Source organism: Phoenix dactylifera, chromosome 2 (assembly GCF_051530095.1).
Source record: "Phoenix dactylifera cultivar Ajwa chromosome 2, Ajwa_hap1_PhDact_Kaust_v1.1, whole genome shotgun sequence".
NCBI lineage: Eukaryota > Viridiplantae > Streptophyta > Magnoliopsida > Arecales > Arecaceae > Phoenix > Phoenix dactylifera.
Genome location: NC_143191.1, coordinates 20467197 through 20539285, shown reverse-complemented (window position 1 = coordinate 20539285; position 72089 = coordinate 20467197). Strand labels below are relative to the sequence as shown.

Genomic DNA, 72089 nt, shown 5'->3' with positions numbered 1-72089 from the left:
TTTATCTTTTCTAAATCAACTTTGGAGTATGATTAAAAAATTTGCATTCCATATTCAATATCCATGTCTACTCCCCCTTTCAATATACAATATCTAATTTCTACTCCCCCTTTCAATAAACAAATATCTACTGTTTAAAAAATTTGCATTCCATATTCAATATCCATGTCTACTCCCCCTTTCAATATACAAATATCTACTCCCCCTTTTTGTCATCAACATGAAGGGGACAAATTATCCTTTTTAGTAAAATTCAGCATATTCAAGGTGTGCTCCCCCTGTTTTATGTGCATTGTTTCTTTGTATCAAATTTGAATACTCAAGGTATGTGGTAGGATTTTTATGGCATATCACACAATCACATGCACAATCACAGAAACACATACACAGAATTGGCAATGTACACAAGGTTTTCAAAAGAAATTGTATTCATTCATATGTCATTGTAGATCTTTGAAGTCAGTACATAGTCAAAAGAAGAAATCATTACAAGTATTGATTTCTAATACAAAAGTGTTTCAAAATGGCCTAGGATTTACAAAAAGAAGATCCTACAGGATATCCATCATCGGCGTCGTTGCTCATGGGGCCTACCAGTTGTACTTTGTGCATAAGCCTTACAGGCTGCATCTATGAAACCATTGATAGAATCCATGAGGGTCTTAAAGTGATCTCCCTGTGACTTGTGGAAACCTGCCACAAGTGCTTCAAACTCTAAGGTTGCCATCTCAATTCTGCCTCTAAGTTGGGCAACTAAGGTGCCCACATTGCCATCTGGCTTTGTCAACTCTTTGAGGCTCTTGGAAATGGCCTTCAAGCTGTCCTTGAGCTCTAATGATCTGCAGGTTTGGGTGGCACCCACCTCAACTATTTGTTGCTCTTGGGCTTCAATTTGAGCCTTAATTTCCTGCAGCTCTTGTCTGATGGGGGCCAGCTCTGCAGACATCATGGATCTCATCTCCTCCCTCATCTGCTGACAAATAACAGATGCTAAGGTGTGCATCTGCTCCTCTGATAGGAAGGAGGGCCCACTGACTGGAGGAGGTGGTGGCATGGATGTGGAAGGTCCAGCTGAGCTGGAGGAAATATCAGGGATGTCCATATTGCTAGGTGGAGGAGAGTGATGGTCAGACTCATGATGTGGGGTCTCAGCCTCTATGGTTTGTGCTTTTCTTTTTGGAACCTTGACCCAAGACCCATCTATCTTGTGAAATTCCATTCTTCTCATTGAGCCCTCATTGTAATAGTCGGTGTTTCTTAAGGGCTTTGCAGGTTCATTTGATGGAATGGAAACCTTGAAGTGTTTGAAGATTAAGGTAAAGATCATGCCATAGGGTATACTAAATCTAGAATACCTATGACATAGGGCAATGTAATTTAGCATGAGTCTAGGAAGGTTTAGAGGGATCCCTAGTAGGATGTGATGCATTATAACTAAGTCTCGCTCCGAAACAAAATCGAAGCGACCGGTTTTAGGAAATAGGACCCGGTTGACAATGCTTAAAAGGAGTCTCATCTCTGCATTTAGGTCCTGGGAGTTGACAACATCAAGAGGGCCGCAGTCCTCTCTTCCTAAAATTAAGTTTAGAGCTACTTCCCTTTGGGGATGTGAGGTTGGAGCCTCGCCGTCCCTAGGGATTTGCAAAACAGTGGATAAGATGTCCTCATTAATTTCTACTAATGTCCCTCGGACATGTGCGGTGAACCCTAAGTCCCCTAAAGCCATATCACTAAACATTTCTCTAACAAGGCCGGGGTAGGTCGAGGTATTGAGGGTGCAAAGATGCTCCCACCCTTGGGCTCGGAGTCTCTCTCCAATAGAGAACCCCTCATGATCTAAAAATGCAAAATCTATGTACCTACCGGTTGTGACTGTGCGATTTGCACAGGAAATCGTTGTGGTTGGCGGAGCAACTGGAGGAGAAGGTGCGGAGGGTTCTTCCCGCCGTTCCTCACCGTCGCCCGCTACTCTAGGTCGCTTCCCACGGGTCGTCCTAGCTTTCTTTGGTGCCATGGATGCTAGGGTTTGTGATTTAGGGCAAATGGAGGCTAGGGTTTGTGATTTAGGGCAAATAGAGGCTAGGATTTGAGGTGGAGAGCAAATGGAGGCTAGGGCTTTCCGTTTTGGTCGGGAATGAGGGAGAAAGCTCGAGTCGGCTCGAGCGATTTCGACCTATTTAAAAAGGCCTCATTCGGTCCCCGAGACGTCTCCGCGACTAAGGTGAGACGTCTCCGCTTGGGGGGACGTCTCTGCAATTTGCCAGAGACGTCTCCGGCACTGAAAAATTTCAGACTGTATTCTATCTTCTCCCCTTTTTTTGTTTAATCACCCCAATCAATATGATCTCTTTTGATAAACTTAGAGTGAATTTGTTTGTGATCCTCCCCCTCAATGATACATCCTATAATAATTTGATAATGATTTTTGAATTATTAATATTGAAATAAGGAACGTTTGACCAAATTTCGAATACCTATGAAATAGGCTCTGAAAATATCTCCATGAAGAGTCCAAGGGAGGGTAACCATCCTCCGGAAAGTCAACCAGTTCGTCATTTAGTTTAGATGAATTCATGCTTTCACTTATGTTTGCCTTGAGGTGGATTACTAGTTCGAGTAGCAAAGCAATGCAATACAAGTTCAATTCATTTGCTAGGATCATACAAGCTCAAAGCATTCCTTAAGAAATTGAATCTGTCTTTACAAAGGGGCTTTGTAAAGATATCAGCTAATTGATTTTCAGTACATACATATTCAATCATCACATCATTTTTCAGCACATGATCCCTAATAAAATGATGCCTAATCTCTATATGCTTTGACTTAGAGTGTTGGACAGGATTTTTTGTTAAGTTGATTGCACTTGTATTATCACACTTAATTGGTATATTGTCCATTTTAATACCGAAGTCTTCAAGTTGTTGCTTAATCCAAAGAACTTGGGCACAACAGCTTCCAGCTGCAATGTACTCAGCCTCAGCTGTGGACAAGGCAACTGAATTTTGTTTCTTGCTAAACCAAGAAACCAAATTGGCACCCAAGAATTGACAAGTGCCACTTGTGCTTTTTCTGTCGAGTTTGCACCCAGCAAAATCAGCATCAGAATAAGCAGTTAAATTATATCAGATTGTTTAGAATACCATAAGCCTACATTAGATGTCCCTACTAGATATCTAAAAATTCTTTTAACAGCTTGCAAGTGTGATTCCTTAGGACATGCTTGGTATCTAGCACACATACAAACACTGAATAATATATCTGGTCTACTAGCAGTAAGGTAAAGTAGAGAGCCTATCATACCTCTGTACAATTTGCAGTCTATACTTTTACCTTTTTCATCTTTGTCAAGCTTGCAACTTGAGCCCATGGGTGTGCTGATTTCCTTTGCATCCTTCATCTTGAATTTTTCCAGCATTTCCTTGATGTATTTGGACTGACTGATGAAGATGCCTTCCTCTGATTGTTTTATTTGTAGCCCAAGGAAGAAGTTGAGCTCACCCATCATGCTCATTTCAAATTCTCCCTGCATAAGCTTGGCAAACTCTTGACAGAGACTATCATTAGTAGCACCAAAAATTATATCATCCACATAAATTTGTACAAGCAATAAGTCATTTCCTTTTCTTTTAATAAAGAGGGTTTTGTCTACATTTCCTCTCTTAAATTTGTTCTCAATTAGGAAATTACTTAATCTTTCATACCATGCCCTAGGAGCTTGCTTAAGTCCATACAATGCTTTATGCAATTTATACACATAATCTGGATGTAAGTGATTTTCGAAACCTGGAGGTTGTCCTACATAAACTTCCTCCATTATATAGCCATTTAAGAATGCACTTTTTACATCCATTTGATAGAGTTTAAAATCCATGAAGCATGCATATGCTAAAAGCAGTCTAATAGCCTCTAACCTAGCAACAGGAGCAAAAGTTTCATCAAAATCTATTCCTTCCTCCTGATTATATCCTTTGGCCACTAGCCTAGCTTTGTTTCTTATTACTATCACATCTTCATCTAGTTTATTTCTATATACCCATTTGGTGCCTATAATTGAAACATTAGGGGGTCTTTTCATTAGAGTCCAAACTTCATTTCTTTCGAATTGGTTTAATTCCTCTTGCATAGCATTCATCCAATTATCATCTTTTTCAGCTTCTTCTAGTGATTTAGGCTCTATTTGTGAAACGAAAGCAAGATAATTACTAGTGTTTCTTAAAGAGGATCTAGTTCTTATACCTTGTGAAGGATCACCAAGGATTAGATCCTTTGGATGACCATGTGCATACCTCCATTCTTTAGGAAGATCTTAATTTCTTGATGGAGGTTGATCTTCTTCATCTTGCTGATTTGTATCCTCTTTGATCTCATCCTCATGTTGTTTGTCTTGTATGGAGAATTCCTTGATCCCGTCTTCAAGTATACCTGCATCACCATCTTCTTCTTTTCTAGAAGAATCTCCATTAGTTTCATCAAAAACAACATGAATGGATTCTTCAACAACGAGAGTTCTCTTGTTGAAGACCCTGTATGCTCTACTAGATGAGGAATAACCTAAGAAGATCCCCTCATCTGATTTAGCACTAAATTTACTGAGATTGTCCTTTCCATTATTCAAAATAAAGCATCGACAACCGAAAACATGAAAATAACTTATATTTGGTTTCTTACCTTTCATCAATTCATACGGTGTTTTCTTTAAGATGGATCTAACTAAAGCACGATTTAAAATATAACATGAGGTATTTATTGCTTCAGCCCAAAAATACTTTGGTAGATCCGATTCGCACAACATGGTACGAGCCATATCTGCTAGTGTGCGATTCTTCCTTTCTACCACCCCATTTTGTTGGGGTGTCCTAGGTGCCGAGAAGTTATGATTGATACCATTTTCTTCACAAAATTTTTCAAAATACTGATTTTCAAACTCGGTACCATGATCACTCCTAATTGCTTTTAGTTTAAGATTGAGTTCATTCGAAACTCTATTATGAAACTTAATAAAAGCGGGAAAGGACTCATCTTTATGTGCAAGAAATGAAACCCATGTAAAACGTGAAAAATCATCAACAATTACAAGACCAAATTTCTTACCCCCTATACTAGCAGTTCTAGTGGGTCCAAACAAATCCATGTGAATTAGTTCTAAGGGTTTTGATGTTGAAACTATGTTCTTAGACTTAAAGGAACTTCTTGTTTGTTTCCCTAATTGACATGCAGCACAGATTTTATTCTTTTCAAAGTCTATTTTTGGTAGCCCTTTGACTAGATCCTTTGTAATTAATTTAGAGATTAAATCCATGCTAGCATGCCCTAACCTACGATGCCATAACCAACTAGTCTCATTGACTTTGGGATTCATGGCTACAAGACATTGACCATCCTTCATGGTGAGATCATCAAGATCTACCATGTAAACATTTCCATGCCTATGTCCTGTGAGTATGATCTCATTATCAATTGGACTACTAATTATGCATAGTGACGATTCAAATGACACTTTAAAGCCCTTGTCACAAAATTGACTTATACTTAATAAATTATGTTTTAGTCCATTAACTAACAATACATTATCAATAAATGAGGAGGGTGATATGGAGATTTTACCAATACCAATGATTCGGCCTTTAGCATTGTCTCCAAATGTGACTGCTCCTCCTTCTTTTGATTCCAAGGTGACGAAGAGACTCTTGTCACCGGTCATATGCCTTGAGCAACCGCTATCAAGATACCACATTCTCTTTTTATTTCCGGCTGCAAGGCATACCTGCAAAATGATCATGTGAAGCTTTCAGGTACCCAAGTTTTCTTGGGTCCTTCGTGGTTAGTGTGGTTGGTTCCCTTAGGCACCCATACTTTAGTTATGTTTTTGGCTTTCACAAATGTACTCTTGTTAGTTTGGATTTTTCTTTCAATACAAGAGTAGGCTTTATGTCCATTCTTTCCACAATGAAAGCATGTAGGTTTTTCAGTTTTTACATCTTTTGCTTTTACAAAGAAATTCTTTAGATACTTTTGTTGTTTATTAGTTTTATATCCTAATCCGGCTTTATTGAAAACAGCTCTTTGATTTGAAAGAATGAGATTTAATTTTTCAGAGCTTTGTGTGAATTTTTCAACAATTGGTTTGTACTTATGTACCTCATTCTTAAGATTCAAATTTTCTTTAACTAGTTCTTCCTTATCTTTTCTAAGAGATTCAATGTTTTGTGCAAGTGAGGTATTATTATCGAGTAGGGATTTTACTTTCAGATTTAATTCCTTAATTAGTGTTTTTGCCTTTTCATTTTCAATGCTAAGTTTTGAATTTTTGATTTCTAGGTTAGTAGTGTTAATATTTTTAACGCTCTCCTTTTCAATTAATAGGTTTTCGATATTTTCCTTCAGTTTTTGATTGGAGGCTTTTAATTCTTTATTCTTTGCTCCTAACATACTACAATCACCCATAAGTTCTTGAAAAGCTTCATACAATTCTTCTAAAGTAAAATTTATGGTTGGGTTTTGACATACCTCGTCATCTTCGAACGCCATGAAGCATAGATTGGCGGTCTCTTCCTTCTCTTCCTCGGAGGATGATGTGTCACTATCATCCCATGTTGCCTTCAATGCCTTCTTCTTCTTCTTTCCAAAATACTTCTTTTGTTGAGGGCATTTGGAACGAATATGTCCCGGTCTCTTGCAATTATAGCATACAATTGGGTCTCTTTCTTTTTCTTTTTCTTTTTCCCAGTCATTTCTCCCTCCAAATTTCTTTCTTGGGAAGGGTTTCTTTCTTCTCATGAACTTTTTAAACTTCCTTACTATCAAACCCAAGTCCTCATCTTGACTTTCTTCTTCACTCTCACAGCTCTCTTCTTCACATACACTTGAGGTAGCCTTGAGTGCGATTGTCCTTTTCTTTGGCAACTCTTCTTCATGCTGCTTCATCGTGAGCTCATGCGTCATCAATGAGCCCAAAAGTTGTTCTAGCCCCAAGGTGTTAAGATCTTTAGCTTCTATGATCGCCGTGACTTTTGCTTCCCAAGCTTTTGGCAAAGACCTGAGAATTTTACTCACAAGTTCCGGGTTAGTATAAGATTTACCCAAACTCTTTAGACCATTAATTATATCAGTAAAGCGTGTAAACATGCATGTGATGGTTTCATTGGGTTCCATCTTAAACAACTCATATTTGTGAACTAGAATGTTCACTTTGGACTCTTTAACTTGATTTGTACCCTCGTGGGTAACTTCAAGTCTATCCCATATTTTCTTAGCGGAAGTACATGTGGAGACTCTATTGAACTCATTTGCATCTAAAGAACAAAATAATGAGTTCATGGCTCTAGAATTGAGTTGAGCCATCCTATCATCATTCTCATCCCAATCCTCTTCAGGTTTGGGAACTCGAATGCCATTGACCATGTGTGATGGTTCTTGTGGTCCCTTGACTATGACCCTCCACAAGGCATAGTCTTGTGCTTGAATGAAGATTTTCATTCTAGTCTTCCAATAGGTATAATTTGTCCCATTGAAGAGTGGAGGTCTATTGGTTGCTTGCCCCTCGGCAGGAACATTGTTAAAGGGTGTTCCCATCTAGATCTTTGGTTAAGACGGTTAGGTCTTTCAAGAAATACACAGAGCACCTGCTCTGATACCACTTGTTGCCCAGAGATGGTCACCCAAGAGGGGGGTGAATTGGGTGTTTTAAAACTTTTTAGCTAATTTAAAAATAAAACACACAAATATATGAACTAAAGCAAAGATAAAGCGATAAGAAGAGACAACCACAAACACACGGTTTTATAGTGGTTCGGAGCCTTCACCGCTCCTACATCCACTCCCCAAAGCGCCTTTGGGAATTTCCACTATAATCCAAGATTACAGTACGGTAGTTTTGCGAGTTCACTACCCAACTCGTTGTTTTACACCGGGCTCACAACAAACCCAAAACCCCCAATTTCTCTTAGGCTTGGGACGCCCTTTCCCTTGTTCCAAGTCCCTTGACTGGAACAAGCACCACAATAAAAGAGTGTACAAAAGGATATAAAAGCTCTAGAAAGCAAATATAGCACTTATGAACAATGAAACCCGGAAGAATCTTTTTGCCGTTGGAAGCGTGGGAGTTGTTGATTCTTCCGATGTGGGACGCGTAGGGTTGGGTGTGAGCTTTGAATCCCGAGCACACGAGAGTGGTTGAGCTTGAAATCGCTTGGGAGACTTGAAAGCACTTGATTTCCTTTCTTGAATGCACTCACTCCCTTGAGTTTTTCTTTCTAACTTCTCTCTTGAATGATTTTGCTTTTGGTTGGTAAAGAGTTGTTGAGAAGCACTTAAGAGCTCCCTTTTATAGCCCAAAAAACAAATATAGCCGTTAGAGATAAAGTAGAGAAGATTTGAAATTCAAATCAAACCTGAAAAGCTGTCAGTCGCGTCCCAGGCGCTCCGGGGACGTCTCCACTACAACGAGAGACGTCTCGCCTATAGGATTTTACTTTTTACTTTATCTGGGGTCGACTCGGCACTTTACGGGGACGTCTCGGCGTGTTAGCGCTTTTTGAGTGGGGACGACTCCGCTGCTTTGGGGACGACTCCGCTTCTTTATCTCCGAAAATCATGTCCTCTGGAATTCCCTGAGAGAGTCGACTCCGCTCTTTCAGGGGACGTCTCCGCTTGTCTACACTTTATGCGTGGGGACGACTCCGCTTTCTCAGGGTCGACTCCGCTTCCTTATCACCGAAAAAACCATTCTCTGGAAAACCCTGAGAGAGCCGTCTCCGCCATCTTGGGGACGACTCGGGAAGTCTCCTTTTTGCTTGCGGGGACGACTCCGCGTACAGCGGGGACGTCTCGCGCATATCCCTTGAAAAGCGTCTTTCTGCCGCCACTGAGAGAGTCGACTCCGCTACTGAGAGAGTCGACTCCGCTAACGCGGGGACGACTCGACAGGAGCCGGGGACGTCTCCAAGTGTGCCAGTTCTTCCTGTTTGTGCCAGAGACGTCTCTGAAACTATCAGGAGACGTCTCGGCTGTCCCTGAACTTTTTCTTTAGCTCAAAATATTCTTCAATAAATTCATAAAAATTATGAGAACTTGCCTAGACATTTCTTAACAATATTCTAAATAAAACACATGAATTTCTCAATTGAATTGTTAAGATATAATGGAATTTTACTCTAGTGTTTTGTATTCATCAAAATCCATTAGGGGGTTAACAATATTCGACACATTTGAAAGGGATAAAATCCGTAATTAATTACACTTAAACAGGGAGAGTTTGAAGTAAATATTTTAACATTTCTATATATTGCTCATCATAGGGATGGTGCCAATGGGGAGGCTAGTGGTAGTACCCGGCACTATTTGACCCAACTATTCGGTATAGGGCATATTAGGGACGGCACAAGAGGGAGGCTAGTGGTAGTACCTCGTGCCCCTTCCCAACTCCACCGGATAGGGAGCAAATAGAGTATAGAGCATAAGAAAGTAAAAATGAAAGACAAAGTTAATGAAAGTATATAAGAAGAATCAAATCATTTGTTTTAAAATCACTTGAAAACACAATTTAAGGATGAAATCAATGCAAGATTATATTTAAATAAGGGGAGTTTATTTGAAAAGAATTGATTTTGATCCTTGACATGCTTGTTCTTATTATTTTGCATGACTTAACACATAATATATTTTGCATGTGGCATGATGTTTTGAATTATGAGTTTTCAATATTTTGTAATGCCCCATGCTTGGATAAGTTGATTGAAATAGGCCTTAACTTGGAATATGTCTTAACATTGCTCACAAATCTTTGCTTCACCCTTGCCTCAAACTAACTTGTGTTCCAATGCTTGAATGTTTAAAATACTACATAAAGTTTTTTTTTTAGTAATATTAAAAAGAAATTTCAGTTTTATCATTCACGATTAACTTTGAAAGTTAAATAGATTTACAAAAAGAAGAAGAGAAGGATATTTCTATTTAGGCAAAATGAATTGATCTTGATCTATCTTTCTACTTGCCTAACTTTGATACATTATGTCCTAATACTTGTTAAAATATCCTTTATTTTATATCGAAACTCAATATTAAATACAAAGATTCTGAAAGTGCTTTAATGTTATTGAAATATGTATTTTTTTTCAATCTTAGTGATTTAAGATGAGCTACAATGTAGAAGATACATATCTCAAATTATAATTTTGAGAGCCTTCTTGGAAATTCTTATGAAAATTCAGAATCTGATTTGTGTAAAAGCTTAAACTTAACTTAAAAATGCTTATATCATTACATCTTTGTAACCTTAGTTATATGCTTCAATGATCGTGTCATTTAGGAGAATAACTCAATATGATTTCTAAATGAAAACTTTAACACAAGAAAAACAGAATTAATTTTGACGCCTTGGTTGATTGTCTCGATACACATCCGAAACATATCTTTTCTTATCGTTAAAATGTACTAATATTGGTCTAAATGATGTGTCTTTCAATGATCTTAATTGCAAATAAATATTTTTAAACATATGATTTTATTTTGATATTAAATAGATTTATTGTGCTTCATGTATACATTGCTAAAAAAAAACTATGATTAAGAAATTGAGTTCTATAAATATATATACTTCAATGATCATGTTTATCTCTCCTACATAATTAAAGACTTCCATCAAATTCGTGAATGATCTTTAGTCTAGAAACATTTCAGCTCACTCAAATGATTCTTAAAAGAAAGAAAATGTAAATGCTTTTGAAAGAATTTGAGCTTCAAATAAATCATTTTTGATTAATAATTCTATACATTTTCTCTAAGATTAGGAGAAAGCATAACTTGTTCTTAAAGGATTAGGAAGAGTGATTACTATAAATTTTGAATAATTCTAGATCACTCTCGATATCAAAAGAAAAGAATGATTAAAGAGGAATGCATCTTTTGAGGGGGAGCTTTAGATATTCAGTATCTTATCCTAAAGATACTTTAATTTGATGCATACCTTGAATTTTATGGATTGATTTTGATGAACCTCCTTATATTGCAAGACATGCTTTAATTACCTTGAGATGAGTTCTATAAAGGTTGTCTTATCTCAAACCTTGAATCTTATGAAAATAAGCTGAAACTTATAGAAAATATATTTTTGAGATTGACAATTTTATTGAACATTATCTTCAAATTCTAAACTCTTAAATGGAATGACCAATTGAGGGGGAGAAAAAAAATTTCAGAAGGAGAGGTCTTATGGAACTTAATCGCATAAATCTATAACTAAAGGAGAGAGGAAGAATACTAAATGAAAAGTGATCCTAATGCTCTCCAATATTTATCATCTGAAATTTAAATCTGAAAATTTTTACGATACACCTTGAGGCTTGTTATTTGGTTAGTATATCCTATGCATCAATCATGAACCAAATTACAATTCAAATAGTTGATCTTAAGAGCCTCTAACTTAATGAAAAAGGGGGAGAATAATGTGTTGAATTTTCTTGAGTATCTCATAGAAAATCTATTTTGGAATTCACTAATGAGTCCTAATTGGCTTGCTCTTTAGAACTTCAATCTTGTGCCAATTCATATCTCTATATATGAATCAAATTGTGCTTATTTTCTAAAAGAATAAAAGAAAGTTTGTAAAAGAGCTTTAAAAGAACCTTCAAAGCTTTGAACTTTATGTATTCTCTAAGATATATCAAAATTGTATGAATCCATATATTGGTATTTGTGCCCCAATGCTCTTATTATCATAAAAGAACTTTGAAGTCATTAAGAGTTAATGATCCAACTTGATGATATGTTTTTCGAGTATATAAGTTTTGATCTTATACTCTGAAAATTAATTAAATTGCTCTCATGTTGATAAAATACTTAATATATTGGGCAAAAGATCTTAAATGAACAAGCTTTCATACTTATTATTGAAGAGATGTTAGATTTCCATTCGTGCTTTCCTTGAATATCATTTGTGGTACTTCTTGAATTAACCTAAGAAAGATTCCACCCACACTTAATTAGAAAACTATCTGTGGTATCAAATTAGAAAACTTCTTGAAATCACATTCGATGTGTTCTGCTCTGAAATTATCTTAATTGGCTCTGATCTATGCTTCTTAATCTGATTCTAACATTATTCCCTTGAGTTATATGATTCATATTCTTGCAATACCTTAACATGCATTAACTAAAAATCAGAGCACCATAAGGAAAAGAAATATTTGAGTACCATTATCTTTGTGCTTAATGTTTCATTATTTTACAACCTTTTTGATGTTGTCAAAAAGGGGGAGAAATATCTAAGTATATGCTCATAATGCTTTATGTTTTGAATTGAATACAAATCAGCTTAAATTGAAATATGTTGATTGTGTTAAGCTGATTAAATCTAAAGCATTATCATGAAGTATGTTTTTAAATATATATGTTTTCTACTTCATGCAACTTAGCTATGCATTAGTTCTAGAACACAACATATTTTATATTGCATATACTCCAAGTTTTGTCATCATCAAAAAGGGGGAGACTGATGACCCAAAGAGTGACTTAAAGATTGATTTTGATGATCACAAAACCTTGAAGTATAAATACTAATGTTTGTGTTGCAAGAAGAAAGATATTTATTTTGCAAGGAACATAGCAAGGTGGAAGAATACAAGAAGGCCTCCAAAACTCTCAAGAAAAGGTAGAAGAAAGCTACAATTCATTGGCCCAAGTTTCAAGTTCAAAGAATTCAAGTTGAAGGAGCAAATTCAAAGAAAAATTCAAAAGAATAGTCCTCGAGTCGACTCCTGGAAGTTTAGAGTCGACTCTGGCACTCTAGAGTTTCAAGAAACAGTTCTCGAGTCGACTCCGATGCTCTACGAGTCGACTCCGACTGAGAACAAACAAAAAAAACAGAGAGTTGTTTTTCAGCGCTACAGTGATCTCGAGTCGACTCCCAACTTCAGGAGTCGACTCCCAACTTCAGGAGTCGACTCCCAGCTACAGTGCCGGCAGACTACTATTCACAGATCGACTCCTGTTTCAGCCGAGTCGACTCCTACTTCAGCCGAGTCGACTTGAGCACGCTGGGAGGCATAACGGCTAGTTTTTTCTTGATTCCAACGGCTCTATTTTTGTCTCTAACGGCTAGATTTTTGTTTCCACTCCTTCTAAAACTATAAAATCAAGAGGAGAGCTAGGAGAGAAGGTATGGAAGTGGGAGAAAACATTTAGGGAAGAGATTTGAAAGAGATTACAAAGAAAATCTCCCATAAGCACAAAAGGGCCATTCAAAGTAAAATAGAGAGAAGAAGAGCATCCAAGTGAATCCCAAAGCTTTCTCTCCATCCGTGTGCTGCCTCGGAGATCCTCTACTTCGTGCAAAATTAGAAGAGGGGCAAGTGAAGAAGAAGCCGAGTTCCTCCATCTACAAATTAGTTTGAGGGCTTCTTCTCTTTTCTTTACTTATTTACATTTGCTATATTTGCTTATTTGAGAAGCTTGTATTTGATATAAACTCTTGTTCTAGTATCTTGTAACTTGATTCAATCAAGGGATTGAATCAAGGGGTTAAGGTTTGTTGGTAAGCCAAAGGAAAAACCAACCGGGTTGATTGTGAACCCGAAAAACAATCATTGTAAGGTTGTGGTTGGTGAGCCTTTGGGGAAAACCAACCGGGTTGATTGTGAACCCGAAAAACAATCATTGTAAGGTTGTGGTTGGTGAGCCTTTGGAAAAACCAACTGGGTTGGATTGTGAGCCCGTGAAAACAATCGGTTGGTTCTAGTCGGTGAGCCTGTGAAAACCGACCGAGTTCGTTGTGATCTCGCAAAACAACAAGTTGGGTTGTGAGCTTGTAAAACAACCGACTGTAATCTAAGGGATTATAGTGAAATTCCCAAGAGGTCTTGGGGAGTGGATGTAGGTGCTGGGGTGCACCGAACCACTATACATCTTTGTGTTTGTGATGCCTTATCTCTTGTATTTCATGCCTTCCATTCATGCTTGATTGTATAATATCTCTAGCTTTGTTTTCTATAGAGTTATAAGTGATTTGCTTAGCTTCCACTCCATTCTTACCATACACATAGATTAAAATTGATTATACAACTATAAGTTAGTTTTAGATCAATTGCACCCTAAAGCCATAGTATAATTGCTCTAGCTTAATCTTCCACTGCTTTACTTGTAATTGCCTAGAGCTTAAGTAAATAACATCTTATTACTCCGCTGCATTCTATTCAAAGTAAAAATTAGGGAACATAATTTTTAGAAAACCCAATTCACCCTCCCTCTTGGGTTGTCACCTTGGGCAACAGTTTCTCCTATATTCCTTATGTTTCCTGTTCTTGCCCTTTTTCTGAGTGAGGTTCGGTTCATGCTTTTCTTCTTTTTCTTGTATAGAAAGTTGGACCTTGTTATCCACTTGATTGCCAGACCGTAAAGTGGTAATTGCCTAAACTTCATGGGTTAAGTTTTCATTCGAATCAATCTGAAACTCGCCTCTCGACCCTGGATTCTGTTGCCTACTAGGGTTAGGCACTGGCTGACTGGGTAATTCATCTTTCTTCCTATCCCCTATAGAGTTAGCTATTTGGCTCAGACTAACCTCAAGTTTTGTAATTGCTTGTGCATGGAATTGGTTAGTAATATTGGTCTATTGTTGCTGTTGGATGAAGTTTTGTTGTTGCTTCATCATGTTAGCCATCATAGCTTCCAATGATGTAGATTGCTGAGGGATAGGGGCACTATAAGGAGGAATAGGTGAAGCCAATGATTGGTTCATCTGTGATGGACTTATTATGAAAAATTTTTTCTGAAAACCTGGTGGACCACCCTGATACTGAATAGATTCAGTCTGCCTGTATGAGAAGTTCGGGTGAAACCTATTATCAGGATGATAAATTGGGTTGAATGAGTTGGGAGTGGGTTTCTTAAAGGCACTATATGAATTTAGAGTATTTGCCTGCTCGGCCTAAAAGTGTGTCCTAGGGTTCTAGCAATGATTAACATGCTGAATTTTAGATTAAAACATGGATGAACCTGATCACATTGCCTACATACCCCTTCGAAAGAGGGATCAAGCCAAACGTAGTTCTTTAAGAGTTTTAAAATCGCAGCGGAAAATTCGATTTAATTCATGCATGCTAACAAGATCAAATCTAGAAATCAACACTGTAAGAACTCATAGGATCATGCCGGAATCGTTTAAACAATTATGCTAAAAACTATTGATTGATTAATATCAGATCTGAAATGAAAAACTCTAATCCAATTAATCTCTGAATATCCATCGAATGGACTCTGGAGATAACTCCGTGAGGAGCCCTAATGGAAACCTTGGGAAACTGGACCTAGATTGTAACACTAGAATAAAGGTTTTAACTCAAGACAAAAATTATGCCTTTATGATGATTGAAGCTTGTGGATCTGATGCTCGACTTCGCAACCACACAAGTGTATGGTCTCTACAGGTGATCCACACGAAGCTCCGGATGGATCGAAGTCCTGCAATAGTGCTAGCAAGCACAGAACTTGTTGGTTGAATATTTTTTTTCTCGTTCTTGAAGTCACCAACACTTGGTGATCGAGGAAGGAAGAAGAGGGAGGATCTGAAGGAGAGGAAGAAGACTTCACCACGATGGATCAGCAAGGATACACCACATAAAACTTCTTTTTTGAAGGAACTCAAGGCGTGTGAACCATGAAAACAATTCTGCACTATCTCATTCTACATTTTGAAAATGAAGACTCCCTTAAGTAGAGATTTAGAATGGTTGCCCCTTGCTGATTTTCCTCCAAATCTCATGCCCCAATCAAGGAGAGGATCTGATCATTTTGTTAGGAATTTTGAATTCAAAAAATAACCAAAAAAAAATTTGAATTCAGAATTCAAACATCAATGTTGCGGGTGGGTGGGACTTTCTTCATATGTCATGACACCATGAAGTGTGATGGCTTGATCTCATCAAAGCCATTCATCACTTCATGTCATGGCATCATAAGAAGCCCCATTCGCCATCAGATCCAATACAAAAATTTGAATTCAAAATTCAAACAAAAAGAAGTGGGCGTGAGGGATAAAAAAAGACATGTGTCATGGCGCCTCCATGGAAAGTGTCATGCAATAAAGGGAAAGAATGAGTTGACCCATTAAAACAAATCATAAGATCAAATCTGATGATTCCCCTTTTCAGATGGTTTCCACTTGTCCCATGGTGCCATTAATCAAGTATTAATAATCCTAATCAAATTAGGATGGCGCCAAGCATTAGATGAAGGACAAGTGTCCCATGCTCCATCACATGTTCATGTAGACTTTAAGATCCGCATGATTCGGATCAAATCCAATCCAATTGGATCAAGTCCTATCAATTAGGGAAGCCTAACCTCCTTACGTCGAACCTAATCCAATTAGGTCAAACCCTGATTAAAGAACAATCTTCTTACGTCGAACCTAATCCAATTAGGTCAAACCCCAATGAAGCCCAAATTGAATCCAATTCAATTTTGGCTCATTCTTAGTCCAATAACTCAATCAAATTGAGTTCATTAGCAATCTAGTTGCTAATAAATCCTTCAATAATTCATTAATTATTTTTCAGCAATATTTATTTAAGGTAATTTGTCAATCGAATTGACCAAATTACCTCTGAATGATTCTTAATCATCCATCAGCCAAAATGATCAACCCAGAAACTTCTATGCGTGTGACCCTATAGGTTCAACCCTAAGTCGGTAGTATAGGAACGACTTTTTATACTAATCGATGTGACCATCTAGCAATGGTACCCAACGTCCGGATAGGCCGAATATGTGCGAAGCAAATATCCTGCAACCCTGGACTATGGTTACCGTATAATTCATCCCTTTGACTCCTAATGTCAGGATGACTTTAGAGTTTTGTCAACTTTGTAATCAGTACATCCATTCTGTGATCAATTTTAGGAATCCTGTGACTCCTCACAAGGATAACCCAGGCCTAGGTTTTGCTAAATTGAACACAAGGCATTATCTCCTATTTCTAGAAGGGATCAATTCCATCTTGACCCACGCACTGACTTTGCAAGTACTTGACTGCACCCAGTGACCTTCCATCCCAGAATTAGAAATTTTGCTAGTCCGGTACCAAAGTATAGTGAGTTGCTTACTAATCACTGTGGTCATCTCAAGTCTGAGGGATACTTATACCCATATCTACTCGGAACTTCTCTTGACAGTAGAGTGTTCCGGAATTGATCACGTTCAGTGAAATGTACTCCTACACTTCACCTGTGTAACAGTGTCTCTACACTCCTTGGTTAAGAGGACAACCAACATATATGTCACACAACGACCTAAACTCGATAATGCTGTCGTCCTATTAACAGCATATCATTTGGTCGTGAACTGGTTTAAGGACTCACAGATAAATCCTCCTTTATCATAAAAGAATCCTATAGACTTCATCATATATAAGAGTTCATTTCAAGATGTAAAATGATGAATAATGCCAAATAATACTTTATTAATTTATCAATTCATTTACAAAATTCAATCATCAACATGCTGACGATTGACATTTAGGATACAATTTCCAACAACTTCCACTTAGCCTAAAGCCAATCGACACAATATCTAATATCCATCATCGACTTGTATTCGTTGAACTCTTTGATGCCGAGAACTTTGATAAATGGGTCAGCCAGATTTTCTTTTGCGTTAATCTTCTGAAGATCAATATCACCTTGTTCAACGATCTCTCGAACCAGGTGGTAGCGACGTAGAATATGCTTGGTCCGCTCATGTGCTTTGGGTTCTCTTGCTTGAGCTATAGCTCCAGTGTTGTCACAAAATACAGGCACTGGACCATCAATGGAGGGTATCACTCCAAGCTCGGTGATGAACTTTCGCAACCATACAGCTTCCTTGGTGGCATCAGATGCTGCGATGTATTCTGCTTCACATTTAGAATCTGCCACTGTTTGCTGCTTGGAACTCTTCCAGCAGATGGCCCCACCCTTAAGAGTAAAGATATAACCCGACACGCTCTTGCTATCATCTCGATCTAACTGGAAACTGGAATCAGTATATCCCTCAAGTTTCAAGTCAGAATCACTATATACAAGCTACCGGTCCTTAGTATTTCTTAAATACTTAAGGATATATTTTATAACTTTCCAGTGGTTGCTACTTGGATCAGATTGGTATCTACTTACTACTCCCAATGAGTATGCCACGTCTGGTCTAGTACATGTTATGGCATACATTATAAATCCCACTGCCGAAGCATATGGAATTCTATCCATACTCTCTCTTTCATAGATTATAGTGAAATTCTCAAAAAGAAAGTTTTGAGAAGTGGATGTAGATGTAGGGTTGGTACCAAACCACTATAATTTTTTTATATTTGTTTTGTTTGTTTTTCTTACTTTAATTCCTTGCATATTTACTTAGTGCTTGTTTGCTGATGTTAATATTCATCTATTAGCTAAAGTTTTAAAAAAATCTAGTTTATCCTGCCTCTTGGGCTGTATAGATTATAAGATTGCCGTGGATGTTCCCAAAAAAAAAAATAATAGATAGCACGGTAAAAAAAAAAAGAAAATCTTATTAAAAGAGATTTGCAAGAATTTCAAGAGTTCCAATTTTACCACAAATGATTTGCCTCAAAGACAGCTTTCGGCCGCGTTTGGTGGCATCCTCCATAGGGGTGGCAATCGGGTCGGATTAGGCATAAACAGGTCGGGTCAAATACAGGTCGGGTCAGAAAACTATAAATCTGAACCCAACCTGTTTATTAAACGGGTCAGGAATTACAAACCTGAACCGGACCTGTTTATTAAACAGGTAACCCGACCCGACCCGTTTAACCTGTTTAATAAACAGGTAACCTGTTTATCCAACCCGACCCGACCTGTTTAACCTGTTTGCCCAACCTGACCCGTTTAACCTGTTTAGACCTGTTTAATCTGTCCAACCCAACCTGTTTAACCTGCCCAACCCGACCTGTTTAGACCTGTTTAGACCCGTTTAATCTGTTTAGACCTGTTTAACCCGTTTAACCTATCTAACCCGTTTAACCTGTTTAGACCTGTTTAACCTGCCCAACAGTTAAACGGGTTAAACAGTTTAAACGGGTCAGACATCTAAAACCCGTATCCGACTCAATTAATAAACAGGTTAAACGGGTCGACCTGTTTACGACCTGAACCTGTTTAGGCCAAACCCAAACCTGTTTATGGCGGGTCGAACATGGATCGGGTTGGCGGGTCGGGTCATATTTTGCCATCCCTAATCCTCCGTCGCAGTGCTGATTATGAAAAAAAAAGAGAACATATTAAATAGATCCGGCACGAAGCCTAATTAAAAATAAATAGAATCCGTTATACTAGCTATATAATCGCAAGATAAGTGGCGTTTGTTCCTCGCGTGGAAGCCTTCGTAAATAAGGAGGATGCTAGGTGGCACTTGCTATATGTAAACCCCCTCTCGGTTCTTCTGAGATCTAGTCTCCGGAATCGGAGATGGGGAACGCCGCTGGGAAGGATTTGGAGAACGGTGACGATGGTCCCTCCGTGAGATCGGACGGTGATGGGGGCTTCCCGCCCCACTCCAATCACGTCCGGCGTGCCCACTCCGTGGACTCCGTGGGGAGTACGCCGCCGGAGAGCCCCGGCAGGTCCCGGCCCCCTCTAATGTTCGCTCCTCAGGTGACAATTTCTCCCTGTCAATCGCTCTCTTCTTTGATTTCTTATTGTGCAATGGCTGCTCTGTTCTGGTTTAATTTGTTAGGTAGTGGTGGTTTTGTGAAGGATGCAGGTGGTGTGATCTGGGCGGGAGCAATGGATTTAGTTGAATTGTTGTTTTTTCCTGTCTTCAATCACTTTTTTTCCTTGGCGGCGGAGTAACTTACTAGTTCGGTTAATTTGAGGATTTTCATTGGAAAGGAAAAAAATTATTTCGTTGGGTAGGCTTTGCACTTCATATGGATTATGCGAATACAAAGAAATATAAAATGTTCAGATATTGTCTTTGATAACTTGAATAGGGGCATAGACAGGCACGTGGGATGGAGGATTTGGCATCTTTTTCTTTGCTGGTAAATTATACTTAATTTTGCTTTCGAAATGGATTTGTATGTTAGATAATATCTGACTTGAATGATTATCTGGTTGCATTCTTGGGCAACCTTTTGTTGGCCTTTAACTTGGGTTGTTTCAACGAGCAACCAATTTCCACATAAAAGCATGTTGAAGAAATGAAAGTGGCTTGGGTTCTAGAGGAGCATGTAATTCATTCATTGAGCTGATTAGCTCATGAGTTCTGGTGTGCTAGATATTATGACTGTTGCCCAAGAATGCACCATAAAGTGGACGAGTGAAGTGAGAATGCAAGAATATGAAGCAGGAAATATAAAGAGCAAGAAGCAAGACACAAATTTTATTGTGTTTCGGCGCCAAACTCAGCACCTATGCCCACTCTTCAAGATTCACTTCTTGAAAATTTCACTATAATCTACTCAAAGATTATAGCTGGATTGTTTTACACGGGCTCACAATCAACCCAGTTGATTTTCTTAGGTAATCAACCAAAATCACTCCTTATCCAAGCCTTTTCTAGGCTTGATAAGAAATATAACACACAATCCCAAGTTTCAATCCTTGAAATTTGTTAAAATCAACAAAAAGAGAATACAAGAGATTGACTCTCTTAAGAGCAGTAAATCAGTTGTTGGAGCTCATGAGGAAGCACTTGTTGATCTTGATGTGGGCTTTAAGGCTCTTCAATTAATTTCTTAGGTGTGGTGGATATAATCTTTAATGCTCACTTTAAATGCTTTGCCTCTTTTCTTGTTTCTTATTTCTTCTCTTTCTACTTTGTTCTTTTGTTGTCTTTCTTGGGTGCTTCCATGCATTTATATCTTCAAAAAGATAGTTGGACGATGTTTCTAGCCATTACTGTTGGAAGAGGCTGAAAATTGTTGTTGGGAGTGAAAACAATTATTCTGTCTTCGCAGAAAAACTAGTTGTTACTATTGTCAGGCGCAGACCGATCGACTCGACTTCTTCAGAGGTCGACTCGAGAAACTGCTCATTTTTTTTGCGCTTTGTCTTCTATTTGCGGCCATTCTGAGGCCGACTCGACATGTGCTAGGTCGACTCTTGTTCTACAGGAGTTGACTATAACACTTTAGGGTAAACTCGTAAAGTACAGATTTTTATCCCCTTTCTGTCTTTTGCCTGAGATTATTCTAGGTCGACTCGGATTATCCAGAGGTCGGCGTGCCGGTCTCTTTTATTGTGGTGGGGTCGACTCGTGTTTGCTTGGGGTTGACTCCAGAAACCGTCCAAAACTGAGGTCTTCTATTTAATCATGTGGACCTTCAGGGGTCGGCTCTTTGTGTTCTTAGGGTCGACTCCTGTTGTATAGAGCTTCATAAATTTAAGTTATGTTCTTTCCACTTTGAGTGCTTTGGGTTGATAATATCTTGGATTCTTGTGATTATTCTTGTACACTCCAAACATATGATTAGTGAACTTTTTACTCAAATATGTATCAAAATCAAACCTTTTGGGTTAACAATCTCCCTCTTTTTTATGATGACCAAACTTTTGAGTATCAATAGAAAATAGTGTTGTTTAAAGATAACACATTTTTCACTATTATCCTTTTTGATATTATAATTGAATAATGTGTAAATTTATCCTTTTTCATACTATAATTGAATCATGCATAAATAGTGCTTCAATTTAAATTGATATGTGTTTTCTTAATATTTTGCATTTCATTGATTCTTTGATTGTGTTCATATGATCTCTCATAAACTCGTATTTATGTCTTCCGTACTTTCTTGTACATTGTTGCTCTTTCTTATTTAGTTCTCCCTCTTTTTGTCATTATCAATAATATGAGATGATGAAAAGTAAGTTTTTGAAAGTAAATAGCAAGCAAAGTGGTATAACAAAAGCAAATAGCTTCATTGCATTTCAAAAGCAAAGATACATATAGCAAGTCATACATCTGATGCTCTTAGGATGAGAGTTTATATAAGATGATTTCCTAGGTGACTTTTTAGAAGATCAAGATGAACTTCGATGGGGACAAGAAATAGTAGAGTGCCTAGATTTGGGGATTGAGGATCTAGAGGGGCCAGGCTGAGTCGGTGGGGGATAGAATGATCGAGAGGCTCTAAGCTCTTGAGTGAAGAGACCAATCGGAGCAAGAGCGGAAGCAGATGAAGAGACTCGGTCAGTCTCGTCGACTCGTCCTGATCCTCGAATATTTTCTGAATATCTGCTCCAATCCTCTATGCTTGAGAGGTAAAATGCTTGACGTCCTTCTGTACAGAGGTCTACAAGGCCCTCATCTCCCTCTTAATGTACCCGGTCCTCTTGAGTTGGCTAGTTACCAAGAAGCTGTTAATGTCCGAGATGTCGTGCCTCAACTCTGCTACCATTTGAGATAGTGACGACACATGAGGCTCCAATTTTTGATCCTTAGGCAATGTAGCATGTGGTGACTCAGGGGCTAATTGCTCCTTCTGTCTAAATGCACCAGATGTAGTCAGCTCTGCAATCACCTACTCAACAATGGTCCTCATTTGCTCCTTATCTAGTCTGATGGTTTGACCTGTACTGCTCTCTGGATGCGGATGCTGAAAGTCAAAGGAAGCAATGAAGTCTCCTCCATGCTCCAAATGAGTCTCAGGCTCAGCTCAAGGCTCTAGTATCTCCATGGAGGCAGGTGGCTTGGTATCCTGATCTGTAGGAACTGTGGGCTCAATAGGTCTGACCTCAGGCTTTTTGTGCTCATCCCGTCTTGGCTCATCTTGTCTTCTGCCAGCTCTTTTCATCCAATGAAAATCTATTTCGGTATATCCCATCCGAGGTAGTGAGCGGTCATTGTAGATGTCGGTGTGCATCAGTGCTCTCGAGGTCTTCTCTTTAAGCTCGAAAGATATTTTCGAAACACCAAGGTCAGGACCATGCCGTAGGGTAAAAATACATTCGACCTGCTCGCTGCCTCATGCATCTGCTGGAATATAAGCATGGGCATGTTTAGGGGATATTCCCTGAGCATATGAAACATCATAACAATGTCTCTCTCTAAGATAAAATCAAACATTCTCGTCTTGAGGAAGAAAATTCTACTGATCATGTGGTGGAGCTTCATTTCCATGGACAACTGGTTGGTACTCACTTCTTTCAACTCGTTGACATCGTTGCGTCCTAATATGTGCTAGAGGCCCATCCTTCATTTGTCCAGCCTATCCGCCGAGGGTCCATCAGTTGGCATACGAAGGAGTCTCCCTAAGCTCAATATATTGAACATAATCCGAGTTTCCTTGATCGTCGAACCCAAAATTCCCACCCCGAACTTCACATTTATGTAAAACTCTCTAACCAAGTTGGGTGGGATATTCAATGGGCACACAAATTTCCAACATCTTTTCTTCAATTTCCTTCCAATGGCAAACCCTGTCTAGTCCAAGAACTCAAAATCGACGTTCCTTTCGGTTGTGACAATCCGTGAAGAGAGAGGAACCTTACCTGGAGAGGGTTGTGAAGGAATGGAAGCTAGCTCTTCATAAGGTGGAGAGAGGGGGTCGGATCGAGCTTCCGTGCAATGTTCCATCCTCTTTAGGATTTTGGTCTGCTTCAATTGCTGGGCGAGTTGCTTCCGAGGAGCCATTGAGACCAAATCGACCCAAAAGAAAAAGGGATTTAGGGAATGGAGGGAGCAATTTTGAGAGAGAAGACGGTAGGAGAGAGTTTCGAGCGACAAAAGAGAAGAAATGAAAAGAACTTGGGACGACTTGGTATAAAACTCATCTCCCGACAAAGGGGTCGATTTGAACTAATTCTCAAGTCTACTCCTGAGTGGGGGGGGGGCTTTCTTTTCTTACGAGTTGACTTCTTCATAGCCTACACGAGCTTAAGTTGACTCTTATTCATCTGGAGTCGACTCATAGCTCCCCCTCAATCTAAGAGGTCAGCTCTTCATAACCAAGGGTCGACTCCTTGATGGGGAGTTGGCTCTTAAAAAAAAAGATTCAATGCAAAGAGGATCAAGCTTGAGTCAATGAAGTGTGAAATTTGTTTGATCAAGAGAGGTTTACTGAAAATCAGAGGCTTTTGAGATGGGGTTTTAATAGAAACGATCACAAACTCTTAACCATGGTATGCCGTATCGTATCGTACCGGATGGTACTAGAAGTATCGTACCATATCGATTCAATATCGGTACCAGTATGAATGGCGTATCGATTTTTGGTAAACCAAAAAAATTTCGTACCATACTGTACCGACATTATGTTAGTGTGGCACCAGTACGGGATCCGGTACTAGTATGGCGAACCTTGCTCCTAACTCACCCCTACTCATGCTGAATCTATCCTCGCTTAGGGGTTTAGTAAAAATATTTGCTAGTTGCCTATCAATGTTAACAAAATCAAGCACTACATTATTGCAAGGTTTGTTGAACTGGTCGGAACCGACCTGTTCAGCCTATACCGTACCGGTACCGGCCTCCACCGGTAGGTACAGCGGTGGAATTTGGTTTCGACCCCAAAGAGTTCAGAACCGAATGGTTCCTTGCTCGTACCGGTATGGTTCGCACCAGTACAAGCCCGGTATCAGTCGAACTGCACCGGTGCAAACCGCACCGGTTTGCACTAGTACTTGCGGAGAAGAAGGGAGGAAGAGAGGAGAAGAGAGAAGAGGGGAAGAAGACCTGTCACACTACCAGGCCTCTTTCTTCCTTCTGAGCACCTCGCGGGAAGAAGAGCTCCTTTGCTTGCAGGAGAAGGGGAAAAGAGAGGAGAAAAGAGGAGAGAGAGGAGAAGAGAGGAGGAGCTCAGGAAGAGGAGGAAGAAAAAGAAAAGAAAAAAAGAGAGGCTGTGGGGAGCGCGCGGGGGCGCGTGTGCGCGGAGACGCGGGCGCGAGTGGGGAACACGTCCCCGACTTGTGCCCGTGTGTGTTCCACGCAGTGGGAATCGCGATCGATGAGCGGAGAACCGTGCGCGCGCGATTTCCCGCGCAAGCTCGCTGTGTGGGGTAGCTGCCCCGCGTGGCCACTTTTAATGCAGCAGACGTGCAGCATAACGCCGACGTGCGCATCTGCGCATTTTTTTGTTTTTTTCTCGGAACCGGTACCAGTCTTCACTGGTACGTCGGTTCGGTCGGTTCGTCTAACCTTGCATTATTGTTTTGAACATGATCTCTTTAAAAATGATATTTTATCTCATTGTGCTTAGTTCTTGAATGTTGAATTGGATTTTTAGTTAGGTTTATTGCACTAGTGTTATCATATCTAATAAGTGTCCTATTATATTTTATGCCAAAATTTTCAAGTTGTTGTTTGATCTACAAGATTTGAGCACAACTTCCAACGGCAATGTATTCGTCTTCAACAGTGGACAATGCTACCAAATTTTATTTTTTACTAAACCATGAGATCAAGTTTACATCTAAAAATTGACATGTCCATTAGTGCTCTTTCTATCTAGTTTGCATCTAGCAAATCAACATCTAAATATCCTATTAGATTTAATGATGATTATTTAGAGTACCAAAATTCTATATTTTGAGTTCCAATTAAGTATCTTAAGATTTTTTTACGGCAGGTAAGTATGATTCTTCAGGATTAAATTGGAATCTAGAACATATACATACACTAAACATAATATCAGGTCTACTAGCAGTAATGTAGAGTAATGATCCTATCATGCCTCTATAAAGTTTTAAGTCAACATTCTTACCTTGCTCATCTGAATCGAGTTTGCAAGACAGACTCATTGGGGTGTCTATTGCCTTGGCATTCTCCATCTCAAACTTTTTCAATAGCTCTTTTGTGTATTTGCTTTGATTGATGAAGATCCCCTTAGCTGTTTGCTTGATTTAGAGTTTGAGGAAGAACTTTGGCCTCCCATCATGCTCATCTTAAACTCTCTTTGCATTATCTTGGCAAAATCTTGACATAAAACCTCGTTAGTGGCACCAAAGATAATATCATCTATATATATTTGTACGATTAACAGGTCATTTGTTTTTTTTTTTGATAAAGAAAGTAGCGTCTATGTTTCCTCTTATAAAGTTATTTTTAGTTAAAAATTTTCTTAATCGTTCATACCAAGCATGAGATGCTTGTTTTAAACAATACAAGGCTTTGTTTAGTTTGAAAATGTGATTAGGATACTTATCATTTTCAAAGCCAGGTGGCTGTTTTACATACACTTCTTCAATAATATAACCATTCGGAAATGCACTTTTAACATCCGTTTGGAATAATTTAAAGTTCATAAAACATGCAAAGGCAAGTAAGAACCTAATTGCCTCTAATCTAGCTATAGGTGCAAAAGTTTCATTATAGTCAATTCCTTCTTCTTGATTATATATCCTTGTGCAACTAATCTTGCCTTATTTCTTATGATATTGTCATTTTCATCAGTTTGTTTCTAAATACCCACTTAGTTCCAATTGCAGGATGATCCAATTGTCTCTTAGCTAAATTCCATACTTTGTTTTTTTCAATTGATTTAGTTCCTCTTGCATAACATTTATCCAATTATAATCTTGTTCAACATCTTTTATGGTTTTAGGTTCAAGTTGAAATACAAAGGCTAAATGATTGCAAATGTCCTTAAGAGATGACCTGGTTCTAACACCATGAGATGGATTACCAATAATCAATTCTTTATGATGATTGTAGAAGTAATCATAAATACAAAGGCCAAGGGGGCGGTGCGACTTCGTAGAAGTCAGAAGATAGAAAGAAGTCCGAAAGAGAGAAGGCAGGGTCACGTCATGTGGCTCTAAGAGCATCCATATTTATGTCGTTCTGCCTGGATAAAGTTTGCTTGCAATGAAAATGTAACACCACTAGAAGTCACATATTAAATGGAAAAGCAGTCTTTTTCTTCCCAATAATCATATCATCATCTAGCCTTTTCCGAACAATTTGGGGTCGGCTTTTCCAATAATCATATGAAGATGAATTATGCCAGAAGGAAACAACATACAATAACTAAGTAGTGATGTGATTCTAGAAAACAAAAGAAGCAAGAGAATTTGCTGAACATATCAATTTAAACTTGGAAACAGAAAATAGTAACATGAAACATGAGAACAAGGTCAATAACATCTCAAAATGATGAACGGTTTCCTTAGGCATATCATTATTTCCATGACCTTCAATTGGTGGACTTTGCCTATGTTCTTCTTAGACCTTACGGATGTCCTCCATGGCGGAGGGTTCCATAACAGACTGGGACTGAGTGCTAGAGGCCACACGCCCACTGCGTAGGTTCATGCAAATGTGGCTACACCACGTAAAATGTAACTAACTAATGCAAGTGGTGCAATAAGATGCCAGAGATCAGTAATGAATCAGAACTAGTAATCTTCGGTATACATTACAGGCTGATTCACATAAACATGCTAAGGAATTTCATGTTGGCGACTATGTTATGATTCGTGTCAGGCCCGAACGATTTCCATTTGGAACCATGAGAAAATTGCAGGCTTGTAGTGCAGGACCTTTTCAAATCTTGAAACGGGTAGGCCCAAATGCATGTCATTGATATCCCTCCTGATTACAGCATTAGTTCCACTTTTAATATTGAGGACTTAGTTGCTTACATACCTTCTTTGCCTATCCCCGATGACCCATTTGACACGCCTACTCCGACTCTATTGGATATGCCTGTCTTTGACCCTCATACTTCTTTTCAACCCACATGGAAGGACAAGATAGATGCTATTTTGGATGAACAGATAATATCTACTACTGACGGCGACACTCAGTGTTTCCTAGTTCGATGGAGAGACCGTCCAGAGTCTGATAGCATGTGGATTACTCATGAGGAGCTATAACATCTTGATCTAGATCTTTTGGAGCATTACCAGAGCCGCCCGCTGTCCCACTTGACAGAGTCAAGTTTTTTCCACCTCGGAAGTGTTGGTGCGGAGCCAGTCCTCGATCTTTGATCCGGCACGTGTATAGCTGCAGACGCAGGAGAGCAGCCCACTCGGTGACACTTTGGTTGGGTGATACATTATGAGAGAGAGCTGATTTGTGGGGTATTTGGGCCTTTTCGTCTGTAGGGGTATTTTAGGAATTTGCTCTTGTTGTGTTGCCCATATAAAGGTTAGCAGGGCTTGTTAACATTTTGGTTGTTGAATGAAAGAAATTCTCTCTTATATTGTCTTTGTTGGTGGATTCCAACACCTTGTTGGTGGATTCCGCAAGTTAGTTCTATTTGAATATTGTACTGCATCACCTTATGTCTGTCGTCAGTTTAAAAATTACCAATAATCTATTCCTTAGGCATATCATTATTTCCTTGACCTTCAATTGGTGGACTTTGCCTATGTTCTTCGACCTTATGTCCGTCGTCTTTGCTTTTATCTTCAGCTGGGGTCTCCTTTAAGGTAAGCTCCTCCATCTCTTTTTCTATTGCATCTGCATCATCACAAACGTCTTTCTTCCATGATGGAAGATTGTTAGTTTCATCAAACATAACAAGTATGGATTCCTCCACCACTAGAGTTCTTTTGTTAAAGATTCTATATGCTTTACTAGTGGAAGAGTATCTAAAGAAAATAGCTTCATCTAATTAGCACCAAATTTACCTAATCTATTTTTTTCATTGTTAAACACAAAACATTTACATCAAAAAAATGAAAATATCCTATGTTAGGTTTTCTTCTCTTCCATAGTTCATAAGGTGTTTTCTTTAAAATAGATCTTATTAATGCACGATTTAGGATGTAACATGCTGTGTTAATTGTTGCTACCTAAAAATATTTTGGAAGATTGCTTTTATACAACATGGTTCGTGCCATTTCTTCTAATGTTCTATTTTTTCTTTCTAGTACCCTAATTTGTTGGAGAGTCCTAGGTGCAGAAAAGTTGTGTTCTATGCCATTTTTTTTAACAAAATTTTTCAAAATTTTGATTCTCAAATTAGTTCCATGATCACTTTTAATATAGGGTTTTATGCATGGATACCCTTCTAAATATCGAATTTTGCGTGAATATCCTTTCAAAATTGATATTTGCATGTATACCCTCGTAAAACTCTGTTATTGTACAAATACCCCTAATATAACAGTTGTTCTAACGGTGTTAAAAAAATCATATTTATATTAATTAAAAATAAAATAAAAATTTGAAATGACGTTATTATCCTTACTCTTTCCTCCCCACCCCCACTCCCACCCCCAACCCCCCTCCCCGGTGCCCGGCTTTAGCACCCCCTGCCTTACTCTTCCCTCCCCTCCCCTCCCCTCCCCACCCACCCCCTCCTCGGTGCCTGACTTTTCCCTCCCCTCCCCACCCCACCGCCCCCCTCCTCGGTGCCCGGCTTCAGCACCCCCCCGGTGCCTTACTCTTCCCTACCCACCCCCCAGTGCCCGGCTTCGGCACCCCCCCTGTGCCTTACTTTTTCCTCCCCTCCTCTCCCCTTCCCACCCCCGCCCCCCCTCCCCCCGGTGCCCGGCTTCAGCACCCCCCCGGTGCCCGGCTTCCCCCCCCGCATATCGGGATCCCGATCGCGGGCGTTCCACATAACTGTTCTTGTGCCAGAAGAAGAAGAAGAAGAAGACAGGAGCTCCGCACAGCTGTGCTTTGCTTCAGAATCTCTTGGGCCCAGAAGAGAGAGAGAGAGAGAGAGGACTGCCGGTTTGAGTTGGAAAGAAGGTGGCTTGTCTAAGGACCAGAAATGATGCTAAGTAGGTGGCTTTAACAGCACTGAGTTGGTGGTAATGGAAATAGAAAAAGAGAAACAAAATCAGAATAAAGGCTGCACAAAGCCACCTAAAATCCAGCAAAAGCTCAGAGAAATGAGTTTGCTTTGTGATAACAAGCAAGAGAGTCTCTTCTTTTTTTTATGTGTGGGTGGTGGTACTATTGGTCGTTTTTAAGTGAATTTATGGCGGGTTTTCAAGGCAGACAGGAAGGAGATATGGGTTTCTTAGGAGCTTGTTAGCTTGCTCCCATGGCCTTATTATTCTCTAAAGGGATGGGAAATGCCAGCCAATGAGGAGGAAAAGCCTTAAGGGGAGTAGGGTTCAAGTGTGGAAGGATAGCAACAAGCATAGGTTCACAGAATCCAAAGGAACCTCGGCCCGTTAGGATGCTCTCTCGATCTATTACACTGTTGATACCTCTGGTGTCTCGGTAGCTGGTTTTTTTTTTTTCTTTTTCTGTTTTTTTATTTTTGTTTCTTTTAACTTTTGAAGGGAGAAAGTGAGGGAACACTCAACTAAATATGGGTCACCTATTCTGACTGGAGGTCAATTGCAAGTCTTTCAAGTCATGGGTCGCCCAGCACCTCATAATGATGATATGACTAATTAGATTTGCCCAAATTCTTATCCAAAAGCATGGTAAAGTTTCTATTTACTTGTATATTCTTATAAAAATTTCTATTTACACGCCTACCCATTAAGGATATTTTAGTCATTTTAATTTAAAACCGTTAATTTTTTAACGGCGTTAGATGGTATGGGTACATGTGCAAAAATAAGAATAAAAAAGGATAAAATAGCAAAACAAATATTTTACGAGGGTATGCATGCAAATATCAATTTTGGAAGGGTATTCACGCAAAATCCTATATTTAGGAGGGTATTTATGCAAAAAACCCTTTAATATATAAAGTTTTTAAATTTTTTTTATTTGTAATTTTTCTGCATAATTTTGAAAATGCAGAAAATATTTCATCTTTATGTGCTAAAAATAAAACACAAGTAAATTTTGAAAAATTATCGATAATAATAGAGCCAAAACATTTGCCATCTAAACTTGTGGCTCTAGTTGGTCCAAACAAATCCATATGCAGAAGTTCTAATGGATTAGAAGTTGAAACTATATTTTTTGATTTGAATGAAACCCTTGTTTGTTTTCCCAGTTGACATGCATCATAAATCTTATCTTTTTGAAAATTTGTTTAAGGCAATTCTACAACTAAGTCTTTTCAAACTAATTCTGAGATTAAGTCCATGCTATTGTCTTATTGACTTTGGCATTCATTGCTACTAGATACTTTATGTTTTGCATGGGGAGATCATCAAGATCAACCATGCAAACATTTCTATGTCGATGTCCAATGATTTGTATGCCATTGTCAATGGGACTAGACGTAATACAGATAGATACTTCAAAAGTAACCTTAAAACCAAGGTATGCTGAACCGACCAGAACCGGTCGATTCAGCCTGTACTGAACCGGTGCCGATGGACACCGGTATGGTACAGCGTATAAAAACGGTTCCGACCCAAACTGGGTCGGAATCGATTGATTCCGTACTTATACCGATGCGAACTGGGCCGGTTCGCACCGGTTCCAACCACATTTTAACCGTGCGTGGGCGCGCGGGGCAGTGAGCCCCATGTGCGGGGAAGAGCGCCTGGAGCCCGCGTGGGCCTCTTAATGCCACAGAGTGGCATTTAAAGCCACTTTGTGGCATTTAACGCGTTTGCGCGGACGCGGCGATTTTTTTTTTTAAGAATCACGTGCGGACGCGCGAGCGGAGAACGCGCTCCCGCGTGCCATTCCCCGCGCAGGAACCGCGCCCGCGCGGGGCAGCATGCCCCTGCGAGCTGCCAACCTGCGTGGGTGTTTTTTTTTTGCTTTTTTTCTTATGTCCGCGCACGCGGCTCCGGTTCGGTACCGGTTCCAAGCCGGTACCGAACCGGAACCGTGCCGGTACCAGTGCTCACTGGTATGCCGGAACGGTCAGTCCGACGAACCTTGCTTAAAACCTTTATCACAAAGCTGACTGATATTAAGTAAATTATGTTTTAAGCCATCTACTAATAGTATATTTTCAATATGGCTGGAGTGATTCCAATACTATCTATACCGATGATCTTCATTTTGCCGTTGTCACCAAAGGTGACCCCCCCTCCATTCTTTGCCTTTAAGGTGATGAATTGTGATCCATCTCCTATAATGTATCAAGAGCAGCCACTGTCCAAGTACTATTTTTTATTTGTGCCATGGGTTGCTAGGCATACCTACACCACAAAAAATCAAGTCTTTAATTTAGGTACCTAAGCTTTCTTAGGTCCTTGCAGATTAGTGATTACAGTTCCTTTAGAAACCCACACCTTTTTAACAGTTGATTTACCTAATTTTCTAGAGTTGCAGGTGAAAGATTTATGACCTATCCTAGTATAGGTGAAACATGTTACATTAGTAGAATAGTTACTTAATGATTTAACAAAAATATTTTTCAAAAGTTTTTATTTTTGTAGTGAATTATTGCCTAGATAAACCTTATTATAAATAGCATGTTGGCTGTATAAAATCATTTGCAATTTTTTGAGCTTAAAGAAAATTTATCTACAAGGGTTTAAATCTGTCTACTTCTTTCTTTAGATTGTCATTTTCATAAGCCAGAAGTTTCTTTTCTTGGAGAATGTCCTCTTTTTCTTTGGTTAAATTCTGATTTATCTTTTTGAATTCTTTGTTTTTTGTTCTATTTTTTTAATTCATCTATAAGATCTTGCATTGCATCTTGAAGTTCTTCTATAGTAAAATCAGTTAGCGTTTTAGAAAATACCTCCTTATTTGCCATGAGGCATATGTTTTGTAGTCTCTTGTGCTTCTTCCTCGGAGCCCAACTCGTTGCTGTTGCTCCAAGTTGCTATCATGGTCTTCTTGAATCTTTTAGGGCCCTTTTTAAGAAAAGAATAGTCTGCTTTGAAGTGTTTAGGTCTTTTGCACTCGTAGTAGACCACCTGATCATTCTCTTTCCCCTTGTTGGTTTCTCCCTTGTGGGTGTGCTTCTTTTGGAAACTGTCTTTTCTTCCTCATGAATCTCTTGAACTTTCTTGTAATCAGGGCTATCTCCTCATCATCCTCAGACTCTTCACTTCCCTCTATTGACTTGAGGATGACTATCTTCTTCTTCAATATCTCCTCATTGTTTTGCTTCATTGTGAGCTTGCATGTCGTTAGGGATCCGAGCAGCTCTTCTAGTGGTAGACTGTTGAGATCTTTTGCTTTTTGTATGATCCTCCCTTTTGCTTCCCACGCCATTGGTAGTGACTTGAGAATTTTCATCACAAGATCACTATTAGTATGATTTTCCAAGGCTTTTCAGGCCATTTATAATATCTGTAAATCTAGCGAACATTTTTTTAGTAGTGGATTTACTAGGTTCCATTTAAATAATTCATATTTATGAACGAGCATTTTTATCTTAGACTCCTTAGCTCGGTTTGTTCCTTCATGAGTGATTTCTAATCTTTTTTATATTTTTTTTGCTGATATACAGGTAGAGATCTTATTAAATTCATTAGCATCAAGAGAACAATAAAGAACATTCATGGCTTTAGCACTGAGTTGAGTCATTTTCGTATCATATTCATCCCACTCCCTTTTAGGCTTGGGAAGGGATACTCTATCTACAATCTTTGTGGGCGTGTGAGGTCCATGGCTTATGACGCCCCACATGTCATAATCTAAAGCTTGGACCAAAATATGCATGCGTGATTTCCAATATGTGTAATTTGTGCCGTTAAATAGTGGGGGCCGGTTGGTTGATTGACTCTCAGCAAGAGAAGCTTGGACCAAAATATGCATGCGTGATTTCCAATATGTGTAATTTGTGCCGTTAAATAGTGGGGGCCGGTTGGTTGATTGACTCTCAGCAAGAGAAGATCTGAATTGGGTTTCCATTGATCCTTTCCTCTTTGACGGTTAAGTCAATGGAGGGCAAGAGTACATGCTGTGATACCACTTGTTGCCTAGATAGCAACCTAAAAGGGGGATGAATTGGGTTATAAAATTTTACAACTAAGGTGCAATTGAATTTTAAAGTGCGTGAGTGAAGTGAGAATGCAAGAATATGAAGCAAGAAATATAGAGAGCAAGAAGCAAGCAAGACAAATTTTATAGTGGTTCGGTTCCAAACTCAGCTCTTACGTCCACTCCTCAAGATTCACTCCTTAGGAATTTCACTCTAATCTACTCAAACATTACAGCTGGATTGTTTTACATGGGCCCACAATCAGCCCAGTTGATTTTCTTAGGTAATCAACCAAAGCCATCCCTTATTCAAGCCTTCCTTAGGCTTATGGTATGCTGAACCGGCCCGTACTGGCCCGGTTCAACACGTATCGTACTGGTCTGGTCCCTGACCGGTACGGTACGGGGGTGGAAAAAGGTACACGGCTTGTACTGAGAGAATCCAGTTGGAGCCGGGGAAGAAGAGGAAAGAGCGAGTAGGGAGGGAAAAGTGGAGGCCTCCACCGCCTACGGAGGGCTGCGGGGGCGTGGCTGCGGCCACGCCCCCGCAAGCTTGTTGCAGACCCAAGCCCACCACATCGTCAAGAAGCCAACCGTGGAAGACTTCGGGCCTTGACGGTGCCAAAGGAGGGCCAAACCATGGCCAAAGTCTTGCACTCGCCCGCGCATGACCATGTGATGAGGACCCTCCATGAACACCGCCGTTGGGGCCTGCGCCTAAGGGAGATTTAAGGCCTAGACAAGGCCAAAGGAGAGTTTCGCCAAGCACAAGGCTCCGACCAACCTCTTGGCTTGGAGGAGTGGCCAAGCCTTGGCCAAGCATCCCCAAGGTCGGCCAAGACAAGGCCTAGCAGCCCCCAGCGCCCCCAGCCGCACCCTGCCGCGCCCAGGCGCCCTGCCAGTGCCCTGCCACAGCGCCCAGCGCCCTGTCCAGCCCCCTGCCGACCAGCCAGCTGCCCCAGCCGTGCCCAGGCCCTGCCAGCCGCCTGCCTGCCCCCTGCAAAGGCCATAGCCGGGCCAGCCAAGGGCCTGCCCAGCTGCCAGCCTATGCCTAAGGCTTGGCCATGCCTTGGCCAAGCCTTTGGCCCTACATGTGCCATGAAGCCCCCTATGCCTTAGCCACTCTTGTGCCACTTGGAGACACTATAAACAGGAGGGAATGAGGATCTTTTGAGCTATCTTAGTCTTTTGTCATCTTGAGAGTCTTGTATTTTCGGCCTAAAGGTTTGGGAGGGCTTTGCCTTATTGAATTTGGTCCTAGAGTGTCTCTAAGGACTTGGGCCAGTGAGAACCCATCATAGTTTCACTAGATTATGCTTGTAAGCTTCATTTTAGGAGTTGAAACAATCCTCTAAGCTTTCCTCTACATCTTTCAACTTGTGTGATTGTGTCTTTCAAGCCAAGGGACGGGCCAAGCTGCAACCAGTAGACCCGTCCGTTGTCTTGATTTCCACGACCATTCAAAGGAGTGCGTCCATCATTCGCAACAAGTTAAGGGTCGGGCCAAGCTGCAGCCAGTAGGCCTGCCCCTTGTCTTGTATCCGTGACCATCCAAAGGAGAGGATATCAACCGGCGTTATCCGCATCGGCCCATTTCAACAACTTAACGAGGTGCGCGCAAGAACCACGAGGCACAGATTTGGTGTGGCGACTTGGGGCCGAAAGCCGCCCTCCATCAATGGTGCTTTCATTGAAGATTGTTGGAGGGCGGCTTTCGGCCCCAAGTCGCCACACCAAGCCTTGCACGTTTGCTCCTTGCGGATGCCTTAGAATGTTAGGAAAGTGGGCCGATCGGGTAACGCCGTGGTAGTTCAAGCTTGTGCCGCAGTGTGCCAAGCTCTTTAAGTGATCGTGGGAACCAAGGCAAGAGGAGGGCCTATTGGCTGCAGCTTGACCCGACCCTTGACTTGAGAAGAATACAATCAAATGCAAGAAGATATTTGTAGAGGAATGCTTGATTGGTTTTGTTGCTGGAAGTTGGACCCGGGGGTGACCGCGGACTGAGGAGGAGCTCCGGCAGGTGGTGCGGCGGCGGACGTTTTTCTCCGGGGGACCTGTATGAAGCCGGTGGCCGGAGGTTCCGGCGCCGGCCCTCCGATGCTTAAGTCAGAGGGGGGTTTGCTTGTGGAGAAAAATAATAAAGAGTGGGAGTACCTAAGGAACTCTAGAGGAGGGAGAGGAAGAAGCCCCCCTGCCTTGAGATCTTCCCCCCTTTTTATAGTAGGGGGTGTAGGGTTACCTGTGACTGGACGTATCCATGCGAATTAATGAGTTACCATAGTGATTGGACGTGATCGTGCGAATTAATGAGTTACCGTATACGGCCCGAGATTTTGGGCTGGCTGGCGACCCATTGAGATCGTGTGCATTTAAACGTTGACAGTCGTTGAGGTGGAGATCGCGGGATTTGACCTCGGATGAGGAGGGGGACTTGATTTTTGGTGGAGCGGGGAGGCCTGCTTCTCTCTTTGACTGGGTCTTCCTTGGCCTTGAGGTCGGTTGAGCTTAACTTAGCCGAGATCGAGGTTGTGAGCTCTGGGGTTATTGGCATTGGGATCGAGTGTTTTGAGGTCGGGCGCTCTGAGATCGGGCGCCTTAAGATCGGACGTGCCTCGAGGTTGGGCGTGCCTTAAGGTCGGGCGTGCCTTAAGGTCGGGCGCCCTAAGGTTGGCCGCCAGAAGAGTATGCTCACTGTCGTACGTTCGTCATCAAGTGCCGGCGATTTATCCACGTGCTTTGAGCGATCCATTTTTTTCCCAACACCACCCCCGACTTCCGAGTTTGAGCTGTTTGCGAGCTCGGGCGAAGGAAGTAGTTATCTTCATCACGCCGGTGGAATCAGACGGCTTTAATTTGCTTCGCCGTTTCGAGCGCTTCAGGGGCGTCTTTAATGAGAGCACGAGGCGGCGGCTTTTTGCTTTTCGAGGCAGTTTCGAGCCGCGGGTTCATGATGAGGCTCCAGTATCCGACGAGACGCCGCTTCGATTCTGCTTTTAAAGCATCGATCTAAGTTGATACACTGCTTCAGTTTCCGAGGCCGACACGTGGTGCGATCTAGATGGGAGGCGCGGTTTGGCTTTGTCGATCTGAGCCGTCAGGAGGGTCTATATAAACCCTGGCCTGGCCCTAAAAGCTCCCATTTGGCCGCCGTAGCTCTTGCTTTCTTCTTCCACTTTTTTTTTCCCGATCGTTGTTTAGCTTTCTCCAGGGGGTGTTCAAGGTGCTCTTTGGGTGATTCCCCTTGGTTCTTCGCCTTTGTCTGCTAGCCTTTTCGGTGAGGACCACGGTAGGTTGCTCTCCTCACGTTCGCTCGGAGGGCCGTCAGTCTTTCCTGTTTCTCCTTTTTTCTTCTTTTTCTTTCTCCTCTTGGTGAGCACGGCAATGTCGGGTGGTGCTTCATCTTCCGGTAGGGACCTTTCCCGTAGGAAGGGGGTCGTACCGAAAATGGGCCATGGCCCAGATAGGATCGGGTCAAACTTGGCCGAGGAGGAATTGGACCTGATCCGAGCTCGATTTTTCCCTTAGCGCGGGTTTGGCCTGGACCTTGTGAGGTCGGAAGACCGGGTTACGAGACCTCCGGGTCGGATCGAAGTGTACGTAGAGACACTCTGGGCCGGCCTGCGATTTCCTCTGCATGGGTTCGTGAACGAGCTCTTGGTGGCGTACCAGCTTGTCCCAGCGCAGCTCGCTCCGAACTCGTGGAGGACCATCATCGGCGTTTTATCTCTTTGCCTCGCACACGGGATACCGGTCTCGGTAAACGTTTTCCGTTGGTGTTTCATGTTGAAATCCAACCCCACGGATGGAGAATGGCTTTACCTTGCCCTTCGGGGCGGTAGGCCGTTTTTCCGAGGTGCTCCTTCCTCCATTCGTGGGTGGAAGGAGAAATTTTTCTTCCTCTCCTCCGAGCGCATGTGGGAGTTCGACCCATCATGGGGGCTGCCCCGGCTCAAGGCCATCAACACGGCCCCTAAGCTTTCGGTGAGCGAGCGGAAGATTCTCGATGCTCTTCGCAGCCTCGAGGGGGACATTTTTCTGAACGACCTCCTGAGCGAGGAGGCTCTAGTGAACGTTGGCCTGAGCGCCCGAGGGTAAGGGCGGTTGCACAGTTCCTTGTTTCGTCGTCCTTTGTCTTACTCGTTTTTTCTAATTACATTTTTTTTCTTTTGGTGCCGGTCTGACACTTGAGTTCTTTCTCCTTTTCCATTGCAGAGATGGTGACCAGCAACGCGGCCCTCCTCGTCAGGTACAAGAAGAGGGCGGCCGAGGCCGGCGGGGCTCACCCTATGCCCAGAAAGAAGGCTAAGCCGGCCTCGACCTCTGCTCCCACCGAGGTGGGGGACCTCGAGGCTGGGACTTCCGAGCTCATCTGGAAGAACAGCCAGAAAAAGAGCGGGGAGCGTAGACCGGAGGAAGCTCCCCTTGTCGAGCGCGCGACCTCTTCCGGGGCCGCGAGAGATCCAGCAGCTCCAGCTTGCCCGACCTCTATTTCTCAGCGACCCCGCCAGGTCGTTCGCTTGCGGCGCTCGGGTTTCGAGCCGGGCAGCGGTCTCGGGGTCTCGAGCTCTTCTCACCATTCTCTGCCGAGCTCTGCAAGGCCTAGCCTCCTGAGCTCTTCAAGGGCCAATGTCCCGAGCTCATTGAGGGCCGGGGGCCGCTTTGAGAGAAGGCCTTTCTGCCCGGAATGGTCGGTCTTGCAGGACGACTCGGCCCTCCTCGATAGCAACGTCGCACGTAAGGTAGTCCGCTGTGCGCTGCTCCCAGCCAACCGAGCTGAGCTCGAAGCTGCCGATATCGGCAGCTTTGTCGATCAGGCCTACCGCTCCGCTCGAAGCTGCCGATATCGGCAGCTTTGTCGATCAGGCAGCTTTGTCCATCCGAGTGAGTTATCTTCTTGCTTTAATTTTCATATCCTTTTGAATTTTCGACCTCTACTCACTTCCATTTTCTTTCTTTATAGCACCTTCATGAAATCGACATGTTGGTCGTCGTGGCGTCCGAGTGTCAGAACAAGGCTCAGAGGAGCCAAAAGGGGCAGGAGGATGCCGGGAGGAAGCTCGGCGAAGCCGAGGCTGCGCGGAGGGAGGCCACCACGAGGATGGAGGCTGCCGAGGCCGAACTTCGATCCAAGGCCGAGCGCCTTGATGAAGAGAAGGCCTCGCATGCTCTAGCCAGGTCGGAGCTCCGCGCCTCTGAGGCACGCCTGGCCGATGCCCGTTCTGAGATCGCCGGCCATAAGTACGAGGCGGGGGTCCTTTGGCTGAAAATTGAGCAACTCGAAGCTCGAGAAAGAAGGGCGTTGGAGCAAGCCCAAAACGCGGTGCAGATCTTCCGCGAGTCGGACGAGTTCCGAGAGCTGATGGAGGAAGAAGCGGTTGATGGGCTTATCAGCGGTTTTGAGGATTTTCGGAGGCAGATGCTGAGGATCTTCCCCAAGCTTGACCTTCACGGACTTCAGCCTCGTTGGGGATCATTGAGGACGATGGCGAACCCGGAAGCCCAGAAGATGATGGCGTGCCCAGCAGCGCGCCCGAGAGCCCTGAGGCCGAGCGAGGGGCCGTCGAGGCCGAGACTGAGGCGGCTGAGCAGACTGCTCCAGAGGCTCCATCTGGAGAAGCCGTTGAATGCGTTCTTGGGGAAGCTTTCGAGGCTGCTCCCGAGGTCGCTCGTGAAGCTTCAACCGAGGCCACCATGGATGCTCGTGGAGAGGGGCTAGCAGAGGACCCCGGGGCTGCTTCTGCGAGGGACCCCGAGGTGGTTCTTGTGGATGATTCTGAGGTCGATGCCGAGACCACCGCTGCTCCGTAAATACCTTAGGGCTTAATTTTGTTTCTTCTTTCTTTTTGTAAACGAGGTCGGCCATTGTAGCCATTGTACGGCCAAGTGGGTCGGCCTCGAGACCAAACTTTATACTCAGCCTTGGGGCTCCCTATTAAATAAATACATGCTTTCTTAAATCTGATTGTGTCTTCGGATTCGCTTTCTCTTGTGCATTCAACGAACTCTTATCTCTGACCGCTTGAGTTGAACTCCGCGTATCATTCGTTTTCACAGGTGATTCCAATATCTTTTGGCGAATTCCACTAAGTCTCTGGGCTCAGCCTTTAGGAGAATTCCGCTAAGTCTTTAGACTCAGCTTTCGGAAGAATTCTGCTAAGTCTTTAGGCTCAGCTTTCGGAAGAATTCCGCTAAGTCTTTGGGCTCAGCTTTTAGAAGAATTCCGCTAAGTCTTTAGGCTCAGCTTTCGAAAGAATTCCACTAAGTCCTTAGGCTCGGATTTAACTGCAGTGTGGATCAAAGCTGGGTTGCTGTTCGACCGTCGGAACTTGCGTGTCTCTTGACCTCGAACTTGGTCGAGATGCTGTTAGGCAGAACCCGAGGTCGAAGGAGACTAAGGTCGCCGCCGATGCAGCTGGGCGCCCCCGAGCTTGGTCGAGGCGTCATTAGGTGGGATTCGAGATTGTTGCAGCAAGCCATCTCGAACTTGGTTGAGGCATCCTGAGCCCAATCGAGGCATCCAAACTTGGCCGGGCATCCAAAACTTGGTCAGGGCATCCGAACTTGGCCGGGCATCCCGAACTTGGCCCGGGCATCCGAACTTGGTTGGACATCCGAACTTGGCCGGATATCCCGAACTTGGTCGGGGCATCCGAACTTGGCCGGGCATCCCGAACTTGGTCGAGGCATCCGAACTTGGTCGGGCATTCCGAACTTGATCGAGGCATCCGAACTTGGTCGGGCATAGTGTTGGGGGAAAAATGTATCGCTCAAAGTGTTGGGAACCCGCCCACGCCGCTGATATTTCAAAAATTTTTCAGATGGCAGCGGAATCGGCATGCACGGGATCTACGTTCATCGCATGAACGTTGTTTCGAGACCTTTCGTAATTAGGTAAGAATTAAAACTTTTAAAACTATTAGGAAGATCAGATCTTCACCTTGCGCGGGTAGATGATCACCGCAAATCTGAATTCGTGGTTTTTGGAAGAGGGTTCGCTTGAAGCCGTTCAAACGTCCGGCCTCTACGGGTATCCACACGAAGCAGGATCCGATCCAAGCTTTCTATCTCACCGGGGTGCTAGCTCCCTTGCAGAGATAACTTTTGATGGCTGATCTCCTCTCTTTCTTTCAACTCATGAATGTACTTGAGAGGAGGAAGAAGAAGGAAGAAGAAGAGGAAGAAGCAAGGCCCCTGCAGCCTACTTTCTTTTTCCTGCGTTGGAAGGAGGAAAGGAGGAAGAGGAGGGCGCCATGGCTTCTTTTTCCCTTCTTCTTGCTGGCGGCTGAACCAAGGGAGGGAGAGGGTGGCCACGTGATGGAGAGGAGGGGGATTCCTATATCCATTAGGTCAGCCCCCAAGAGTCCTCCTTTTATAACATCTAGGGCTCCTACAAGTTAGGAGCCCTTGATGTATTACCAAGAGGGGCGCCGGCCCCTCTTGTTGCCGCACCAAGAGATCCAAGGAGGAGGGGCGTGAGCCCCTCCCTCTCATGTTGCCCTAATCCTCATCTAATGAGGATTGGGAGGCCCTAATGTGGTTTAGCCTTAATCCAATTAGGCTTAGCCCAAGGGTGAACCAATTTGGATCCAATCTAGGCTAGTCCTAATCCAATTAGGACTTGAATGAACCATGACTCAATTGAACTCTTCAATCCTAATCCAATTAGGAGTCATGTTGATTCATTAGATTAATAATTAATTTAGACTTAAGGAATCCTAATCCAATTAGGATGTATTTAATTTTAGTCCTAATTCAATTAGGACTCTATTTGAATCCGAAGTCCTAATCCAATTAGGATTTCTAGGAATCCTACTCCAAGTAGAAATCCAATTTTAATTCAAAATTCCTAATCTCATTAGGATTGTAGGAATCCTATTCCAAGTAGGAATCCCAGTCCTACTCCAACTAGGATTCCCAGTCCTAATCCAATTAGGACTCTAGGTATCCTACTCGAAGTAGGACTCTTGTTTCAAGTCCAATTAATTAATTCCCTTTGTTCCTTCTTCAACTTCTTATCAATCAAATTGATTACTTGTGATTCCTAATCACGATTTCAACCATCGGATCGGTCAATACTTCTAGTGTGTGTGACCCCATAGGTTCTATTCTGACTGGTAGTGAGATATATTGTGATCTCTATCTCAATATCATTGAAAACTCCTTTCAATGGGTTGGAACGATTCCAACTCAACTCATTAGGGTTTATCGATCATCAAGATAATCCCTATGAGTCCCACCATCCACCAGTGACACCTAGCAGCATGTAGTGGCTACCCAGTAGAATGGAATGATGAACCTCTAGGTGCAGTTAACGTGTGATACAGTCCTACTATCGTGGATCCCTACAGGGCGGAGGTCATGGACAACTCGTCAAACCCCATCGTCTGTCATATGTCAAGATTTATTCGACTTGAGTTCGCTAATGGAAAACTCTTTTTCCACTTTATATTACTGCCCTGGCCAAGGTCTTAGAACTCAGTCTAACAAATCACATAGGATCACTCCTCTTCTATCAAGGTCGATAGATTTCTTATAGGTGCATACCCTACTCCTACAGTGAACTTACTGCAGCCAATCTACACTGCATGGACCCATATGGCTAGAGACAATGTATGTGTGCAGTCAAACTACAATAACCTCACTGTGAGTAGCCGAAGCACCGCAGGTCAAAGGACCAGTCACACTACTGCAACATCAAGCAAGTCACTGACGAGTGGATAGACATCCAAGTGACTTCTTGTCTTGGTCACGCTCAGTACCCTTGTTCTCTAACAAGCACCTACACTATCACTTCAGTGTCCCTACACTGTGGACTCAAGTCTCGTCCATCCAGAAGGAAAGTGATCTGTGCACTGATCGGATCGATCACCGTCCTCGTGATGATCCATTGATCAGGAGCATTTAGAAATTAATCACCAATGATACATGCCTTAAATTCTCAACTCTTGAGAATATGTATCATCATCTTATTAATTCCTTGGACGATTCATAGACACATAAATAATATGAATAAAAAGATGCCTTTTATTTATTCAATAATAAATAGTCAAGTACAAAATTATGTCCCTAGAATCAACAATGTGTCAGCCAAATTGGCTTCTAGGGCATACATCTAACAATCTCCCACTTGCACTAAAGCCAATTGGTCATATATCTTAGGCCCATCTTCTCAAGGTGGGCTTCAGTCTTTTGCTGACTCAGCTGCTTAGTGAACGGGTCTGCCACGTTATCCGCGGAGTCTACTCTCTGCACCTCTACATCATAGTCGCGTATGAAATGGAAGCGCCGCTCTATGTGCTTGGACTTCTGATGAGACCATGGCTCCATAGCTAGTGCTATGGTGCCAATGTTATCGCAGTAAAGTGTTATGGCATCTAATGACATTACACCTAACTCTGCAATTAACTTTTAATCAGAAGGTTTCCACTGCACCCTTAGATACGGCTTAACATTCAGCTTCTAAGGTAGAATCTATAATGATCGGTTGTTTGGAACTCTTCCAATTTACTGAACCACAATTGCACATATTCTGATGTAGACTTTCTATCATCAATATGTGTGCATCCTTCTACCTTCAACTCTGATCTTCTCCCAAAGACCAAGAACATGTCCTTAGTTCTTCTCAAGTACTTAAGACTGTTCTTCACAGCTATCCAGTGCTTCTTGCCTGGATCCGACTGATATCTGCTTGTGACACTCACAGTAAGAGCTATATCAGGTCGTGTACACAGCATGGCATACATGAGGCTTCCTATTGCCGATGCATAGGGAATCTTGCTCATGCGTTGAATCTCTTCAGATGTGTTGGGGCACATCTTCTTGGAGAGATGAATTCCATGTCTTAGGGGTAAGAGACCCCTCTTGGAGTTTTCCATGCTGAACCTCTTCAGCACCTCCTCTATGTACATTTTCTGTGAAAAGCCAAGCATCCTTTTAGATCTATCTCTATAGACCTTTATTCCCAAAATATAGGATGCTTCCCCAAGGTCTTTCATGGAGAATTCTTTTGACAACCAGACCTTGACCGAGGTTAGCATGGGAATATCATTCCCAATCAGGAGAATGTCATCTACGTACAACACGAGAAAAACGACAGAACTCCCACTAACCTTTTTGTAAACACACGGTTTCTCTTCGTTTTCGATGAAATCAAACGTTTTGATTGCGTCATCGAACCGAGTGTTCCAACTCCGAGATGCTTGTTTTAGTCCATAGATGGACCTTTGCAGCTTGCAGACCTTGTGATCTCCATCACTGGAAGTGAAACCCAAAGGCTGTTCCATATAGATATCTTCATCAAGATATCCATTCAGGAAAGCAGTTTTCACATCCATCTGCCAGATTTTATAATCATGAAATGCTGCAATGGCAAGCAATGTTCGGATGGATTTTAGCATGGCTACAGGTGAAAAGGTCTCCTGATAGTCAATGCCTTCGCGCTGACTATACCCTTTCGCCACAAGCCTTGCCTTATAGGTCTCTACCTCTCCATCCGAACCTATCTTCCTTTTGTAGATCCATTTGCATCCAATAGGTACAATACCTTCTGGTGGGTCTACTAAGGTCCAGACTTGGTTGGAACGCATGGAGTCTAACTCTGACTTCATTGCTTCCAGCCATTTCTCGGAATCGATATCAGATATCGCCTCGTTGTAGGTTTTGGGATCCTGTATGTGATCCCTATCTCCCACTAGGAACATTTCCTCGGTATCCTCTTCTAGTATACCTAAGTATCTATCGGGAGGATGCGAGACCCTACTAGATCTACGAGGTGGTTGAGGGACATCGTGTACTGGCTCTTTATGAATGGGTTCTATAGGATCCAGGACTCGTTGCTTTTCAGAGACTTTCTCTTCAAGCTCAATTTTCCTCCCACTGCCTCTATCAAGGATAAACTGATTTTCCAAGAAGATGGCATGACGGCTCACAAACACATTGTGATCCTCTGAGACGTAAAAATTGTATCCTAATGACTCTTTAGGATATCCTATAAAACGAGCACTTATGGTCCTAGCCTCTAACTTGTCCGCCTGTAGTCTCTTGACATGGGCCGGACATCCCCAAATCTTGAGATGACCCAGACTTGGTTTCTTACCATGACATATCTCATACGGTGTGGTAGGAACGGATTTAGAGGGAACTCTATTCAATAAATAAATCGCTGTGAGTAAGGCATCTCCCCAAAGGAACATAGGTAAATCAGTGAAGCTCATCATGGACCTGACCATGTCCAACAGGGTCCGATTCCTCCTTTCTGACACCCCGTTGAGTTGAGGTGTACCCGGAGGTGTCCATTGTGAGACTATGCCGTTTTCTTTGAGATAGTCCCGGAATTCCCCACTAAGGTATTCTCCTCCTCGATCTGATCGAAGAGCCTTAAGAGGTTTTCCAGTTTGTTTTTCTACTTCATTCTTGAACTCTTTGAACTTTTCAAAGGATTCAGACTTGTGTCTCATAAGATACACATACCCATACCGTGAATAATCATCGGTAAAGGTAATGAAGTAAGAATAACGTCCCCTGGCTAGCACATCGAATGGGCCACATACATCTGTATGTATTAGGGTAAGTATTTCAGTGGTCCTCTCCCCATGTCCTATAAAGGGCAGTCTAGCCATTTTTTCTTGAAGACAGGACTCGCAAACTGGATATGACTCGGAAGTCAATGAGCCGAGAAGCCCATCTTTATCCATTTTGTTCATCCTATCCTCTCCAATATGGCCAAGTCTGAGGTGCCACAAATATCTTTGGTTTATCTCATCTCTGGATCTTATGGATCCTTTGGCACTCACATCTTGCTCGGTAACATTCACAGATACATCCATATGTAAATGATAGAGACTGTCAATCATGAAACCACGTGCGACTATTTTATTTCTCAAATAAATAGAACAGCAGTCTTTGTCAAATGTAAAAACATGACCTTCCTGTGCTAGACATGAAACAGAAATCAAATTTCTGCTAGCAACAGGTACATAATAGCAGTCTCTAAGTATTAAACTAAATCCAGACGGTAGTCGCAGATGGTAGGTGCCCACAGCCACAGCAGCAACTTTTGCCCCGTTGCCAACCCTAAGGGTTACCGCACCTTCCGCCAGCCTTCTACTTTCCTTTAGACCCTGCATGGTAGTGCACAGATGAGCACTAGAACCAGAATCTATAACCCAACTAGAAGTAGAAGAAACCGTTAGATTAGTTTCAATTATGAGCAAGTCTATACCTTCTGAAGGTGTGTCACCTTTCTTGTTCTTCAGGCTCTCGAGGTATGAAGGACAGTTTCTCTTCCAGTGGCCTTCGACATTGCAGTGGAAACATTTTCCTTTGTCGTTAGCCTTTTTCTTTTGAACTTCCTTCTTTGGCTTCTTGTCTTTCTTCTGCTTCTTAGCAGGCTTCTTTTTCTTCCAAGTAGACTTTCTCTTGGAACCAGAAGTCAACTCAGCAGCAAGGACATTGCCCCTTGAACCTTTCAAGGCTCCCTCAGCAGTTACCAACATGTTTATGAGTTCAGTCTTAGTGCATTCAATCTTATTCATGTGGTAGTTTACTATAAACTGACCAAATGAATCAGGAAGTGACTGTAGGATCAAATCCACTTGTAATTCCTTGTGCATGTCCATACCGAGCTTCTCAAGCTCCTCTAGGTCCTTGATCATGGTCAGACCGTGATCATGGACAGACTGCCCTTCGCGCATCTTCGCTTTGAAAAGCCTCTTGGACACTTCAAAACGAGCCGTGTGACTCTGCTCACCATACAACTCTTGCAGGTGTGCCAGTATGTCCCTAGCAGTCTTTATATTTTCATGCTGGCATTGGAGTTCATTAGACATAGATGCCATCATATAGCATTTTACTCTAATGTCATCATCCAACCACTTTTTATGCATCTCACGCTGAACATCAGTAGGACGTGCTGGTAGTGTGGGGATATCAGAATCGAGTATATAGCCTATTTTCTCACAGTCCAAAACAATTTTGAGATTTCTAAGCCAGTCCTTGTAATTGGTTCCGGTCAGTCGGTTGGTCTCAAGAATACGGGTCAAAGGGTTTGAAGCTGACATTGTATCTGCAGAGAGTAAAGATTCTAGTTAGACTTTTGTACTTGATCCTAATCTGTTCTAAGGTCTTTTAGAACAAATGTAACTCCCACTATTTTCTCGAATCCCTCACACTCTCCTGGTAGGGAAACGGAAATCCCACACGACTAGGGTTTCTAGTGGGTACTGCGGTCCCACCAATTTACATGCCACCTCACCTAACAGTTATTGGTGACACATAGATGGATGAGTGTACAACTCTTGTACAATGCTTCTCAAGCATGTTGCAGTGTAACTTGGTCTCTAAGCCATGAAGACCTCACCTAACAGTTATTGGTCCCATTTCTTAGTTAAGTCAGACCCACCGTATAACCGTAGGAATAAAGTCGTCATTGGGTCCTCACCTAACAGTTATTGGTGCCCAACCCCACCTTTATCCTACAACATCTCATGTCTATAGAGAGGTCCAGCCCCCCGATGCAACTTGACCACTGTGTCCAGCCGAGACAAATCAACATCAGAAAGGCCTTAGCAGCTCTACTACAGTGGAACTATTGACTTAATATTGGTTAATCAGGTCTTAGTGTTTGCAACTTGAGCCCTTCATAAGAGGTAATCGAACAATTGGCCAGGTAAGCAGGTGGGAGGCTCCCCTTACTCAGAGAGTAAGGTCCTAATTAAGTAACCACCTTTCATGCTTTCCTAGACACCAATTAGATCAATTAATCTAATATGACTTGCTCATGTCGGTTCACTCTCGACTTGATTGAGGAGGTTTTGATTTAGGTCTCAATTGGGTTTGCTACATCACATGTAAACCTATCTACCCGACTCGCATTCACATCTCATGCAAACGGTACATCACAGGCAGTTATAATCGCAGCATCAAATAAAGTTAAACTTTAAATAGGTGATGATCATGGATTCTAATTAGGTCGTATTACAAGCACATGCACATCAATCGATCAAGTGGTCTTCAACTCTTGAATTGGTTCTAAGCCTCCTTGATTCGATCCTTGATCAACTCTTGATCCCATCGCCATCAACCGCTTAGATCACCTTTCATCTCATGCCTTTGCTTCAGCTTGATCGTTGATGTACATCACATCACAGAAATACAACCAGATGTAAAATAAAAATAAAAATAAATTACATCTCCTTTTAGGAGGCACGCAGGCCTCTCAAAACATCAAATAAGATGCATGCAAGCATCTGAAAAATTACATGACATTGCAGATCACATCGCAGGTCATTACATTTGATACCAAAAGGGTTTGAATCCTATGATCATCACCGTATGCAACAATTATAATTTTCAGATCTGAAAACTAACTGATTATATCATGACATAGGTCGCTGATCATGCTAATCATGATTCTAAACTTTGTAATCCCATTAACAATGCAATTAGAATCATCTTTTTATCACATAAAAATCAGCATGCAAAAATCAGCACCCCTGAAAAATCTGCATGCAGAATTTTTCAGCATGCATGATCATTCAATTTTCAGATCTAATAAGCCTTTAGATATTTAATTCTTACCTTAATCTACGAAGCCTAGGCTCTGATACCACTGTTGGGAACCCGCCCACGCCGCTGATATTTCAAAAATTTTTCAGATGGCAGCGGAATCGGCATGCACGGGATCTACGTTCATCGTATGAACGTTGTTTCGAGACCTTTCGTAATTAGGTAAGAATTAAAACTTTTAAAACTATTAGGAAGATCAGATCTTCACCTTGCGCGGGTTGATGATCACCGCAAATCTGAATTCGTGGTTTTTGGAAGAGGGTTCGCTTGAAGCCGTTCAAACGTCCGGCCTCTACGGGTATCCACACGAAGCAGGATCCGATCCAAGCTTTCTATCTCACCGGGGTGCTAGCTCCCTTGCAGAGATAACTTTTGATGGCTGATCTCCTCTCTTTCTTTCAACTCATGAATGTACTTGAGAGGAGGAAGAAGAAGGAAGAAGAAGAGGAAGAAGCAAGGCCCCTGCAGCCTACTTTCTTTTTCCTGCGTTGGAAGGAGGAAAGGAGGAAGAGTAGGGCGCCATGGCTTCTTTTTCCCTTCTTCTTGCTGGCGGCTGAACCAAGGGAGGGAGAGGGTGGCCACGTGATGGAGAGGAGGGGGATTCCTATATCCATTAGGTCAGCCCCCAAGAGTCCTCCTTTTATAACATCTAGGGCTCCTACAAGTTAGGAGCCCTTGATGTATTACCAAGAGGGGCGCCGGCCCCTCTTGTTGCCGCACCAAGAGATCCAAGGAGGAGGGGCGTGAGCCCCTCCCTCTCATGTTGCCCTAATCCTCATCTAATGAGGATTGGGAGGCCCTAATGTGGTTTAGCCTTAATCCAATTAGGCTTAGCCCAAGGGTGAACCAATTTGGATCCAATCTAGGCTAGTCCTAATCCAATTAGGACTTGAATGAACCATGACTCAATTGAACTCTTCAATCCTAATCCAATTAGGAGTCATGTTGATTCATTAGATTAATAATTAATTTAGACTTAAGGAATCCTAATCCAATTAGGATGTATTTAATTTTAGTCCTAATCCAATTAGGACTCTATTTGAATCCGAAGTCCTAATCCAATTAGGATTTCTAGGAATCCTACTCCAAGTAGGAATCCAATTTTAATTCAAAATTCCTAATCTCATTAGGATTGTAGGAATCCTATTCCAAGTAGGAATCCCAGTCCTACTCCAACTAGGATTCCCAGTCCTAATCCAATTAGGACTCTAGGTATCCTACTCGAAGTAGGACTCTTGTTTCAAGTCCAATTAATTAATTCCCTTTGTTCCTTCTTCAACTTCTTATCAATCAAATTGATTACTTGTGATTCCTAATCACGATTTCAACCATCGGATCGGTCAATACTTCTAGTGTGTGTGACCCCATAGGTTCTATTCTGACTGGTAGTGAGATATATTGTGATCTCTATCTCAATATTATTGAAAACTCCTTTCAATGGGTTGGAACGATTCCAACTCAACTCATTAGGGTTTATCGATCATCAAGATAATCCCTATGAGTCCCACCATCCACCAGTGACACCTAGCAGCATGTAGTGGCTACCCAGCAGAATGGAATGATGAACCTCTAGGTGCAGTTAACGTGTGATACAATCCTACTATCGTGGATCCCTACAGGGCGGAGGTCATGGACAACTCGTCAAACCCCATCGTCTGTCATATGTCAAGATTTATTCGACTTGAGTTCGCTAATGGAAAACTCTTTTTCCACTTTATATTACTGCCCTGGCCAAGGTCTTAGAACTCAGTCTAACAAATCACATAGGATCACTCCTCTTCTATCAAGGTCGATAGATTCCTTATAGGTGCATACCCTACTCTACAGTGAACTTACTACAGCCAATCTACACTGCATGGACCCATATGGCTAGAGACCATGTATGTGTGCAGTCAAACTACAATAACCTCACTGTGAGTAGCCGAAGCACCGCAGGTCAAAGGACCAGTCACACTACTGCAACATCAAGCAAGTCACTGACGAGTGGATAGACATCCAAGTGACTTCTTGTCTTGGTCACGCTCAGTACCCTTGTTCTCTAACAAGCACCTACACTATCACTTCAGTGTCCCTACACTGTGGACTCAAGTCTCGTCCATCCAGAAGGAAAGTGATCTGTGCACTGATCGGATCGATCACCGTCCTCGTGATGATCCATTGATCAGGAGCATTTAGAAATTAATCACCAATGATACATGCCTTAAATTCTCAACTCTTGAGAATATGTATCATCATCTTATTAATTCCTTGGACGATTCATAGACACATAAATAATATGAATGAAAAGATGCCTTTTATTTATTCAATAATAAATAGTCAAGTACAAAATTATGTCCCTAGAATCAACAATGTGTCAGCCAAATTGGCTTCTAGGGCATACATCTAACACAAAGCACGTGGATAAATCGCCGGCACTTGATGACGAACGTAACGACAGTGAGCATACTCTCAAGGCGTGCTCGACCTCGAGGCACGCCCGACCTCAAGGCGCCCGACCTCAAAACACTCGATCCCAATGCCAATAACCTCAGAGCTCACAACCTCGATCTCGGCTAAGTTAAGCTCGACCGACCTTAAGGCCAACCCAATCAAAGAGAGAAGCAGGCCTACCCGCTCCACCGAAAATCAAGTCCCCCTCCTCATTCGGGGTCAAATTCCGCGATCTCCGTCTCAACGACTGTCAACGTTTAAATGCACACGATCTTAATGGGTCGCCAGCTAGCCCAAAATCTCGAGCTGTCTACGGTAACTCATTAATTCACACGATCACGTCCAATCACTACGGTAACTCATTAATTCGCATGGATACGTCCAGTCACAGGTAACTCCTACATCCCCTCCTATAAAAAGGAGGGAAGATCTCGAGGTAGGGGGCTTCTTCCTCTCCCTCCTCCAGAGTTTCCTGGGTACTCCCACTCTTTATTAGTTTTCTCCACAAGCAAACCCCCCTCGGACTTAAGCATCAGAGGGCCGGCGCTGGAAACCCCGACCACCGGCTTCTTGCAGGTCCCCCGGAAAAAGACGTCCGCCGCCGCACCACCTGCCAGAGCTCCTCGGTTCGCGGTCACCCCCGGGTCCAATTTCCAGCAACAGGTTCTATTTCCAAAATGAAGCTACAAGCATAACTCTAGAAGAAACTATGATTGGTCTCCCCTAGCCCAAGTCTTGGACAAACCCCAAGACCGAATACAATAGGGCAAAGCCCTCCCAAGCCTAAGGCCGAAATACAAGTCAAGACTACAGTGCTCAAAGATGTCCAAAATGATCCCCCTCATGGCTTATTTATAGCCTTTCTAGTGTGCCCAAGGGTGGCTAAGGCATAGGGGTCTTCATGGCACATGTAGGGCGAAAGGCTTGGCCAAAGCATGGCCAAGCCTTAGGCATAGGCTGGCGGCTGGGCAGGCCCTTGGCTGGCCTGGCTATGGCCTTTGAAGGGGGCAGGCAGGCCATTGGCAGGGCATGGGTGCGGCTAGCTGTAGTGGCTGGTCGGCAGGGGGCCAGGCAAGGCGTTGGGCGCTCTGGCAGGGCGCTGGCAAGGCGCCTGGGCACGACAGGGGCACTGGCACAGGCGCCGAGGCGCGGCAGGGGCGGTGGGGCAGGCGTCTGCCGCACGCGCGCAGGCGGCGTGCACAGGCGGCGCGCGCAGGCCGTTGTCGGGCGCGGTCTGCGGCGAGGTTCAATGGCCCAAACCTCGCCCGGTCATGCTGGCGCGGGCGCGCAGGTGGGCGCTTGGGCGCGCGGGTGTGCAGGCGGGCGCAAGTGGTCGCGGGCAGGCGCGGGCTATGGCGAGGTTCGCTGGGCCGAACCTCGCCCGAGGCACTGGGCGCAGGCGCGCACGGTCAGGCGGGCGTGCTAGTGGGCGCGCATGGGCGGCCGCACGGGCGTGCTAACGGGCTGGCGGGCGTGCGACACTGTAGCTGGCGAGGTTCTGTGGCCTGAACCTCGCCAGGCTTGTTTGCTTGCCTGGGCGCGCCTGGCACTGTAGCTGGCGAGGTTCAGCATCCAGAACCTCGCCTGGCACACTGTAGCTGGCGAGGTTCTTTGGCCTGAACCTCGCTCACAGCATGGGTTGCGGCCGGATTAGGCCGCGGCACGGCTCGGGGCTGCGCGCAGTGGGCTCGGTCGAGGTTAGGCGTGCTTGGCCGAGGCGTGGCATGCATGGCACGGGCCGACCATGGATGTGCTTGGCCGAATGAAGGGCTTGGCCAAGGCTTTCCATGCAAAATAGTTGGCCTTGGCTTGACCCTCCGTTGGCCTCTTCATGGCCTGATGCCCTCCTTGGTTGGCGGCGCTTGTGGGGGTCCTCAACATTCCCCTTCTCTTGAAGAATATCCTTGTCCTCAAGAATAACGAGTGGATGCCGCCGGATCATCTCATCATGGTCTTCCCAAGTAGCCTCTTCTTTCGGCATTCTTCCCCATTGAAACATTACTTGCCATAGTTGTGTCATGGCTCTCTTCAAGTCGGCCCATATTTCTTTTGACTTCGGGGTTCCTTCAAGCTCTCTTCCTAGCCATCAACCCATAATCATTTAAGAAGCACTGATAGTAGCCGGTTGATCCCAAGTTCGCCCTTAGGGCTGAGATATCCACAAAGGCCTCAACCTTTCACGGATCAACCTTTACCCCTCCCGAAATGTGGCCCAAATACTCCAACTCAAATGTCCACTTAGAAGGCTCGATGTAGAAGTGGTGATTCTCCACAACCTCCATGTGCTTCATGTGCTTCTCCATGGATCCGAAATGGACCCAAGTATCATCAAAGGAAACTAGAATGAACTTCCTCAAGTAAGGCCCAAATACCTCATTCGAAGTGGGTTGTAGGATGGATGATTTTTGAACTCCTGATAAGGCATGTAAAGTGAATTTGGCCGCCTCCTTCTTAGCACTATGTCCAGCCTTCTCATCATGCTCCATCTTCTTGCATTCTCCCTTTGACTTCTCAGCTCTAGTGTCCTCATCTCCACTGCCCACATCTAGAAGAAAGGCTTGCCCGATCTTGCAAGGGTGTCCCGGTCTCAACTTGCCCCCATACTTGAGGCATAGCTCCTTTTTGATGTATTCTTGGAGCTCTTCCCTTGACAACTTCTTGATTTCTTTTGGCCGATCCTTGTTGTCACTTTTAACTTCTTCATTGACCTTCCAAGGTGCTCTTGGTTGCAAGGATGAACATGCATTGTTGCTGAAATTTTCTTTGGACATGTGCTTCTCCGCGGGGTAGCTCTAGGATCTCCGCCATCCTCATTGCATCTTGTAACCTTGGTAGCCATGGCTTCAAACCATCTAGGAAGGTGCCCATTAGTGCCTCTTCGGACCACCCCCTCACCAATGTTTGGAGACGCTGAAACTCATCAATGTATGTGTGCCCTTTTCCTTCTTGTCTCAACTTGGCTAGTTGCCCATGGTAGTTCACAACGGGTGAAGGACCCCATTGTGACATGAATTACTTCACGAAGGCCATCCAACCAAGTCTCTTGCCATCCTTCTCATAGAGTGTTCGGATCCATCTCCACCACCGACTTGCCCTTCAAAGTTTCGCTAGCAATGGTGACCCGGTCGGCTCTTGGGACCCCATAAACCTCAAAGTATTGTTCGGCTTTGTCTAGCCATTCATAGGGTTCGCCTCCTCCAAATAGGGAAAATCAATCTTGGGCCCCCTTAGCCCTCTTTCATACTACCGAGGACTCCTCCCAACTTCATCTTCAAAGTCTTCTCCCATTCGGCTCCTCCTTCCATCCATGTTACTTCTCCGGCCAAAAGACCCTCAAGCATGGAATGGCTCCTCTTTGGCCTCACTCTCATCTTCACTATGTTTTCTCCCTCTTGTGCTAGGCCTATCATCCTCCATCCACCTATCTACTATCCCTACATTCCGGGCTCCAATTCTTTCATCTTTTCTCTATGGTCTTTGGTGGTCTAACCCCACTACTTTGTTAGATCTCAAGCTTCCTTCTTCACTTGCTCTTTTCTCCCTCACTTGGCCCCGCATGAGGCGTGCGACCAATATTCTTCTTCATTGGATCTTCTAAGCTCTTTTTCTCTTCCATTTCCACTAACTCTCCTTTCTAATCTTTCTAGGCGGGCATTTACACCGGCTAGGGTAGTTGATATATTCTCAAGGGTTCGGTTTCGACTTTCAAGAGTTTGGTTTAGGTGTTGAGAACTCCCCTCTAAGGCCTCAAGCCGTGCATTTTCATCCCACATCAACCCTCCAAACCTCCTTTGGCCTCACCCAAGGGATGATCCGGCCCTCCTCTTTTATATCAAATGAATTGTACACCACTCAATCTCCTCTAATTACAACAACGATTTACAATAATTAAGCCTCACAACCTGAGAGAAATATGTTGTTGCTCTACTTGCTCCCTATCCGGTGTAGTTAGAAGGACACGAGGTATTACCAGTAGCCTCCCTCTTGTGCTGTCCCTCATATACCCTAACACCGAATAGTTTGGTCAAATAGTGCCGGGTACTACCAGTAGCCTCTCCGTTGGCACCATCTCTATGATGAGCAATCTAGAAAACAATCCGTCCTCTTTAAAAAAAAAATACTCACTCTTTTGAAAAAGTAAGAATGTATTGCAGGATTTTAAGCACCAATTGTAAGCAAGATAAGCTTCTAATGTATCCACCCACACTCTTAATCAAATAAGATATGTGCAATAAGCAATTAGTAGTGAACCTCACTTTCTAGAGTGTGCAATAAGTAAAGCTTCTTAACCCAACCCAAATCTGAAATTTTATTGGGTTTATAGGCGTTACCTCTTTGGAGAGAGATCTTCGACAGAGCTTCTCTTGGAACTTCTTCCGACGAAATCTCTCAATGAAAGCACCATTGATGGGGGGTGGCTTTCGGCCCTAAATCGCCACACCAAATTCTTCGCCTTATGCTCCTTCCGGATGCCTCGAGATGTACGGATGCGGGCCGAACGGGTAACGCCGGTTGTGTGTGGAGCACTTAGTAACCAAGGGAATTAAGGCAAGGGGCGGGTCTACTGGCTGCAGCTTGGCCCGACCCTTGGCTTGAATGAAACAACCAAACAATTCAAGTGTATGTGGAGGAAAGATTAAGGTTGATTCTAAACGCAAAATGATTGTTGCGTCAAGAGGAGCCGAAAGAACCAAAGTGTGATTCCCAAAATTTCTGCGGCAAGAGCCTTCCCTACTTGCAACCGGAGGCTACTCAAAAGGATGATTTTGGAGCCCATCTTGCAGCACCGAAGCCACCACCATTTGCTGTTGCAACTGAGTACACAGCGGATGGTCATGAAGAGGAAGTCCAACATCATGTGGCCGTGCATGAGCATGAAAATTCAGCTGAAAATTCTGCAACCACAGAAATTTCAGCAAATTCTGCAGCCTTCCCAATCACAACTCAAGCTGAGGTACCCCTTAAATATCGGGCTATTTATCTTCAAGATAATTCAAGCATTGTGAAAGGCCTAGAAGACCATGTTGGTGCCATGTTTAGCGGCAGCAAGCTGCTGATTTGTGACCATGAGTGCAAGACCAACATGTGGGAAAAGACGGTGAACCTTCGGCGATAAAAATTTGTGGAATTACTACGACGGTTCGAGTTCAAGCTTGTCTACCTCCCAAGGGGAGGAGTGGAGGAGGCCGAGGAAGACTATGATGGGGCACTTAAGGGTGCCAAAAGTATGATGTGAAGTACAACCCATGAAGCATCAAGGTGGAGGGATGTTCAAATGTTCGACATGAAGCATAGGTCCTTCTACAACAATCATGGGGTTGATCGGTTGGAGCATGGCATCTAAGTAGAGCTTCCCTTGTACTCAAGAAAAGATTGGAGGAAACGGAAGAGATGGCAAGTACTTATCCATTGGGGAAGAAGACCAAGAGAAGGAGGTTCGTGGGAGCCCTATTAGCGGTGGCCAAACATCATCCTTGAGGTCAAGAAAATTTTTCAAGGGGGAGGGAATGATGCGGACCCAAGCCCGCCACACCGCCAAGAAGCCAACCGTGGAAGACTTTGGGCCTTGACGGTGCCACAGGAGGGCCAAACCATGGCCAAAGTCTTGCGCTCGCCCGCGCATGACCACGTGATGAGGACCCTCCATGAACACCGCCGTTGGGGCCCGCGACCAAGGGGGATTCAAGGCCTAGACAAGGCCAAAGGAGAGCATCGCCAAGCACGAGGCTCCGACCAACCTCTTGGCTTGGAGGAGTGGCCAAGCATCCCCAAGGTCGGCCAAGACAAGGCCCAGCAGCCCCCAGCACCCCTAACCGCACCCTGCCGCGCCCCTGCCGCGCCCAGGCGCCCTGCCACAGCGCCCAGCGCCCTATCCAGCCCCCTGCCGACCAGCCAGCTGCCCCAGCCGTGCCCAGGCCCTGCCAGCCGCCTGCTTGCCCCTGCAAAGGCCACAGCTGGGCCAACCAAGGGCCTGCCCAGCTGCCAGCCTATGCCTAAGGCTTGGCCATGCCTTGGCCAAGCCTTTAGCCCTACATGTGCCATGAAGCCCCCTATGCCTTAGCCACTCTTGTGCCACTTGGAGAACACTATAAATAGGAGGGAATGAGGGTCTTTTGAGCTATCTTAGTCCTTTGTCATCTTGAGAGTCTTGTATTTTCGGCCTAAGGGCTTGGGAGGGCTTTGCCCTATTGTATTCAGTCCTAGAGTGTCTCTAAGGACTTGGGCTAGTGAGAACCTATCATAGTTCCACTAGATTATGCTTGTAAGCTTCATTTTGGGAATTGAAACAATCCTCTAAGCTTTCCTCTACCTAACTTGTGTGATTCTCTTTCAAGCCAAGGGACGGGCCAAGCTGCTGCCAGTAGACCCACCCCTTGTCTTGATTCCCACGACCATTCGAAGGAGTGCGTCCATCATTCGCAACAAGCTAAGGGTCGGGCCAAGCTGCAGCCAGTAGGCCTGCCCCTTGTCTTGTATCCGTGACCATCCAAAGGAGTGGATATCAATTGGTGTTACCCGCATAAGCCCATTTCAATAACTTAACGAGGTGCGTGCAAGAAGCACGAGGCACGGATTTGGTGTGGCGACTTGGGGCCGAAAGCCGCCCTCCATCAAAGCTCCACCGCCCCTCCACAGGCTTCGCTGCCCCCCGCGGCCCTCCGCAGGTGGCGGAGGCCTCTTCTTTTCCCTCCCCCCCCCCCCCCGCTCGCTCTCTCCTCTTCTTCCCTGGCTTCGACTGGGTTCTCTCGGTACCGGCCCGGTATCGAAACAGTAGCGAACATACTGAACCGGTACCGTATCGGTCCGGTAGGCGTCTGGTATGCCTACCGATACCGGTACGGCATACCTTGGCTAGGCTTGATAAGAAATATAGCTCACAATCCCTAAGTTTCAACCCTTGAAATTTGTTAAATTTAACAAAAAGAGAATACAAAAGGTTGCCTCTCCTAAGAGCAGTAAATCAGTCGTTGGAACTCGTGAGGAAGCACTTGCTAATCTTGACGTGGGCATTCCTGTTGATATCCCTCGTAACAACTTCGGCGTGGACTTTAGTAAAAGCGCCAAGTACACATTCTTCATTTCGCAATTTTGCCATCTCACTGGGCCTGCTACCATGATTGAGTGCACTTTTTTTTTGGTTTGGATCTATATATTTCTTTTTTGTTGTTGGTCATTGAAGGTTGTCAGGATCTACCTCCGACTGGCAATTGCTCTATCCGAGAATCGGCCCATATCTCTTGGGCCTTTAATCTTGGGTTGCCTATATTAATGCTTGAAAGACTTAAACATCGAGATCTATAGCTGTGGGGGTCCTTTCTAGACTCTTCAAATTTAGTTCTACACTTATTTTCTAGAGGTATGTCGTTCGGCAAACATTCCGAAAGCTCCTCTTTTTTGCCTTCATTTTGCTCAACTAGCGGGGTCGACTCTTTCTTTTGTTGAATACTTCAAAAAGTTTTATAAAGGTTTGGCTCATCACAACATTCCTCCTCTTTCTCTATTTCTTCAGACTCCAAGGCATTCTTGGCTTCTTCCCAAGCATGGCATGACTTCTGAGGAGGCCAAAGCTATTGTTACCCAGTGGAGACACTTCTTGGTACCTGGAGACCTCTATGTCCAGCTCCACTATTGAACATTCTATAAATAATAAGTATAGACTATAGAGTTGAACCATACTACCCGAACTTCTTTGCCTGCTAATTCGCTCTTGTCAAACCACTTCTTTTTTGCCTCTTTTTCAGTTTAAATGAATTTTATAATGATCAGCTCTTGATCGCTCATCTCAAACTGGTAGACCTAGCTGATTACTTCTACCACCAATTTTTCTTTGATTATACCTTTATTTCCTTTGCACCCATACCTACCATGATCTAAGGTTGTGTGAGTTGGTGGGTTAATTATATATGGGTGGTTCAGTCTGAGTCGGCAACTTCCATCTTGGCTCGGATAGATAGATCTGATCCTAAAGATGAACCATCCTCCACCAATAACCCTTTTGATGATTCTATTATCTTCCAGCATGTAGGTGTAGCAGAGAGCACTCAATGGGCGGTCATTTTCGTCCTCTTACTTGGACAGCGGCTGCCAGTGGTGGTCCGATGACCCTTTAGGAAATTTATTGGATGGCATTGGCAGTGCTGGTGCCTTAGATAAGATTTGGGCCAAGAAATCTTCAAGAAAACGACACTGGCGGATGAAATTGGGGTCGGAGAATATCGGAAAGGAGGGGGCTCATGGAGAGGGGGAGGAGGAGGAAGAGAGAGAGGGGGGGAGGGAGAGGGAGGGGAGAGAGAGGAAGGGTGAGGGGGAGAGAGAAGGGGGGAGGTGGGCAGAGAGAGGAAGAGATGGGGGCCTTACATGGGAATGATTGACGTTGAGGGAGATGAGAGCAAAAATGAATGAGAGAGATGAGAGGAACGAAATTCTTGAACCATCTCACCTCTTAAATCGTTTTGAGGTGTTGAATCGTCTCAGTCAGGGTGCGGTCTAGTTCAATATGCTTTGAACTACCTAGTTTGGGATGGTTCTGTGGTCCCTACTACATATTATCCATGTGAATCCTTTTAGACTTTAAATTGTTTAATTGTAATAATAAAGATAAAACCCAAAGATCAATTTTCTATTTTTATTCAATTGTTACAAGTTCAAACCAAAACATGCAGTTTTATAAGCTGAATTAATTTGCAGAATTTTGATATGCAGAATTTTTTAATAACTGAGATATATTATGTCGAGAACACAAAAAAGCAGAATTCTATTTTTTTAGAAATACAAATTATATAAATATAATATATAAAAATATGATTTAGAGAAATTTAGTTTACTGTAGTTTTATTTCACAGAAATTATTATCCAGAATTCAATATATGCAGATATTAAGTTTTTGAAATATAATATACATAATTATAAAAACCTCATTCTCAGAAAATTAAATCTGATTTAATAAATTCTGCAGAGCTCTCTTTCAAAATAGAATAATAACATACAGAAATTCGTTAATGAGAAATTTAGATTATTATTACAGAAACTAATTTGTAGGATTTCTCTATTTGTAATGAAATTAAGTTGTTGAGTTATACTACATAGAAATAGAACAATACTCAGAAATTCAAAAATCATTGCTGGAATAATGCTATAGGAATTAATATCAATACTAAAAAGATACTTGCTAGTAGAATTAAAATTGGAAAGAAAATAAAATTAGAGATACTATTAACTATTTGCTATATTAAAAAAATCTTTAAAAGGAAATCTTTAAAAAGATACCTGTAGTGCACCAAATGATAACACTGCAGGTATCTGCATGATAGCTCTAGTATATATACTATATATAAATCAAGACAAAATAGGACTCAAGTCCTCATGGTAATAGATATAAGGCCTCTCATAGTTTTCTTTGTTTCTTTCTTCTTTTTTTTTTTGGTACAGCGGCGGTTCATACTCTACGGGTGTGGACACGGCCAAGAAAATCAGAAAACAACAAGGCAGAAAAAGAAGCTGGCAATCTGTCACCCTCCATCCACACACAGCCACCAGAGTGGGGGGCCGCATAGGAGGCAACCCAATCAGTTGCTCCATTCGCTTTTCTGTAGGTATGTGTGGCCTAATGGGCAACATACGCCTGTAGCAGTCTGTGAATATTAAGGAGCAGTGGCCTACCCTCTTCCGCACGATCCCGACCCCGGATCCAGTCGATCACTGTAGCCGAGTCGCCCTCGAGAATAAGCCGATCTGCACCCAAAGTCCGACGGGTAAAAGAGATGCCCTCCCAAGCCGCTCTGAGCTTAGTACACACCACCGAGGCATCGAGAATCCGTTGACCGCTTGTGGCCACTAGTCTGGACTCATGATCTCTGATGACAAAACCTAAACCTCCACATCTTCCATCGTCCGCCACACTGCCATTAAAATTTACCTTCAAGAAGCCAGGGGGTGGGGGCACCCAAGATACGCAGACATGCCTAGGCGCTACAGGAGCAGGAAAGGGGCCCCAGATGTCCCTGGCCGAACCAGAAGGTGAACAGCACTGGTGAACTCTGTAGCATGCAGTAAAGCTCTGACTGCCACCACTCTCGGGGGCGTACTGCTGCTCTCAAAGATCCGGGTGTTCTTGTACAACTATGAGTGGTAGGCCAGGTAGGCCGCCCGAGAGCCTCTCTCCTCCAGTCCGGGACCTGATGCCGACTCCTTCAAAAAGAGCAGGAACTCCTCAATGGACGTCTACCTCTGCCCCTGGACAAAATGAACCCCTGCACTCGTTCATATATGACTGGCCCGTGGATACTCGATCAGCATATGGTATATGGTCTCCTCCACCTCCAGACAGTCTCCACATGCTGAAGAAATCCTCACAGTTTTCTTAAAGTCGAAGTAGGAACATACCATTGTATAAACATAGCCAAACAAGAAATAAATCCTCAAGATTCGCCTGATTTATGTGGATGCCTAGGTTAATAGGTTTTAAGTGAGAAAAGGAAGACTAAGGCACATGGATGTCCAAGTTGGTTGGAGTGCCAAATGTCTCTTCTCTTAGTTTTCAAGGTCATGATTATGAACATGACTTGGATGTATAGAAGATCAACAAATACTCTACTTGGGAGAAAGTGAGTTGGATAATTTTACCCAACATCATTGTTCCATTGTAACATTACAATTGATAGGTGATGTTTCACTAATATTTGTTCCTAAGTTGTTAAACCATGTTGAAACCACAGGGAAATCACTTAATATTCATTTAAGATAATGATAGCTAAAAGAATTGGAAAAAACTTAAAACGGCATCCTAGTACCGGGACACTGCACCATCCCAAGAGTCAGTGTGGTACATCCCAGTACCATACCAGTCCGACAGAAACCTGGTATAACCATTGGTACTGGTGCTTAAATCTTTGCTAAAGAACATTTCAAAGGCTTATTTATATATAGAAAATTTATTGTAATTTGTATTCAGTGAAAAGAGGGTTTGCATCAAAATTTTAACTTTTATCACATTGTATCAAAGTATGAACTTTTAATACATCCCATATCTTTTATTCATTAATGCATGGCATTGTAATAATACACTTGGGCTTTCTCCTAAAGGTTTTTTTTTATTGTTTGAAAATTTCAAGTAGATTAAACAGCTGTATGCAGCTTTCTTCCTGCTTTTAGCTTTCTAAGGAATTTGTTATATTTGCCTATTTGGAAAATTCATTTTCAAATTTCATGAATGACTTTCAATCTAGTGGTCTACTGAGTTATGACGCCATGCTGATCTAGTGCTGTGGCCTTTTAGATTATAATGGAAACTGATTCTTTCTATGAAATAAGTCAATAGATTCCTAATTGTACAATGTGGCTATCATGTCTCTACTCTTCAAATGAATTTGACAGGTAAATTAAATGTCTCAGATTCCTGTACCTCCCTTGCAAAGAGCTACTGATGGTTCTCCAGTCTTTAATCAACTATTGATGAATGAAGTACAAGAAACTTTGGATGCCTCCTTTGAAAAGGGTATTCCGACATTGATATCATGGAATCAGGGAGGAAATAATGTCCTAGTAGAAGGATCATGGGACAACTGGACCACAAGGTATACTAGCAACCACGAGAACCTCAAAGAATGTCTACATCTTCATTTCACTTTAAGGAATTTCATGTTTACATCATTGTTTCCAGATTTCGTTTGCAATTTAAAATGTTGGAAAGAACGAGGATCAAATTACCATAACACCAACATGTATTGCCTTTCAGGAAGGCTCTGCAGTGGTCAGGAATGGACCATTCCATTTTGTTGGTCCTCCCATCTGGAGTCTACCAATACAAGTTCATTGTAGATGGAGAAAGGAGATACATTCCTGATCTTCCTTGCATAGCTGATGAAATGGGGCAGATAACCAATCTCCTTGACGTCCATGTGAGTCTACATTACATAACCATGTTTCTGGCGTAAGGGTGCTTCAATATGAATTATTATCTCTGCAGAAATGTTTGCAGTAAATGAAGGGAAACAATATTAACTAGTCCTGACAGTGGCAAAGTTCTGCATAAGTGGTGATTGTGACTCGAAATTTATTTTGGTGTCAAAGTGCACGACAATCCTTGCAAGCTAAAGAGAGTCATGTTGCTTGGCTTTATCCTTCTTGTGTTTGGAAAGTAAATGGCTCATTCTGTTGTCTTCTTTTGTGTGATGCAGGATTATGTTCCAGAAAATCCAGAAAGTGTTGCTGAATTCGAGTCCCCTCCATCACCAGAGACTAGTTACGGTTGGTCATCACCTGCATATGAGGACTTTGCAAAGGAGCCACCAGCTGTTCCACCTCAGTTGCATCGGACTGTCCTTGGGATGCAACATTCTGCGGAAGTTTCTTCAAAACCCCAGCACATTGTTCTCAACCACCTTTTCATAGAGAAGGAATGGGCTCCTCAGTCACTGGTGGCCCTTGGCTTAACTCACAGGTTCCAATCCAAGTATGTGACCGCTGTCCTATACAAGCCTGTGAGAAGGTGACCGAAATTGCACCTCTTACAACTCCATTCCTACATGGTAGTGATGCTTTTCTTGTTGCTTGAATTTTCTTGAATTTTTCTCATGTTCCTTTTGCATTTGCCATATGGCATCACCATGCAAGTTCTTCCATGGTTCTGATGTCATAGCTTCGCATCATTTAGGGTTGAACAAGCTACGTGCCTCTTCTGTGACATATTTCAAACCAGGATGAAATTACTTCAGAGACATTTTATGCATCCGGTATGATGATGTTAAGCGGCAGCAATTCTCTTTTGTACCTACAAGCAACAGTTCTTAAATTTAATCTTTGGTTAATACTTTTGGCCTCCTTTACTGTTAGTGCAATTGAAAGTTTCAAATGGCATAGTCCTGGAAGATTCTTAAAAGTATCTCAAACGAGAAAAGCTGGTACTGCAAATATAGTTAGTATACCCAATCATAAATGGCTGGTTGATGTGGAAGGGTTATACTGTTATGCTCTTGAGATGTGTTTTATTTGATTGGCTTGCAAGTTTTGCCCATTTTCTTTTGTTGCAAGTGGCATGGTATAATTTGTTCTATATTTTTATATGGTCGGGAACAATGTTTTATCGTCTCTTTCTGCCATATATGACGGACCGTACCTCTTGCATTATGGATATTTGATTAACTACAATTTCCAATCGTTTTGAACTATAATATCTAAATCCTGTAACATGCACATTCACGTTCTTCTATCATTGCCTTGATCCCACATCCTCGGCAACTCTTGGTTTGTTGCTGTATTCCATCGTCTCTTACCCAATATAATATTAAAAACTGGAATCCTTATTTTAAAAGTTGGTGTGCACTCATCAATTTTACCTTCTTCACCAGCAGCTAGGCACAGCCTTGCATAACCATCTTTTCTCCGATGTCTATTTTTGAGGGTCAAGGTTGTTGATTATCCTGCAGCGTTGAGATTTAAGGATGACCAATTTGATCTAGAACTGTGATATATGATGTCGATAAAATGTTGCATAGGGCGTCAAGTGTTACAGGGGTGGCTTGCTTTCAGGCTTGAACCAACCTAAAAGTAACTTGGTCCACTTGTTCCATTACGTTTGAAGTCATTGGATAATATTTGGGTTTAAAAAGATGACCGGTTTCAAACATGTGTTGGGTCGGGTCGCTAAGTGATCCAATTTAAACCCCAGCAAGCCAGAATTCTTGATGAGCCTGTTCGAATTCAAAGATATGACCGGTTTCAAACTTTCAGATTGCATCATTCGAACCGAAACTTGATTTGGCCCAAAACTAGTACATATTATATTCTTCAAAGCCTCGCTTGATGCCTTGTGCCAGTCCAGCTTCTTCACCCAGGTGCTCAGGATGTGGGCCGGCACACCTAATACAAGGTATGTAGCCATCGGAGCAACTTAGCTTACCATATTTGGCTGGTCAGGATTGCTTGGATTTTTGGAGAGAGGGTCTCACACCAAGGTTTGTTATGGAGAGGGCCCGATTATAGATTGCGGAGATCACCTATGTAGGTCCATCGGGCAGACCGCTGATAGCTCGGGACATTTGGGACTCTATCTCTTCTCTTGTAGCGTCTCGAACAGTATATATTAAATAGGAGTCTCCACCCCTGGGCTTCCTCAAAGTTAACTTCGAAGGATGCGTTTTGAATCGTAGTAGGAGGGGGTGGTGCAGGTTTTTGATTAGGAGCCCAGACTCTGGAGTAGTGGTGGCTGAAGGGAGCCAAATCTTTGATATTTCGGTCCTTAGGGTGGAGCTGAGGGTAGCTTAGGCTAGTTTGTGTCATGTTACGGGTGTGTTGCGGGGCAATGCCATCCTACTTGAAGGTGACTTTGCCACAGTAATCGATTGGATCCAGAGGTGTATCGGTGATGCTGGAGGCCGCCACCCCCTGCTCCAAGATATCTGGGGCATAGCTAGCAGTAACATTACCTTCCGAGCAAAACACATATATAGAGAGACTAATGGCCAGGGAAAGCTACCTGGGGTGTTCCATGGCTTGCTATATTTTGATTTTTTTTTGATGTATTCATATTGAACTTGTATGAGTCCTCCGGTGTAGACAAAAAAAACCCCTCTTCTATTTATGGAAGTAATATGCTTTTAGTGATACTTTATGTAGTTGATCATCCTTTGGTACTGTTGACAATAACCGACTTGCGGGTTGTCGAGCAATATTCCATGAAATGGGCCGTTGATACTGTGTTGTTTTCTTGGTGCTAATCTTGTACGTGATTCTTATCTAAGCTATTCATGACCCAGTTCGACCGGAAAACCTGATGGATCAATAATTTAAATCCTAGATCCAGGCTGACCTGACATAGGTGCATATAGATTAGGCTTGGTTACAATGAACTCTTATCTCCCTTTGCGCGGTAACCATGTTGAAGTTTGTGATTTTGTAACGTAAGCTGGAGCTTGAGGGATGTTTTTTCTTTTTTTTTGATGTCGACGGTATGTATCGTAAGATATGACATTCAACATCATCGAGACACTCCATCAATTGAACTTGGGACGTGAACTAGAATGATCTTGTGGCAAGATTGTTAACGCAGGCCCATTGTTTATGTTTTTGTGGGAGTCTGTTTGATTCAATGTCTCCCTCATACGTCTTTTATTGACAAACATTCATGCTCGGAAGCAGTCGCTGTAGACCAAGTCAATTTATACCATCCCTAATGGTCTGTAGACCGCTGTGGCCTGCAGGGTAGTTGCCAATGAAGCATGTCTCGTTGGTGCATGTGTTGCCACGACCTCCCCTGCTCTCTCTCGGGGGCAACACATTCTACTTTTGCGGGCTAGAGGAAGAAGAAATTGAGGGGAACAAGTGAACAAGTAGCTGGTCTTTTATAACTTACGATTTTTCCTTTTCGAGTATAAGAAAAATTAGATCCGATCCATTTTCTTATATTAATTTAAACACCTTAGTTTGATTATGAGTCCAATCCATTATATTCAGACTTATTTGTAGAGATGAATTGGTTTAAAAATGCCTAAATTAAATTATTAAAGCCAATTCAGTTTAATTTAGATCAGGTGTGACTTTACTGGAAACAATGTTTCATGATTCAACGAGATTGACAGATTTCCACTTGTTAGGTTTAGTTTAGATGGACCTAGGTTTGTCAGTTCAGGTTCAGATCAGAGTAGGTGAATATTAACGTATGTTTATCTATATGGACCATTATATCCTTTTTTGCTATCAAATCATGAGTATGGATACTGAGGATCCTAGTGTTATTTTGATGCTTACAAAGCCATTGAGGCCATATGAAAGTGCTAATGCTATTAACTCAATTAATCCAGTACATAAGTAAGGAAGAAATATTCGATACAACATTGATAAATGACACACCCTCGATACATTCACGATACATTAAGAATATATGGTCAAAACCACTCTCAAGAATTGATAACGAGATAAAATTTATAAAAGAGAATGGTAGAAAGCTCAAGAATCTATTTTGGCAAAGTTTCACGTTAAAAATACCTAAAAGGGCAATTCGGTAATTTCTACTGTTAAGGGTATGAAACTTTATTGTGCCATGCATCGTAATTTGCTTAGAATATCATATTGTTGTTTCAATGTGCATAACTAACCTTCAAAGTGCAGAAAAACATGGTTAGAGTCGACCTCAATTAGTTTGGAGTCGACCCCGATACATTTGGCACGCCTTGGAACGAAGTGGCACGCCTTTGGAACACTTGGCACAGAGTAGGAGTCGACCCGAGAAGAGATGGAGTCGACCCTGGCACGTTTTAGAAACATTCTGGCACATTCTAGCACTTATGGCACGGATGAACAGTACTTGGGTCGACCCAAGTGAAAGTTGAGTCGACCCCATCTTCAAGCCTCAAGAAAACAAGTCTCTGGAATCCCTGAGAGGGTCGACCCCAATGGAACTTGAGTCGACCCCACCTTGAGTCGACCCTAACTGAACTTGAGTCGACCCAAGTAAAAAACGGGTGAAATATAAGGTTCTGTGTTTCCTGAAAGTTGGGTCGACCCTAGTAAAAGTTGAGTCGACCCCAAGTCTGATGAACAGTAGTTTGAGTCGACCCAAGGAAAGTTTGGGTCGACCCAAGTACGGACAGAAGCATAACGGCTAGTTATACAGAAGTACTTTTTGGACTCCCAACGGCTAGTTTCTTCAATCCAACGGTTAGGAAGGTCTATTTGGAAGTTGGAGAAGTATTTAAGAGGGAGTATTCATCAGAGGAAGTAAGCTTTTGGAAATCAAGAAGCATATTCAAGAGAAAATCCTAGAAAAGCAAACCTCATTAAATTGCTTCATCTTAAGAGCCAAAAGGAAGTGGTTGAGCAGTTTCAAAGAGTCATCAATAGCTCTGCCAACCCTTGTGAAGTGAAGCAAGCTTGACAAAGAAGAGAATAGCTCCTTCAAAGCGATAAACATTCTCTAAACTCTTCTTTGTAGTTTATAATTGCCTTATTTGCTCTTTTAGGAGCTTTCATTCTTTACTTATTACGCTTGTTGTAAGGTTTATTGGTAAGCCCGTAAAACCAACATTGTAGGTTGTTGGTAAGCCCGTAAAACCAACGTAGGTTGTTGGTAAGCCCGTAAAACCAACGTAGGTTGTTGGTAAGCCCGTAAAACCAACGTAGGTTGTTGGTGAACCCGTAAAACCAATTGTGAAGGTTCGTTGGTGAGCCCGTAAAACCAACATAGGTTTTTGGTGATCCCGAAAAACCAAAATGTAAAGGTTTTTGGATTGTGAGCCCGAAAAACAATCCAACTGTAATCCGAAGGATTATAGTGAATTCCCAAGAAGAGGCTTGGGGAGTGGACGTAGGTGCTTGGAGTGCACCGAATCACTATACATTGTCTTGTTTGTGTTGTGCTTTGTTGCCCAGATAGACAACCCAAGAGGGGGGGTGAATTGGGTTTTAAATTAATTTAGATATTTAAAACTTTAAGGATGATTAATTAAAAACTCTTGCAAGTTATTTAATTAATGCTAAGTGCTGTGAGTGATGTGAGAGGAAGAAGAGAAGAGACAATCCAATGCAAACACAGAGTTTTATAGTGGTTCGGAGCTACCCCTTGCTCCTACGTCTACTCCCCAAGTCTCTCTTGGGAATTCACTATAACCCCCTTGGATTACAGCTGGTTGTTTTGCAAGCTCACAACCAAACTTGTTGTTTTACGAGCTCACAACGAACTCGGTCGGTTTTCCCAGGCTCACCGACTAGAACCAACCCCGATTGTTTTCCCGGGCTCACAATCAAACCCTTACACACGTTGGTTTTAACTTGGCTCACCAACCAACCTTAATCCTCTTGATTCAATCCTCCGATTGAACCAAGTAAATACAAGTTATAGACAGAAAGGAAAATAAGCTTCTCAAAAGCAGATATAAAACAATATAATCAAAGAGGAGTTTAGAAGCCCTCAAACGCTTTTAAGCTGAAGAAGAGGTAAGGCTTCTTGAACTCCGGTCTCCTCTTGAATGTGTAGTCGACTTGAATGCTGGAGGAGAAGGCTTTAATTGCTGGGAAGATGTAGGTGGAGCTGTAAATGCAGATCTTCCCTTTTTCGTTGAAGAGCACGTTGCAGAGCTTGAATCCTTGATTAGTTGGAGTGGAATGACTGTTCTCTGCCTTGCTACAGTCTTCTGTGGCTATTTAAGCCAACCCCCACGGAAACTAGCCGTTACACTGCTTTTTCTGCCCGTTCTGCACACTTTGCGCAGCCTGACAATATGACCGTTGGTGGGTTGGAGTCGACTCGCGCGATCAGGAGTCGACTCGGCTGTAGCGGGAGTCGACTCAAGCTTTTCCGGAGTCGACTCGGCAACTGTTCCAAATTTGAATTAAAGTTGCCGTCACGACTGGGAGTCGACTCGTCTTGACCCGGAGTCGACTCGCCAACTTCTGGAGCTGACCTGGCAATTTTGGAGTCGCCTCATCCACAGAAGTCCGTGGATCCAATTTTGAATTTTGTCCACTCGAGTCGACTCGACTGTCCTTGGAGTCGACTCGAATCTCAGAGCCCGAACTCCCGATTCTCTGTCTTTTGGCTCATCCAGTCTTGGAGTCGACTCGAACTTCCTTGGAGTCGACTCGGCTCTCAGTTTCCGAAAGTTGGTCTTCTGCCTTTTGACGTGAAGCTTGTCTTGGAGTCGACTCGAGCTGTCTGGGAGTCGACTCGAATCTCAGAGGCAGTAACATGGTTTTCTGTCTGTCATTGGTCGCACAATCTCGGAGTCGACTCGCGTATTGCGGGAGTCGACTCGAATCTCAGAGTCCATAAAATGCTCTCTGACCTTTTCTTTGTGTACCGCTGAGAGTCGACTCTTGCTTTCTCTGGAGTCGACTTGCCAACCATCGGAGTCGACTCGCGTTCCACTGGAATCGACTCGAATCTCAGACTCGAAAACTGCTCTCTGACTTTTCTTTGTGTACCTCTTGGAGTCGACTCTTACTACCCTGGAGTCGACTCGTTGACCATTGGAGTCGACTCGCGCACTTCAGGAGTCGACTCGTTGAAGGTTCTGAGATGAGGCTTTCTGTTCTTCTTTCTGTTCTCAGTCGGAGTCGACTCATACTAGTCTGGAGTCGACTCGAGCTCGTGCCAGTGAACTTGATACGCTTGGAGTTGACTCGTGATACTCGGGAGTCGACTCGAGTCTCAGACTTTGGTTCAGCAGACTTCTTAACTTATCCAAAATACTATGAACCAAATCTAGAGACACTTGGACAGGATTTTCACTGAAACACTCAATTGAATTCATTAGTAATCACAAGATATACTCAAATGCTTTGAGCTCATCAAAATCAAATGGGGTTTTAATCAATCACTCCACAATCTCCCCCTTTTTGATGATGACAAAACTTTGAGTATATGTAAAATGACTTGCTCAATAAATAATGAAATAAAATCCATAAATGAATTCAAATGTCTGATAATTTAATTTATCCAAGTTTGAAAGGAGTGAAACAACAAATTTCGGAGTTAAAGCTCCCCCTTTCATTTGGAATTATATATATGTCATTAATGATTTAGCTTGATTAAAATTCAGATTCTCCCCCTCAACATATGCATTCAACTATGTTTTGATTCTCTGAATTTTCTTTTAATGCTTTGAAGTTTTTGAACTGAATTTTTTGTTTTTAGAGGAAAAATCTGTCAATTTGTTCTTGAGTAGGATTCAGCTAATCTCCGAATATCCCTTGAATAGATTCTGGAGATTACTCCATTAGGAGCCCCAAAAGAGAGATAATGAGCCTCGAGGTACCGAATCCACTTAGAACAAATTTGTGTGTGTTTTTAAGAGTTTATCTTTTTATTTATTTCCATTGATTTCTTTTACATATTTTTTCATATTTCTCCCCTTTTACACATTTTATACATATTTCTTCCCCTTTTTGTCATCATACCAAAAAGGAGGTAATCAACCACAATCAATGGCACAACCAATCATCAAATGGCACATAATTGAAGATAAGATGTCTACTCATTGTATTGATATGAATTGAAGTAGATTTGAGCATACAATAAGTAAAGTAAAACAATACAAAACAGAACTCAAACACATCTATGTCTTCCTCGAGGATGAAGCTCCCCCTCTCGAGGATGCATCTCCTCCTCTGGAGGATGTGGCTCCTCCTCTCGAGGATGTGGCTCCTCCTCTCGAGGATGGTGCTCCTCCTCTCAATCGGCTCTGCTCCATGAGGAGGGTGACTGCATCTATGACATGGCCAAGCTGTGTGATGATAGACGTGGTGGCTCTGCTATGTGTAGTGGAGAGCTCTGTCACCGACGCCTGAAGCCCAGTCACCGATGTCTGAAGTGCGTCCAGCTTGTCGATGAGTACATTCGCCAAGCGCTCGGCCCCCTCGGTGGTGGTGTGCATGTCACGACCTATCTCCTCTCGCATCTGTCGAGTGGAGCTCGTGACCTCACTCATGCTGTGGAACTGGGCCTGGACCAAACTCCGGACATTGTAGATCTCTTCCCGTACATGAGCCGTCATGTCAGTCACGGCTGTCAAGGAAGGGACCAACTGAGAAGATACGGGTGCAGGAGTGGGAGCAGGCACCGCACCTCGGAGCTCCCGAAGCAGCTCATCCCTCACCTCTCTGACTATCTCCTGTCGCAGCTCCCGGAGCTGCTCAGGATCAATCCGGACCGCCATAGAGGGTGGTGCCGAGGAGGAAGGTCCGGCGGAGGTGGTAGGAGCAGGAGGAGTGGATGGAAGGTCTGGATGGTCTGGAAGGTCTGGGTAGTCTGAATCGGGCTCAGGACTGGGTGAAGGTCTGGTGGTCTGAGCGGTGAGGGTAGACTTCCTAACCCATACCCCCTCTCTCTTCCGAAACCCCATCCTATGCATGGTCTCCGTACACAAGCGATCTGTCCATCACAATGCACGAGAGGGTTCCCTCTCAGGAATGGGAATCTCGTACTCCCTAAAGAGAAGAGTAAAAATCATGCCGTATGGGAGGGTGAGCCTAGGTCTATCTAGGGGCTCACACATATACCTATATATGAGTTTGGGGAAGTTGACCGGGGTGTCCTGAAGAATGTAAGACATAATAGCTAGGTCCCTCTCATTTACAAAATCAAATCTTCCTGTCTTAGGGAAGACAGACCTGGACAGAATACTCAAAAGGATTCTCACTTCAACAGGAAGTGAGCTAGCAGATACCTCGTCTAGGGGGGACTGAGGTGGATGCCCTAAGACGACCGTAAGGGCCTCAACTCTATCCTCAGGGTGTGCGGGAGCCACCCCTACTAGTGGAAGGTGGAGGATGTGGCCAATAAGATCTTCCGTGACAAACACAGGGACACCGGCTACTGTGCCCTCGATACCCCCATCTCCCCGATGGACGGTACCGTAAAACTCTCTAACGAGCCCTGGATATGTGGGGAGGTCCAATGTAAGGAAGAACTCTAA

At 43.0% G+C, this 72089-nt stretch overlaps 1 protein-coding gene across 2 annotated transcripts; it reads left to right on the top strand.

The window, feature by feature from the left end:
• The first annotated feature begins 19346 nt into the window (after positions 1-19346).
• Positions 19347-63694, top strand: LOC103698451 (SNF1-related protein kinase regulatory subunit beta-1-like). Of its 2 annotated transcripts, XM_088715570.2 has the most exons (5): positions 19347-19637; positions 62074-62255; positions 62417-62579; positions 62859-63209; positions 63335-63694. In XM_088715570.2, exons 1-4 carry the CDS (start codon positions 19452-19454, stop codon positions 63171-63173), a joined length of 846 nt encoding a protein of 281 aa, XP_088571696.1. In that variant the 5' UTR covers positions 19347-19451; the 3' UTR covers positions 63174-63209; positions 63335-63694. The 2 variants fall into 2 exon arrangements, with proteins under 2 accessions (XP_088571696.1, XP_088571695.1); XM_088715569.2 differs by having other exon boundaries at positions 62859-63694.
• The last annotated feature ends 8395 nt before the right edge of the window (positions 63695-72089 follow it).

Bases quoted from the DNA above. Each gene is read 5' to 3' on its own strand.
- LOC103698451 (XM_088715570.2), top strand. From the start codon at position 19,452: ATGGGGAACGCCGCTGGGAAGGATTTGGAGAACGGTGACGATGGTCCC. The intron at 19,638-62,073 runs GTGACAATTTCT...TAAATGTCTCAG, and splicing joins CTCTAATGTTCGCTCCTCAG to ATTCCTGTACCTCCCTTGCA. The intron at 62,580-62,858 runs GTGAGTCTACAT...TGTGTGATGCAG, and splicing joins CCAATCTCCTTGACGTCCAT to GATTATGTTCCAGAAAATCC.